This window comes from Notamacropus eugenii, chromosome 6, assembly GCF_028372415.1.
Source record: "Notamacropus eugenii isolate mMacEug1 chromosome 6, mMacEug1.pri_v2, whole genome shotgun sequence".
Taxonomy (NCBI): domain Eukaryota; kingdom Metazoa; phylum Chordata; class Mammalia; order Diprotodontia; family Macropodidae; genus Notamacropus; species Notamacropus eugenii.
In genome coordinates this window covers 310,620,314-310,692,402 of record NC_092877.1, presented here as the reverse complement: position 1 = coordinate 310,692,402, position 72,089 = coordinate 310,620,314, and positions in this window count along the sequence as shown.

The window sequence follows — 72,089 nt, the reverse complement described above, 5'->3', positions numbered from 1 at the left end:
GGGTAATGATAATAAGAGCTATAACACTATTTTAGGTTTACAAAGTACTTTACAAATATTACCTCATTTGATCCCTATTTTACTGACAATGAAACTGAGGCACATGAAGGTTACATGACTTTTGCCCAAAGTCACAACAGCCAGTAAGGGGAGTTCAATTTAGTCTTTCATAGCACCAAATCCAGCTATCTTTCTGTTTTGTCAGGCCGCCTCTCAGTGACTTTCTAAATTAACCTTTAAATAAAGGTGTAGGGATGAAACAAATTAATATAAGCTTAAAAAAACCAGACATATCTAAAAACAGAATCGATGACAGATTCTACCTAAAGGCTTCAGTCTTCACTGCACACAGGACCCTAAGTAGGGCATGCTTTGGGGCCAAGGAGGTTACTGTTTGAAGGTGGTAGTGGAATGGGGTACCCTTGTTCCATTTCCTATGCTCTTTACATTCGTGAGATGATTATCATGAGAAAAGATTCGTGTATGCCATTTCCTGTTCTTGTTCCGGTCTTTGTCATGAAAGGAAGGTACCAAGGTTTTCACGCCTAGTGATCTATTTAACCTCTTAATTATTTGGGTCGTACCCTGGCTTTTCTTGCCATGTTGCCTTGGCACAGGTTGGAGACAGGGAACACAGTGTGCTTTCCAAAACTTCATACTATGGCATGCCGAATCATCTTCAATATCTCTAAAGGTCACATACCTCCCCTCTGATTTCAGTGCCGTAACCACACCTCTTGCAAAAGACAAATTTCATGAGAGACCTTGAACCCATTTCTGGTACTTGCTCTGCCTCCCCAGATGCCCCTTTTTTTTTCTGTTCATGGCCTTGAATGGCACTTCTACATGGCCATTAGATGGTATACTGAAAGGGTCAGAGCAGAACAATTTCCAATTATCTTCAAAGATTTTCACTGGCATTAACCATTCTAAAACATCAGTCTGTTGATACTGATTTTTAATAAAAAATAGAACATGGTATAATAAGAGTCTTTGCTTCCTGGCATGGACTAGAATCCGAATAGCTAATGGTACCACACTTTCAAGCACTTCTTTTTAAAAGTGGGTTGAGTTCGTATGAAAGCTGCTGAATTGACAGCCAGAGAGACTGTGTGTAGAAAAATGAGAAGCTTTTTTCTCCAAGTTTTTCCCAGGATACCTTCAGCTTGCCCTGGAGGGGTAGGCTCTAGAAGAGAAAAGAGAGTTTAATTCTTTCTCCATGTACATTTAATCTTTGAATTTGGGAGTGGGAGTGTTATCCAAGCTGCTGATTATAGAGGTGTTTTCAGATGTGGCCCCTCATTCATTATCAGCACAGCTAAGACTGACAGGCCATTTCATGTTGAGCTTGGCAAAACCAACCAGCTTAGGCTAGTTTTTGAATCCCTTTGTATCTCCACATTTTCTGAGTGCTCTTCCTGAGCCAGCCTGTTTCCAAGTCATCTCGAGTTGGTTTTTGAAGTTTTAAAGGAAGGGCCAAGAGGGGCATTTGTCCCATATCGTAAACCCCCATGTACTCTGCAGTCCAGTAACACTGGCCTTGCTGACGTTCCTTCCACAAGATATTCCTTTTCCCAACTCCAGCCGTTGTCACTGTAACCAATGCCTGGAATCTTCCCCCTCCTCATCTCTGCCTCCTGGCTTCCCTTATTCCTCCCAAATCTCACCTCAAATTCCACCTTCTGTAAGAAGCTGGTCCTGTTCCCCTTTATGCGAATACTTTCCCTCTGTTACCTCTAATTTATCCTGCATTTATCTTGTTTGCATGTTGTCCCCTCTATTAGACTGTGAGTTCCTTACAGGTAGGGGCTGTCTTTAACTTCTCCTTCTATTCTCAGTCTGTTAAGAGCACAGTGCCTGGTACATGCTTGTTGACAGACTGACTAAAAAGCCTCTTTTCTTTGCTTTTGCTAGCCTGTGTCAAATTATTGGTTAACAAACACTATTCAAATGGGCTTGCTGAGAGAACCCTAGGCTAGAGATTCCAGGGGTGTATGTTGATGAAGGGCCAGAAACCTGTAGAGCATTATAAGCTTTCATTGTTGAACCTTTCTGGACATCAGTTTCCTTATCTATAAAATGAGGAGTTAGGACCAGGTGACCTCTAAGGTCCCTTTCAGTTCCAGATGTTATCCTATTAAAAAATCCTATGATTTTGCTAGATAGTACAGTAGTTAAAGCACTGGATTTGGGGTCAGGAAGACCTGAGTTCAAATCCTGTCTCAGATACCAGCTGTCACTTTACCTCTCTGCCTCAGTTTTCTCATCTGTAAAATGTAGATAATAATAGCACCTACCTTAAAATTTCAGTATTATTGTGACAAATGAGATTTTGTATATAATATATATGTGTGTGTGTGTTCTGTATTAACCTTAAAGCACTATCTAAATATGGTTATTTAATCATTTTTTAGTTGTGTCCAACACTTCCTGACCCCATTTAGGCTTTTCTTGGCAAAGATACTGGAGTGATTTGCCATTTTCTTCTCTAACTCATTTTGCAGATGAGGAAACTAAGCAAACGGGGTTCAGTGACTTGCCTATGGTCGCACAGCTAAGTATCTGGGGCTGGATTTGAACTCAGGAAGACTTGTCTTCCTGACGCGAAGCCCAGCACCCTATTTACTGGGCCACCTAACTGCTCTATAAATCATATCTATAAAATAATATCTATAAAATGTTTATACTTAATTTAGGCAGATGATCTGCCCTAAATGAGAGAGAGAGAGAGAGAGAGAGAGAGAGAGAGAGAGAGAGAGAGAGAGAGAGAGAGAGAGAGAGGGAGGGAGGGAGGGAGGGAGGGAGAGAGAGAGAGAGAGAGAGAGAGAGAGAGAGAGAGAGAGAGAGAGAGAGAGAGAGAGAGAGAAAAGAGAATGTAAGGAAGGAAGGGAGAGAAAGGAAAAAAAGGAAGAAAAAGAATAGAAGAAAGAATGAAGAAAGGATATGCCAGGAAGGAAAGGACAATGGAGCACTAGCTAGTTTTTCAAATGGTCTCATGACAATTCACTCTGCTCATATTTATGAAATTGTTGGAGAGTTTGTTTGGCTGGTTTTTTTGGCATGTGTTTGCACCCGTATGGATTTTTTTGTTTAAAAAAATGTAACATCCTTGAGGGCAGAAATTGTATCATTTTTTCTTTAAGAACTGTTTATAGTGGCATAGACACTGGCCTTACTCTCCTCAGCCTCTTCCCTATCTCCCCTCCTACATCCCCCACCCATCAGCTACACAGAAAGGAGATTTCCTCTAGAACTGTAGCAGTTATGATGAGAAAATCTAAGAAAAAGGAACAGTATTTTTTTTCTGGAAAGAAACAAAATTCAGCTTAAAAAGACTGGAATTTTATTATCCAGGGTGACAATTCCTCTTCAGTACATGTCTGCGAATGCCAATAAAAAAAGCACAGAGTAAGGTCTTCTTAAATTTTTTTTTCCAGCCAATGCTGCAGAGAAGAGCCCCTCCTTTTTCTCTCAATATTGTTCTGGGGAGTTCACAAGGTCAGGAACTTGACACTGGTTTCGGGTGCAAGCCAGTCAAGCAGGATTTCTTTGCCCTCTGGACAAATGGTTGGCCTAGTTCAGGAATTTTGAATAATTATCTCTGCTTTCTTCAGCCAGGAGAAATATACCTTTCACAGGGATCAGGCCTTATGGCATGATCATAATCCCATTGCCTGAGCACACAAAATACAGCTTTGCTCAGTAGAGGAATTGTTCTTCATTTATGTGAGCAGGTCACTTACTTCCTTGCATACCTCTAGTCTTCAGGAAAACAGGGAATCCACAGTATTGCTAAAACTCTGACATCATAATTAGTGCCTTGAACTTCCCAGGAGGAAATGCCCTCCTAAATACAGAGAAGAAGGAGGGGGGACCTTTTCATTTTAGCTGGATTTAGCTTGGCTTTCTCTAAACAGAAAGTAGCACTTTGAACCCTGAGAAACTCTCTCACACTTGTTATTTTCCCCCTCACAAAACTCATTTTCAAGATAGCCTTTAAGTGTTGTTTATAACATTGCCCTGCAAAGGAGGAAGAAGTGTTCTGCTTGTACTCACTCAGTGCCCTTCTGCTTTGGCCATGGCAAATTTTTCCTTCTGGAAAAGTTTAGTTCTTCAGTCCTTAGACTGCTGAACAATGTTAGCCCCTGGTTATCTCTAAGGATTCTGGGAAAATGGAAACACCAGCCCATTCTCACAGTACCCCCTCATTTTCACTAGATGTTCAGAATCTCCTCCATTTCCAAGCCCTTCCTCCTATGTCCCAGTGAGACATTGTGTTTTGGAATCATCCTGTATAATACACAAGTACTATTCCCCATAGAGAATTACACTTCTCTATTCCCAGTGAACAGAGAGAGCCACTGGAAATATTTTCCATGCCTGCAGAGTGACTGTGCAATGCTGTCTCATTTCTAGAGTAATTTCCACACCAAAATATCCCTGAGTAACTAGCACCTTAGGAATTATTTTCTTTATGACTGGAAGCCAATCAAGACCGAGATAGACTGTATTCTGGCAATCAAATTATAATTGGGCCAGAAAAGAACAGCAGTGACAATAAACCGAAGCCCTTGGTGAGGCTATTTTTGTCAATGTCTGTCCTGGACAGCTGTGTGTTTCATTGTAAGATCTGCCATTAAACGATTGTTTATAGACATCCTACTACATGTAGTAGGGTGAAATTTAGTGGATGAGGGATAGTCGTGAAGATATGAATTCAAGTCTTGCCTCTAGCACACTGTGGGTGCATGACCCTGGAAAAATCTCTTGACCTCTCAATGTTCTAAGTAGCTACTCTCTAAAACAATGAATTGCAGAGAAGGTGATGACTTATGTATTGTTAGAGAGTTTCTTAACTTGAGAGTTCTGTATACTGATAAAATCACAGATCCCTATCCTTAATTCCAAATGTTAGTCAATCAACAAACATTTATTGAGATCCTACTGTGTGCTAAGCACTGTATTACTGAAGGCAAAAGAATTGTCCTTGAGGGCAAGACCCATCTATTTTAAAAAAACAACTTATTATTCTTTTATCTTCAGAACCTATCCCAGTGCTTTGTACGTAATAGAACTTAACAAGAACCGAATTGTCTATACTAGGCTATGTGCAAATGCTCACTGCTAATGATCAGCATGACCATGAATTTATTGTATCATCTTGAACAAGTGACTTCTCTAAATTCCTCACACTGCTTTGTATAACTTCTTCCTGATTATATAGGATGACCCTTTTTTGTGAGTGTATTTTTTTAAGCTTATGAACCAGGTATTTTTTTAATTACTTCTTAAAAATGCTTGTGCAGATTGTCCAAGGGTCTGTCACGCAAATACTTTTCAGTTACATCTTCAGATAATCTTTTTAGGGATATGGAACCAGAAATCTGAGCTTAATACTATTGTCTTCACTGATTTACCCAATGCTTTGAATTTTTTTTTTTTGATAAAACCTTACAGGAAGGTTGGATGTGCATAAGAGGCCTTAAACATTTGGAAGTTCAGGGGAATGAGGAAAGTAACAGAAATTTATAGAAACATAAATTGGATTTTGGAGCGATGTGGAATGTCTTGCTACTACACCTCTGTAACCCTGGACAATTTCCATCACCTTTCTGGGTCTCCTTTAAGGTCCCTTCCAACCATCAGCTGATAACCTTAGTTCAATAAATTTACCAAATATTTTAGACAATTCTTAGGCAGAAATGGGGATAACAGAGACAGATAGGACTTAGGGCTTGCTCTCAAGCAGTTTAAAATCTAAATGGGGAGGAGGTTAGAGAGAAGAATAACGACAGAAATAAATTTAATACAAGAGAGAAGCCAGTAAATGCAAAGAAGAGAACCAGGAAAAATGCTACAATAAATTTGAAGAGGGAGTATTCACTTTCTACTTGTAGGCTTCAGGGTAGGTCTTCTAAGAGGAAGTGGTTTCTGAGTGGCACTTCAAGAAACTAACAGACAAGCATGTGGAGTGGGGTAAGGGTGAAGTCTATTCCAGGCATGGAAGATGATAAGACCACAATCGCAAAGGTGGGGAATCTAGTAACTGGTGGGGCTAGAGTCGAGCTCAGCCAGAATATAAAAAACATAAAAGAGAACTGGGTGAAAAGTAAGTCCGGATTGCAACCACATTGTAGAGGGTCTTGAATACTGGAATATATTTAATTTAGTAGTCAATAGGAGCCCACAGATAGCTAGGTTAACATAATCATAGTACATAATTCAGGCAATATGGCAAAGAAAGAACAACAGATTTGGATTTTGGTTCAAATCTCTTTTCTTCTATCTGTATGATTCTAGAAAAGTCATTTGACTTTCCTGGCTCAAATTTCCTTATTCAACAAGTTTTTAAAAGTACTTACCATACACAAGTATAACCTGAGTGCTCCAAAGACTGGAGAAATATATAAGAAGATCTTACCCCTTGCACTGATCACAGGATTTAAGAGGAATAACTAACTATAAGCAGGAAGACCTGGTGGGATGCTATTGTAATAATCTGGATGAGAACTAGGGTGGTTTCTGTGGGAATAGAGAAAAGAAAGCAAATATAAGAGGCACCGTGAAGGTAGAAATGATAAATAAAGACCTTTAAAATTGACTGAATGTGTGGTGTGAGGGAGAGACAAAAACCAAAAGCAACTTCAGAGTTATGAACCTAGGATACTGTGAATATGGTGGTGAGTGAACCAATTTGGGAGGCAATGGACAATGGCAGGCTTGGAGGAGAAAGTGATGAGTTAATTTTGGATATTATGAGTTTGAGAGAACGGGAAGACAGACTATAAAGGGACTAAGGAACAGATAAATAGTGAGGAAATAGAGATTGAAAGCCACTCTTTCTAGGAATTTGTCTGTAAAAGAGAAAGAGGAAGGACAATCACGTAAGTGTCAGAGGTCCATGGAGAATTTTTATTTTATTTGGTTTTACTTTTAGATTAGGAGTGACCTGAGCATGTTCCTCACATACAACATATCACCGCCCATCTTGGTACCTTTGTACTGCCTGTTGGCATTCCTAGAGTACTCTCACCCCTCACCACTGCCTCTTGGAATACTGGAGTTTTAAAAAAACCCAACTCAAGTACCCCTTTTACATGAAACCTTTTCTGATCTGTCCAGCTACTAGTGCCATTCCCCACCTAAGACTGTCTTATTCCTTCTGTTTGTATTTGATATAGAGGTATATATCTGCAATTGTCTCCCCTATTCAAAAGTAAGCTCTTTGAAGGTAGGAACTCTTACTTTTCTTCTTATTATCTCCAGTGCTCAGCACAATGTGTGGCATGGGAAAGACACAGTAGAGAGGGGAAGACTGATGATGCAGAGGAGAGGGGAGATGACCAATAGTGGGAAGTTAGGGAGCTTCAAGGGCATAGACTAGAAAAAAGGAAAGTCACCTCTTCTAAGACTGGAGGGAATGGTCAGAAAATGACTGAGAAGAAAGAGAGCAGTAGAAAAATAGGAGAGTAGAATTGAAGGAATTCATATAAAATATGTTCACCTAGGTAACTTAGGAGTCAAAGGAATTTGACGAAAGTGAGAATGGAAGTAGGTAAAGTTGGGACTGGAGGAGAGGAAAAGTTTGAAACATCTATTGTAATGTTTCCAGGATATTAAAAGACACAAAATGTTCTGGACCATCAGCTCCTATTTTTTTTGTTTTTTGTTTTTTGTTTTTGTTTTTTTTTACTAAAGATCAGTCACATTGAGAGAGCCAGAATGATTTTACTACCTTCTTTTTTATCCTCTCCCATGCATGCTGTCTGATTCATCCAGTAAGACTGATTCACCTGGTCACTATAGTCTTGGTTCAAAAGGGTACTATTCCCAAAATTCAGACTTTGTCCCATACTTGATGTTCCCAAATTCTGAGAATCTCTATTGGGGATCTGACAAATTTATGTCTACAGATTAAATTTTGAAGAGGTTTCTACGCCCAAGAACTGAACCTGTAATTTATATACACTACCACTAGGTGACAGTGGTGCCATGATCATTCATCACTATATACATTTACCATTCAGTCAACAGATATTTATTGAATACCTACTATGTGCAAGGCTTAAAAGTTGTGTGCTTCACTTCCGTATTCTTAATGTGTTTGTCCTTCGTTGCCGAAGAAGACCATGTCATCAGAGAAATAATGACATGACTTGCACTTGACTTTGTTTTGAGTGAGGGAGGGCTGTGCAGGTCACCAGCCTCACTTCTCCTCCAGAGCCATCTGAATCCAGTGACCAGATATTCATCAGGATGACTGGGGATGACCCAGGATGAGGAATTTGGGGTTAAGTGACTTGCCCAAGGTCACACAGCTAGTGAGTATCAAGTGTCTGAGGTGAGATTTGAACTCAGGTCCTCCTGACTCCTGCACTGGTGCTCTATCCACTGCACTACCTAGCTGTCCCTACTATTCTTAGTAGTCAAGTAAGGAATTAAGTATGGGAGGTTCACATATTCTGGCATATGAGGTGGTTTGGGTGGTTGTGATTATCTGGAAAGGATAGAATTTGGGCAAGAATATATATAGGAATAATTGACTGAGGTATGAAAAAGGACATTTAGAGTTCTTTAACAGAAAAATTGAGAGGCCTAATTATGTCATAGACATTTTACCGTAGAACTCTTTATTACAAACAGCTAAATGTCCAACTGGACATTTAAAACAGGATATTCATATGGAATGCTTTAAAAATTATAAAATGTAGGTACAACTCAGTACCTTTTCCATTAATCCTTAGCTATGAACATTTTTTTTAAAACCCTATTCTTATTCACAGACTTGGATACCATTGACTAGGATATCACTGTTCAACTCATCTCCTTTTCTTAGAGTCAAAAGCCAAACTTTAGGCCACCTTGGCATCAAAAAACCCTATGCAAATTTCCTTCATTTGTCAGTGACCTTCCCTCTTTTACTGATACATCCTTCTACTGTGCTTAACGATCAGAGGGAAACTTTAATTTGCCTGTCTACCGTACTTGTTTTCCTCCTCTTCCTTTGCATGTGATAAAACCTGATTTGTCTATATTCCTGAGTGTGCAAAACTGCATGAATGGGTTTTTATTTTTCAAAAGCTGAAGGAAATAGTTTTTCACTCATCTCAAGGAAGGGCCTCTATCACAACAGTAAACAGTCTAGCTACTAGTTGAAGAACTAAGTGTTGCTTGAAATTGCATACCATAACTTTTGCAACATAAATATTTCTCATTTGTTTCTCTACCAACAATTCCAGCTCTCAGATCTAGTTCAGATATAAATTGCTTTATATTAAAGGGAATACATCCTTTTCTATAGGATGTAACTTTTTAAAAAAAGACTTTTCCCTTGGAGGTGCTCCAACTTTGAGCTCTCTGAATGGGATAGGAGGTCCTATGCTTTGATACATTAAATCATCTGCCCTATCTTTTTATTCAGAAAAACAAAGTTTAAATGCCTAAAATCAAATGCCCAGATTTAACAGACAAATAGAAGTTATTAATGGCAGCAGCCTTCAAGAGGGATCTTGAGGGGCATTTTCTGAGTATCCAGTCTCAAAAGGTACACAAGTCATTGTTGGATAGAGGAGCCCCATTAGAAACAATTTAAATGCTATGCAAATTTTGTTGGGTTTTGTAACTGAGGCACTTTTGCCTCCTGATGCTGTTCAGCTGATCTTAGACTCTTAGATGCTCTGGCACTGGCCTCTAATCTATGGGGACTGCCAGGGTTTGTGCTCCAAGTGGATGTTTTAACTTTAAATATGATCTTGTTAGTAATAATCATAATAAGACTCATCTTTTTAATACCAATATTCTTCTAGTGTTGTGTGGCACTAAGACATGAAACATGACAGTTCCTGAAGACCTAAAGATAAGGCTCACCCAAACAGCACTTTTGAGCTCCATGATATATATGACCACGCTGTGATACATTATATAAAAGGAATTATATGAGAAGTGATATGAAGGAAATGTATAAGTGAAAAACTAAAACAGGGCTGCTCATATGGCAATAGTAAGGGATAATTGAAAACCTACATGCTTTGTTGGCATTCTCATATCAAGAGAAAATAAAGAAGACCCTTTGCACACTGAGTAGATTCACTGTGGCAAGTTTACTGGAGGACATAATGCATGAGGTGCAATCTTCATTGTTGAAGGGAATATTACATCAACAGGATCACAGATCCATTGGGGTATTGGGGTAACACATGAGATATATATTTTTAGTTTGTGAACTACCACTTCCTAAATCCCCTCAGTATTATGGCAATTGATATAAATAAATTGCAAACTTTAGTGCCAACAAATAAAATTTCCATTTTTATTTAGAATATAATTCATTTCCCCCAGAAGATATGGTATAATTTATAGTAGAAATATCATACGCTTTTTGTACATGTAAACTATGGAGCTACTCTCTCAAATTCCCATCCACACTGTCAGGACTTATCTCCAGAGATTAGACTGCTACATTCCCCTCCCAGTTTTAGGGATAGCTCCAAGATACTTGGGATATTTTTCTTTTTATTTATGACATTAGCTCATGAGCTCCCAAAAGTGTACTTCTCCTATTAATCATTGATATAAGGATATCAATTAACTGGATAATTAGATTTTTAGTAATAACCTTAGTTATTTACTAAGGTGTTATAGTAAGACCAGTTAAAATATCCCCTCCAAAGTCTTTTCCACAAATGTGTGCAGAGTCGAAGGGAAAGTGGTCTTGTGCTAGATAGAGCACATGTGGCAAAGAGATAACTCACAGATCCTAGGAAGTCATTTTATTTGAGTTATTAATATGTTTCCCTTAGGTGAAGTATTTTTGCTGGAATTCCTGCAGAACCTTGAATGCGCTTTTCCTAATATGGTCTACTCTATCCTAGGCTCTCAGTGCAGACCCTACAGATAGTTACTACTCCAGGAATTCTGCTGGGATGCTAATTTGGGAAAGTTCAAATTCCTTGATTCTTCAAAGTCCACAACTCTTCTCCAGACAGGGGCAGGAGGAAGTTGGGTTTTTTGACTTAGATCAGACTCTTCTGCACTACAATGATTTCTTCTCAAAGATTTTAACTAACAGACTGCTACTCTAATCTACCAGATTATAAAAATCAAACAAAAACAAACAAAAAACTTCAAAACAAAAACTGATCAGCTGTTTTAGAAAGTACTTATAGTGTGTGGTCAATTCCATCAACCTATTCAATAGTTTAAACTGAGTTGTTATCCAAACTCTGTTCACACCTAGATCACACTTTGGACTGACAATTCAAATGAAACTTGTTCTCACTTGACAAAGGCAGCAGGACTTAGTGTCTTATCATAGCTTTAAATGGGGTGAAGTACTTATCTAGGCTGACCCCACCCCTACTCTTACATACTCATTTTTAAAGCCAGCTTCTACATTTCTACATTTCTAAAGCCAGCTATCATTGTGATGTGGAGGTGCTACTAGGTTTCCACTAAGCGCCAAAGATTTTGGCTATGAGCTGATGAACAGCCACGTGCCTGTCATATGATTATTAACCTGAGTAAAATTCTACTTCTATCTACTGCTCGTTTGACCTTAGTCAAATCATTTCATCACTTTGGGTCTTAGTTTCCTCATGTGTATAATGAGAGAGTTGGATTAAGTGATTTCCAAGGTCCCTTCTAATTCTATAATCTTATGATCCAACAATTCCAAGAGCAGAAATGCTTTTTGCTGCAATATCGATCATCAGTTGAGGAATGTTTTTGGTCACAGTGACATAAATATCCTTATGGGATAGCTAGGTGGTACAATGGATAGACACTGGAATTAGGAAAACGTGTTCAAATCCAACCTGAGACAACCTCTGTGACTCAGAGCACGTCCTCATCTTTAAAATGTGTGTAATAATAATAATAATAATAATGGTTGTGAAGATCAAAGGGATATTGACTGTAGAGCCCTTAGCACAGAGTCTGGGACGTAGTAAGTGCTATATAAATGTTTGTTATTATTATGATTATTATCAACTATCGAGACATTGAAGGATTGTAATCTTCTTAGGATATATGCGATTTCATGGACCAAGTGCTGATATTGAAGAAATCTCAGGTATTATGATGTCTTGACATAATTAAGACCAAATGTCATTAAATATCATTGTGACTGAATACCTACCATGGCTTCCTCTCATTCCTGTCCCCTAGTAGCAAGTCTTAGGCTGATTGTCCCTAAAATGTGACAAAGCTGCCCCTGAGGTATGGACCCCTAGATTTCCCTTGATGCATCTGCCCAGTAGTCTAAGGCTGAGATGAGACTTTTTGGTTATCTAAGGTTGTAAAAAAGCCCACTCATCATATATGGTAGATGCCCTGACATCAGAGGAGCCACTACTCTCTCCTGACCAAACTTGATTCCATTAGGAGGCAGGGGGAGGGGCCATTTCCTGTTGAAGTTAAGTTCCATCGTATCTTTGCTGACATTCTTTCTAAGTTGTAGCTAAGTCAACTTCTTTTTGTTAACTGTCAAATAACCTATTAGTACCTCATTTCATCCCAACACTGAACCTGAACTGAGAGTAGTGGTGTCATCATGTTCATCCCTAACAGTGACATATGTCTTGAATATTTTCACTGGCAACATAAGGTAAAGAAAGGGAATTTTTAAGGGTCTAGAAGTGAATTACATTTATTTCTTCATAAAAATGAGTGTGTATATAAAAGTTATCACTGTAAGTTGGAAGTTGGCATAATGGGTCATATTCCCAAATTTTTCTATAGTTGACATAATGTTATGCGTGTTTCTTTTCTTTCTTTCTTTCTTTCTTTCTTTCTTTCTTTCTTTCTTTCTTTCTTTCTTTCTTTCTTTCTTTCTTTCTTTCTTTCTTTCTTTCTTTCTTTTTTTATGTCTCCAAGCTTCTTTGAGTCCTGAGAGACCTGTGTCTCATATTGCAATGCTTTGGCAGAAATCCTGTGGGAAATCTGTTAGTGCATTAGATTTTAACAAACTCTCTTGGGGAGCCAGACTTCATGAGCACTAAATATCTACCTAAGGATTGAAGGAAAGAATGGAAAGAAACTGTGTTGACAGAGTGTGTAAATGAGATCTGGCTTTGCCACCATCCAGGAGCACTGGGTTTATTCAATCCCAGTTTTCATCTCACAGGAACAACTGTGCTTAAGGTGCAGGTGGGACTGTCGACTCCCACAGGAATAAAATGCCTCATCTTTCAGCACCAATCACTTTGGCTGAGCAAAGGGTACGGTATCTATGGGTTCTGAGCAAGGGAATGAGGAAATGGCATCCAAAACTCTGAATGAAAATGTTGTGATGCAGAAAAAAGTAAAGAATAATATCTTTTATATGATCATCTTATGGTCTGTCCTCACTTCCAGAAAATAAGCAAAATGCCATTCTACTAGGAAATGAATTATAGCACGAAGAGAGAGGGATCTGAGCATAGCCATTCCTAATGTTGTAGGAAGTATCTATGACCATGGGATGATAAATGCTACTGAAGCAAGCTAGTCAATAACTCAAGAGTTTTACATTGGAAGCTAATTTGGGGGGGATAAAAGCATGAGGATCCCACCATAAATTAGTTCTTAAATATCAACCACCAACAAGACTAACTTAGAACTGTCCCTGCTTTCCACCCACCTACTACTTGTTTATATTTTGCCCTTTTGATACTTTTTCTTCCTTCAAGCCTGCCTTCAGTGTTCACTTTAACCTCATTTCATCCTGTACAAAAATAACAGTGGTTCACATTTATATTGTCCCTAGCATAGTTCTTAGCTTGTAAGTATCTACTGAACGGAATTGATACTAAAGGGTTACAAAATACTTTTCTCATAATAGTCCTGTGAGATAGGCAGTATAAATATTACAGATAGAGAAACAGTCTCAGAGAGGTTCAATAATTTGCCTAAAGTGGCATAACTAGTGAGAGTCAAATCCAGATCTCATTCTGTGGTCAGTCCTTAATACAAGGCTCTCATTTCCAAGATTTGATGAAGGGTGAGAGGTGGGGGTGGGGGTGATAGTGGTGTAGGAGGAGTTTGGGAAATGGGAAAAGAATACAACTTGCCTATGACATGATAATGGCATTGAGATGGATAGAGCATAGGTCCTGGATTGAGATGTTCTGAGTTCAAATGTGACCCTAGATACTTACTAGCTGTGTGATTCTGGGCAAGTCACTTAACCTTTTTTGTTTCCATTTCCTCATCTGTAAAATGATCTGGAGAAGGCAATGGCAAACCACTCTAGAGTCTTTGCTATGAAAACTCCAAATGGGGTCAGAAAGAGTCAGAAACAACTGAAGTGACTCAACCACAGCAACATGATGTGGTAAAAATAGCTCTAAGCTTTAGATCCTCCAAGGGAAGGCTCTGGACATCTTAGAGAGGGCCCTGGAACCAATAATTGCATATTAGATACTGTGCCCCTCTAACCGCTAGGCAAACACAAAAGGAAGAACTCTTCCTCAGAGGTCTTCCTACTGAATAAGGTAAGAAACTTCTTTAAAAAAAAAAAAAGCAGAGAATCACATGCTATAAATAAAGTTGTTGTTTTTTTTATTTTACCAGTTTCACTTCATTTTATTTATTGTAACCTTATTGAGCAAGCTGGCTGGTTTTGCTGACTGAACCACACTCTTCCAAGGCTGTTTTTTGTGAGGAATGAACTGTATTTACATCATACTCTGTTGTGTTAAGAAAAAAAACATCGTTTTTTGGAACAGATATGTCTTTCTTGACCATAAATTATCTTTATTGTTAATGTCATTGAAATTCCTCCATACGTGTCCTGCTGTACCTCATTATGATGCTGAGGTGATAATGCCAAGCTCTTGAAGGCTGTACCTACAGAGCTAACACTTAGCAGGTCCTGCAAAACTTTGTGCATCTTACACAGTGTGTCCCTCAGCTGAGGACCAGCCTGGATATCAATCAGTCAAGTCAAAAGCATTTGTTAAGCACAGCTATGTGTCAAGTACTATGCTAAGATGGCAGTGCCCTCAGCTGTAATACGGAAGTTAGAAAGAGGGGAAGGTTTTGGGGAAAAGATAGTGAGTACACTTTTGGAGATGTTGAGTTCAAGATCTCTATCGAACATGCAGTTTCACAGTCTGATAACCAATTGGAAACTGTGGAGAGAGGTTACAGCTGGATAAATAGGTCTGAGAATCTTTTGCATAGAGATGATACTTGAATCCATGAGAGAAAATGAGATCATTAAGTAAAATAGTATAGCAAGAGAAAAGGGCCCAGGACAGAACCTTGGGAGACACCCATGGTTACTGGGCAAGACTTGGGTGCAGATGAGGAAATACTAATAATATATTGCCTTAAAGTTTGCAAAGTGTTTTACAAATATCTCATTATATCCTTGAAACATATACCTGGAGGTGGATGCCTTTATTATCTTCACTTTACAGATGAGTGTAAGGCAAGAGTGACTTGCTTAGGGTTGCACCACTGGTGTCTAAGGCTATATTTGACCTTAGATCTTCTTGAATCTAGGTCCAGTGTTCCATCCACTTGGCCACTTAGCCACTTTCCTTGAAATCAGGAAAGACTTCACGTAGAAAGTTGTGGATGAGCTGAATCTAAAGGAGACAAAGGATTCTAAGGGACAAGTATGATGAAGGAAGGAATATATTTGAAGTATCTAGGACAGTCAGGACAAAGGTACCAGCATGTGTGAAAAACAGTAAGGAGAATAGCTTGGCTGGATTGTAGTGGGGGAAGCAATGTGTAACATGTCTGTAAAGATAGAAGCTATGTTTGAAGGGCTTTAAGTAACAAACAGGAGAGTTTATACTAGTTGCTCGAGGTAATGGGAAGTCATTGCAGTTTATTGAATTGTGAAGTGACATAGTCTGACCTCTGTTTCTGGAAAATCACTTTGCCATTTTTAAAAAGAGGATGATTAGACAGAGCCATGAGTCAGGGAACACAATTAAGAGGTTAGTTATTTCCATAGTTCAGGCAAAAGATGATAAAGGTCTGAATTAAGGTGGTAGCTGTGTGAATGGAGAGGAAAGGGGGAGATTCTATGGAGCTAGAAATGACAAGATTTGGCAACTGAAGGATATGCAAGGTGAGTGAGAGTGAGGAATCAAGGATAACACCAAGGTTGTGACCCTGGAAGGCAGCCAGTAGGGAAACTGGGAAGAGGGGTGGGTTTGTGGGAAAGATAGTGAATTCTCTTTTGAATATATTGAGCTTAAGATGTGAGTCAGTTAGTTTATAGACATTAAGAGCCTATGACATGCCGGGCACTATATTAAGCACTGAGGATACACAAATAGGTAAAAGACAGTTCTTGTCCTCAAGAGATTCACAATCTAATGGAGAAGACAAGCAAATGAATATGTCAAAAGAAAAACACCAAGCTATATACAGAAAAAACAGGAAATAAATGCAAGGTTCTAGAATTGAGAGTGGTTGAAAAAATGTTCTTGTAGAAGATTAAATTTTAGTTGGCACTTGGAGGAAGCCAGAGAAGCCAGTAGGCAGAGAAAAAGGAGAGAGAGCATTCTAGGTACAGGGGACAGTCAGGAAAAATGCTTAGAGCTAAGAGATGGAAAGTCTTATTTGTGGAACAACAAAGAGTCCAGTGTCACTGGATCAAGAAGTAAGCAGGGGGAGTCTAAGGTGTGAGAAAGTTGGAAAGATTGGATTGAAGGGTTGGAAAGCTGGTTATGAAGGGCTTTGAATGACAGAGGATTTTGCATTTTATCCTGGAGGTGATAGAGAGCCACTGAAGTTGACAGAATGGGAAGGTGACCTGCAGGTCAGACCTGCACTTTAGGAAATTACTTTGGTGGCTGGATGGGGGATTGATTGGATGAGGGAAAGACTCGAGACAGGTAGACCTAGCAACAGACTATTGCTATAGTCCAGGTGTGAAGTGATGGGGACCTGAACAAGCATGGTGGCAATATCAGAGGAGAGAAGAATTTGAGAGATGTTGCAAAGGTGAAATTGAAAGTCCTTAGCAAATAGATCTGATATGAAGGGTGAGAAATAATGAATTAAGAATGATACATAGGTTGCAAAGCTGAGGGATTGGGAGGATGGGGAGGATTTAGAAGGAAGGTAATGAGTTCAGTTTTGCACGGCTTGAGTTTGGGATATCTTCTGGACATCCTTTTTGATATGTCTGAAAGGCACTTGGAAATTTGAGATCGGTGGTCAGCAGAGAAAGATAGGATGATTTGAGAATCATCAGCATAGAAATGATAATTATATCCATGGGAACTGATGAGATCACCAAGCAAAGTAGTATAGAGAAAGAAGAGAAGAGCATCCAGGACAGAACCTTTGGTTTGAAGTCATGACCTGGATGAGAATCCAGCAAAGAAAACTGCGAAAGACTAGGTAAAAGGAAAACCAGGAGAGAGTGGTGTCCTGAAAACCTAGAAAGAAGATAGTGTCAATGATAAGGGAGTGAGCAACAGTGTCAAAGGCATTAGAGAGGTTAAGAAGAAGGAATATTAATTTAAAAAATAGATTTGGTGATTCAAGAATCCTTGGTAACTTTGGAGAGAGCTGTTTTGATAGAATGATGAGATCAGAAGCGGAATTGTAAGGGGTTAGGAAGTGAATGAGAGGAGAGAAAATGAAGGCACTTATAGTAGATGGCCTTATCAAGGAGTTGATCCACAAAGGGCAAAGGAGGAGATATAAAACTATATTTAAAGGGGATAGAAGGATCAAATTAGGATGGGGAAGACATAGGCATGTTTGTAGCCAGAATGGAAGTAGCCAGTACATAGGAAAAGCTTGAAGATAAGTGATAAAGTGAAGTTGACAGAGGGAGTGGGGGGTAATCTGTTGGAAGAAACAAGATGGAATGGGATTGCTACTGTAGATGGAGGAGTGGGCCTTAGTAAGGAGTAGGACCACCCCTTCATGTGAGTAAGGGGTGGAGGAGATAGTGGAAGAACACATCTGAGTAACATGAGATAAGGAAAATGGGAGAAGACGGAACTCATGGTGAATGGTCTTAATTTTTCTGTAACATATGAGACAAGGTTCTCAGCTAAGAGGCTGGAGGGAAAAGAAGCTATTGTAGTTTGAGGACCAAAGAAAAGGTTTGGAAGAAAGGTAGGTTAGTGAATTGATAAGAGAGGTGCTGCAGGGTTGCCTAGTGGCATTGAGGGCCCAGTTGAAGTTGTGTAACAAATTGCAGTGGACACAAAATGGTTGTGTGATTTTTCTCCCCCCACATTCAGCAACACGTACTTAGGAATGAAGATGGCATATAGTGGGAGTCACCCAAAACTGAGGCTTTACAAGATGAAATTGATGTTATGATAAGGGCCCCAGGGACTTGAGAAGAAGATAGTGTAGAGCTGAGCTTGTTCAGGGGTAGAGTTGGGGAAAAAGAGGAGAGAATAGGTAGTGCAGGGGAGATGGCCTCGGAGAGAATGAAGAGGTTGAAGGATTAGAGGTTGTGGTATGAATGAAGGGTAGGGTTTGGTAAGGGAAAGCAAATGGAAATTTGAAAGCCAATAAATTATGATCAGATAATGAGATTTCAGGACTCTGGAACATGGAGGTGGTAGATTTTTGGGTAATGACAAGATAAAGGGTTTTGTGTGTAGCTGAGATGGGGTGAGGGAGTAGGTCATGGGAAGTGAATAAGTTGAGTGATTAGGGTGGATATTTGAGGAGAGTCAAGATGTATTAGTTGTCTCCAGCACAGCTAATTCAAAATATCCATTAAGAAACTCATGTTATAGGACTAGAACCAGGAGTTCAAGGGAGAGACAAGAGACTAGAAGTGAGAATCTTCAACACAGGGTGATAATTAAATCCATTCGGGTCATGGTAAAGAGAAACAGGAAGAAAACCCAGGAGAGAGCCTTGAGGACCCCTACAATTTAAGGGTAGATGATATTTCAACAAAGGTGACTGAGAAGGTGCAGCCTTTCAGGTAGGAAGAGTAACATAGAAAAACTTAGAGTGACTCATCAGCATGTTGACTGCAAGGCAATGAACTTACTAGTAACAGCAACTCATGAAGATGATCCTAGAGGATCTATGACCTGTGTGGATGGATCTTTGACATATTAGTGAATTCTCTGTTTTCTTCTGTATCCCCTTCAGTTCCTTTCTTTAGCATTCTTCATTTTCCTGTTGCCTGCCTACATATATCTTCCTTTTGTTCTTCCTGTATGTCTTCCATCAATCAATAAAAATTTAGTAAGTATGCACTATGTGTAAGGCACTGTGCTAGTTTCTAGTGATATAAAATATTAAAGTGCAATGGTTCCTACCCTCAAGGTGCCTGCTTTCTCCTATTTACATTCCTTCTCTTTTTCTTGGCTTCTTTCTTATCTTTCTTTCCATCTCCTTCTTCCTTTTTGCCATTCCCCTTCTTGCATTTGAGAATATCAAAAAGTTGAAGAGTCAAGTTTTTACTGTATTTGTCAAGTAGCCAATTTTCATTATCCTTTTCTTCCTACACTTTCTGACTTTTAAGGCAAGGGATTTGTAGAGAAATAGAATACAGAGTAAATGCCTACCAACTTTAAATCTGCTCCAAAGTAGCCTGGAGGTACAAGTGGCCTATTATAAAAATAGTATATACATATATATATATATATATGTATATGTATATGTATACATATATATGTATATGTATATGTATACATATATAAGTAGTATATATGCCTAGAATCAGTAGATGAGACAATTACTCCTTTTTGTGCTTCTGAATTTCACTAATTTGCTTGACCAATGATAATTTTAAAATGAAACAACCAAACACCTGTCTATCCCTTATTTTTTTTACTGCATTTATTATTTCTTTCACCACTTTTCTGGAACTAACTTAAATAGAGTCTATTCCAGGAATAGACAATAGAGAAAATGGAGGGTTTTGTCTTTCTTTTGAGTATATTTTCTTCTCTCAAAAAGAATGATTTAGAAAGGAAGGAAGAACTAAGAAAGAAAAGTGCTATATACACATTGTCTCATCTGATCCTCAAGATGACCTTGGAAAAAGGTGCTATTATTATTTCCATTTTATAGATGTGGAAACAGAATCAGAAATGTTAAATGTCTGGCCTAAGTAACTTCTGAAGTAAGATTTGTACTCAGGGCTTTCTGCCTCCAAGTCAACTGCTTTTTCTACTATACATGCTGATGTGCAAAATAAGTAAGGAGGGAGTAAGAGAACTAGTTGCCAGCAATAACAGTAATATCTGTGAGATCAAGTCACCAGAGCCGGACTAACTACACCCAAGAGCACTAGAAGAATTATTAGATAGGTTTGCTAAGCAGTCAGTGATCAGGAGTTCATAGAGAATGGAGACCTAGCATAGGCTTAAAAAAGGTCAAATGTTATTACCATAAAACAACAACAAAAGAGATTACAGATTTTAAACCGGTGAACTTGATTTAAATCCTAGACCATATTTAGTTTCTAAAGAATGTTTAGTGAACATTAGAAAAGGAAATGTTAATCACAACAACATAGAATGGCGTCATTAAGAATAGGTCATGCAAGAATGATCTTATTTCATTTATTTTTGGGAGGGGGCAGGAGATAATTTCTACAGTGGTAGATCATGTTGACGCTATATAAATTCTATAGAATTAAGTGATAAAGTCTTATTTGCCAGTAATATAGACAAGATATGGCGACGTGGACTATACGATAATATAATTATGTAGATCCTTCCTGCTCCATTCAGTACTGAATGGTTGTGCTCTAAGACTAGTCATAAATGGTTCAATTTCACTTGGAGGAAGGACTTCATTAGAGTGTTTCAGGGGTATATACTTGGTCCAATTTTATTTATCATCTCTTCGACCTGATCACCCTTTCTCCTGGTTCTTCTATATCCACACCAGCCCCTTTCTCATCATGAAGATGACTCTGACCTTTCAGCCCCTTTTCCGATGTGTGAATTCCTAAGACCACTTTTTCATAAAGAGTTCATATCTTACTTGCTCACCTATCTCCTGGCTCCATTCTTGACTTTGACTCTCCATGCAAAGCACCCTTTTATCTATTATTTTCCTTTATTAGATTATAAGCTCCTTGAGGATTGGGACTTTTTTTAATTTAAATTTGCACCCCCAGAATCTGACACATGGTAAGTACTTAATAAATACCTTATCTCTCAGTGATTGGATAAAGGTATAGATGGCATGCTTTTCAAATTTGTGGGTAGCACATAGCTTAGAAGGGTAGTTGTGAGGAGATCATGGGTGAAATACCAAGAAGGAACATAAACATTCAGGAATCACAACGCAGTCAGTTGATTACTCACAGATGTGCAAGCATACAGTTCCCTGCTTTTTTAGTCCCACAATCATGGGCAGTAACAGAGATGTACAGTAGGATTTGTTGAGTGAAGAAAGCACAGAACTCAACGTCTCTGCCTTTATGTCTGGTCATCTGATTATTATTTCTGAGTAGATTTACAAGGACCAAGTGGGGTACAGACCTGGGAAGAATCAATCATCAGGTAGCCTGTACTAAGAACCCATCTCCCTTTTATCATTCACATTATAATTAGGACATTGTAATTAGGAAATTTTGCTAACCTACATACCTGGATTAGATTCAGTATGCTCAACTGATTATGACCAGGAGAGCCTTGTGTTCATTACCCAACTGAAGCTGACCAAACCAGTTACTGGGTACGTAGGAACTTCCCAGGACGTAGGATGGGTAATTAGTGATTAAACATGGTGTCACTTCTGTTAGCTAGGTATTAGCAATAGGCCAGTATTTCTAGTAACTAACACTGGATGACAGCATTTGGATTAAAAAAGAATCAAACTTAAAAAGAATAAATTAGATTAGAATATTGGAACAAATCCCCAGTGCTCCAATACCCCAAAGTATGATATTAATATTAAACATAATAGGGAAAAATATTGTCTTACATGTGAAGAGAAACATCAGCTTCACAAGTACAAGATGATGAAGGCAATCCAAGAAATCTGAAAAAGTTCTGGGAATTTGGTGGACTAGAAACATTAGCTTGATATGCTCCAACAGTGAAATATGTCAGCCAAAAATCTAAGTTGATTTTAGGCTGCATTAAGAGAGGCATAATCTTCTTAAACCAGATATTCTCTTTGCATAACTGCTTTTCTCTTCTAAAGTCCTTGCTTTGATGGGCAATATGATGAAAACACCACCTGTGCCCCTAAGGTCTTCCATTTGACTCAAACTTCCCAGTCTTTAGTAGTGCATCTTAAATTCCTTGTGGAAGTGTCATTTATGCCCATCTAAATCGTTAGTAGTAGGGAGAAGTCATCTGCTGTGACAAGTCTTGGAAGTTTCTATTTCATGTTTCAGAATCAGCCCCAGGAAGACAATGGACCTCTCTATTGTGATTATCAAATTAAAAAAAAATCAGTAGCCCTCAGAGGGTATATGCCAACTACTACTTATCTTTTCTCCCCCTGAAAGTTATCCAACATAAATTGCTTTATAGTGTCTGTGGAACCATGGTATCGTTCTTTGGAGGACAATGAGTAGTTGCTTCCTCTTCAGAATATATAGCTCTCTCCTTTCTGACAAGAGCCTCATATATGTTTCTTACTTTAAAATGCTCAGAGGTCCTTCTCTATATCCTCTGGATGACATTCATTTGAATCAAGCAACTCAATGGCCAGAAGGAACTTGCTTACTGTGATGAGACAGTGTAGGTGCAAACAGTAAGAAGATTAGACTGGGAGTAGTCTAAAAATTTGGGTTCCATTCCCATCTCTTGCTGTTGGCTTGCAATTTGACTTTGGATAAGTTCATCATTTTGTGTCAGTGTCTTCATCACTTGAAAGGAGAGGGGAAGGAGAAGAGAAAATGTCTGTCTGACCAACTTCACAGGGGTGTTTCACCTGCATAACAGCAAGAGATAAAGGATATAATGTAGGTAGAAATATTTCGAAGAACTGGAAATGCTATCTAAGTTTATGGCAGTGTAATGCCCTAGAGTGGAGTAATAAACCATCCTAGGCGGCTTGCTGAATTCTGATGATTACGTATAAAATTCCCCAAAATGTATGAAAAATAGTATATATATAAAATTCTTAAAATATATATATATATATATATATATATATATATATATATATATATATATATATATATATATATATATATATATATATATATAAGATTTAGCACTGGAGGGGATATTAGAGGCCATCTGGTCTGACTCCTTTGTTTTACACATGAAGAAAATGAGCTTCTAAAGGAAAAGTGACTTGCTCAGGTCCCTCATCTAGTAAGTATCAGAATCAAAATTTGAACCCAAGTTCTCTGATTTTAAATCTGAGGCCAGTGCCATTGTGTCATGTTACCCTTTTGAAACTGAAGTTATATTTTAGGTTTATTTCAGACTGAGTTACTACAGAATTTCATCCCCTCTGCATGCAGCATGTTCTTCATTTAACACTTTCAAAATTCGAATTTCATGGAAATTTAATCTAAATGATTGCAAAACTGAAGCATGTAGGAAACAGTCCTTTAAAACATGAACAACCACTCTTAGTCTAGCCATAACACTTTATTGCTAATAAACCACGTGAATTGAGTTTTGGATTGTTTGTTAGGAGCATGGTTTATTGGAACAGGAAGTATGTTCCTCCTGTTCAGTCCCTCTCCCTCTTTCTCTCTCTGAATTTACTCAAGGTTGGGTTGTATTTGGATAGAGCATTAATAAGTTTAAATCATATAGGTTTTCTTTAGAACCCTTTGACAATTATCCATCGAATATTCTCTGGTTCTCCGATTGTAGGAAGGAGTGTGGTTAAAACTGTTTCAGTTTACTTTTGGGGAAGAGCTAGTAACTGTATAGGCACATAAACCATAGTACTTACACTGTAAGTTACATGAAGAAAGAGACTAGGTTTCCTTCATATTGAATAGTTGTTGATTGTTTCTCATATATGTGTAATATGTGACTGGCCAATTAGAGCATAACCCTTATGAGAATGTACAGAGTGCGCAATCTGATGCAATCTCCCATAGAATGCTTTGGAGAACATGTTTTGTCCACTCACTGAATGTCTTTATGGCTAGCTTCTAAGCTGAAATTAAGTATGCATAGAAAAGATTCCCACAAGGCAACTAAGCTCTTTCCTTCTTAGCTGCATCTGAGAAAGGAAGCAATAACTTCTGTAAATACCTGGGTAGGGAGAGGACCAACAGTCTACTCTCCCCACCTGGGTCAACAAGGAGTAATGAACACATGGCTTTCCTGGTGTTTCTGTCTCCATTGTGACAGGTTTTTTGTTTGTTTGTTTTGTTTTGTTTTCTGCCTTAAGAAATATTGGAGATAGTTGAGACCTTGTAAATTTTGAGCCTCTTTAAGTATAGGAACTGGCGTCCATGTCAGAGTTTGAGAACAGCAGAGCCCAGTGCAGCAGTGAGTCGGAGGAGGGACCTGCTTGACTTACTCCAGTGGCAGTTTGATTCCAACACTGATGCTGTAGTGGATGGACTTCAAAAGTGCTATGTTCTATGTAGCAAGGCATCAGTTGTCCACTGTGTTGTTCTGTATTTGCAAGTCAATTTGAGAAGTCTGAGTCTGTTTCCCAGGGACTATGGTGGTAGAGGGTCACTGGCTTTTGAGGGAAATGTTTATACTTTAGTTCTTCCTATACCTTTTTAATAAAAATTCCTTTGCAAAACCTATTTGATGTTAATTGATTAAAATGTACCAGGGTACTAATCACTGGATCAATCAATGAAAGGAAGATAATGTAACAGGCAATTGATATTGTGAGGAATACACCATAAGGGGAGCTTGAGCTGATAGCATTAGAAAGATGTCCTAACCCCTCAAGGATACTTTTAAAATTTTGAAAGGGAGATGCTCCTCAGGGACTAAACTCATCAGTATGAGTAGAAATTGGGATAAGGACCCCCCAGAGCTTATATGGGCTACATGTGCATTCCAATTCTTTGTTATTGAAACTTAGGGAGGCTTTTAGCTCTAATGGTTAAGAGGTTGTTCTATGTCAAACGTAAATTTACATCTTTGCAACTTACATATAAGATATATAAGACTTTGTCTTCAAGGACCTTAAAAATAATGAGGGAAGAAGAGTTTGGGAAGTGGGAAGAAGGTGTATGTAAATAACTCTGATGCAAAAGATAGATAAATGTAAAGAAGAGGTATAGGCAAAGTGATGTGAGAAATTCAGGCAGTTGGAGACGACTTTTACCTAGAATAGGAAGATGTTCATGAAGAGCTTCATGGAGTAAGTAACATCTAAGTTGAGCTTTAAAAGAAGAGGACATCAAGAAATGGAGATAGAAGTTGGAAGGTGATTCATTCCAGACATAGGGAACAGAGTGATCAAAGGCACAGAGATGGGAGATGACAGTGTGAGAATAGGAGCTAAGGAGTCGTCTAGCTGGACTGCAACTTAAAACACAAGGATAGTAGTAGGAGATAGACTTTGAAAAATTCAAGCCAGCTTGTTGAGGCCTTACATACCAGGATCAGGAATTAATACTTGATTAGTAGGTAATTTCAAGTCAACTGATAGGACTTTAGCAGTGAATAGAGAAGACTATGCAGCAATGTTAATGATTTGGGGTGAGGGGTTGGGGAGGCCAAAGACAGGAAAATCAGTTAAGAGGCTATTGACATGTGAGAAGATATGAGAGTCTGAACTAAGGTTGCTGTTCAAGTGGGAAGGAAGGTGGTGTTTTGGCAGTTTGTAAACTGATTAGATGTATGGGATAAGATAGAGGAAAAAGTCAAAAGTGATTTCAAGTTAGAAGCCTGAGTGACTTGGAGATGATTGCGGTACCACTAACAAAATGTAGGTAAGTTGAGAAAGGAAAGTTTAAGGAGGAAGATGATGAAATTAGTTTTAGATAAATTGAGTCTGAAGTACCAACAAGACATTCTGGTGATTGTGAGTGCAGAATGGAGGTATAGAGAGAGGTTAGTATAGAGATATAGATTTGCAAGTTATCTGCTTAGAGATAAATAATTGGATTGATAAGAATGGATGAAATGACTCAGGGAGAGAAAGTAGAGAGATAAGAGAAAAGGTGGTAGGGCAGAATGCAGTGGAAATAGCCATTTTTAAAAAGTGGGAAGATGAGGAGAAAAGAAAAGAGATAGAGGAATGGTCAGAGAGGTAGGAGGACCATAAAAGAGTAGTTAAAGGAGCAGAGGGTTATCCAGTAGAAAATGGGTGGTACACAGTGCCATACACTTCAAGGTGGTCAAGGAGGATAAAAAGACATTGGATTTAGCAATAAGGAAGTTATTAGTAACCTGGGAGAGAACTGTTTGCCTGGAGTGGGTGGTAGAGATAGAAACCATACTGCAAAGAGAAATGAGGGGATTCTAAGCAGGTAGGGACAACAAATGTAGTCTCTTATTACCCAGAGTTTGGCAGTAAAGGAACAGAGGTTAATGCTTTACTGTACTACTTACAAACTATCTTACACTATTTCTTAACATACACACTTACACATGTATATGTTATATATGTGTGTATGCATGTATATGTTATATATGTATATATGTATGCATGTGTGTACATATACATGTATGTATATATAAGCACACACAGATATGCGCATGTATGCACATGTGCATGTATATATGTATATGTATGCATACATGTATACATACTAGAGAACTAAGGCAAATTTATTTTAAAATATTTAATGACATACTTTGTATTAGTTAAGAGAAGATACTTATCCCTCAGCCCAAACTCCTATACTCATTTAACTTAATTAGTAAATTTTATTTCATTTCAAACTTTTAATACAAAATGATCATTTGGTTTTTAAGTATATCCATGTAGTCAATTCACGTTGAAGGACAAGCTGAGATACATATATGAAAATTCCTTCCTCGGGTACTTATTTGGGTGTTACGATCCTAGATCCAGAATTGTAAGGAACTGTAGAAGCTATCTAGTTCAGACTCCTCATTTTACAGATGAGGAAACTGACGCCCAGGGTGGTTGTGCCTTGTCCAAGGCATGGGGAGTTAAGTACAAGAGCTGGAAGTTGAACCTAGGTCCTCTGGCTACAGTCAGCGCTCTTCCCACTGTGCCTTTTCTACTAATGCCTTCTCTTTCTTGATTATTTCCTGTTTATCCTGTATAGAGTTTGTTTGTACTCAGATGTTTGTCTGAGTACAATCCCATAAGATTGGGAATTCCCTGAAGGCAGGACCTGCCTTTTGTCTTTTTGTTTTTTAAAATTTTCTCTGCCCTTTCACAGTTCCTGGCATATGCCTGTAACTTAATAAATGCTCATTGGTTGACTGACTAACCATGATATTTGTGGCAATGGGCAACACCCTTAAACAATACAAGTGCTACATTTGGAGTCCAAGTGTTTGGATTCAAACTCTAGCCATGTCAGCATTGACTTCCTTTTTGACCTTAGATACATGGTAACTTCTCCAAATCTCAGTTGCCTAAACTGTAAAATGAGGGGATTGATCTGGAAGAAGTTTGAAGTTCCTTCTAGTTAAAGTTCCTGTTATCTGTAAAATAGAGATAATACAATTTTCCTTTCCTAACTCACAGGGTTGTTGTGAGGGAAATGTTTTATAAAGCCTAAAGCATTATGTCAACAAGCCATTATTATTATTAATATTGTCCATATCAATAGACTTGAAACAGACCTGTCTCATGCTCAAATGAGCATCAATTATCCTTCCCCTCCAGTTTTTCCCAGTTCAAAGCCAAGTTTTTAATTGTATAGTAGTATGTATGATAGTTACCATTTAACCACTTAACTGTCAATTAGTAATACATTTTAATGTATCCTTTTGCAGCTACATTATGTAGCATACATAGAGGATACCTAACTGGCCCACAAAATATCCCCAAATAATAACAAAATAATATTTTGATGTCTGTGAAACAAACCAAGGAAATATATTCAAAATTTTCTTATACATTCCAAAGTTTCATAAGTTAGTTTACCAGTTTCCATAGGTGTATTGGAGTTGGATGAGGGGATCAATATTTATGGAATGGGGCAGTCTGTGGGAGGATCTGGAACCAAAATTTCAAGCACTCACTTTAATTTAAAGATTCCTGTGCAGTAAGCACATTCTGCTTCCTTCTTCATCAGATCTGGGAATATTGATTAACCTGAGTCCAGGAATAATATTATGTTATTGTAGATAACATTTTATAGAAATGTTATTGTAGATATGCTAACATTGGTTTAGAAAGACAACTTACCTGGAGGCCTAAAAATTCAGCCATGACTTCTATCCTGTCCACCTGGACTAGTGATATTAGGGTAGATACATATGCCCAGAATGTGGCCAGAGGAATTATGTAAATTAATTTAAATTTGAAATCTTAATTACTAAAGCATAGATGAATTTAAAGCTACATTTAGTCATTTAGTTCAATTCATTTTTTAAAATTATTCATTCAATGACCATTTATTGAGTGCTTTCTGTATACAGAAACACAATAATTATGACCTTGTCCTTGCCCCCAACTAGTTTATAATCTAGCAGAGAGGGCAGATGTAACATATAAACAATAATGTAATGACCATAATTAAGAAAATATTATAAGAGCATTGATGACAAATTCTATGCCTTTTCACCTTTATTGGAAACCAAATTGGAAACACCATCTTTTGTGTTGTATTTATTTTTTATCTGAGGTTTTTGGATTTGTAATTAAACCCTCTCCTCCCTAGAGATGACATCCCAGTAAAACAGTCCTGTTTTGTCTGCATGTTTATTTTCTACATATGGTTAGACTCCAATGAAGTCATCTTCCTCCCCCTTACTATGGCATGAAAGTGACCTTTGGTTCTCAATGACTTTGCCAGTAGAACACAGTTCAGCTCCACCAAGCTGGAAAGGTTTCTAATATCAGCTCATGATAGACTATCTCTGGTTAACCCTAATCTGAGGAATAGCAAATGTAAAGATGCTCCCAGACAGAATGTTGGCTGTTGGATAATGATTACTTTTCCTATTGTAACATATCACAGAAGTTAACTAATAATGTGAAGAGAAGCTACTACAATCTGAACCAGCACTCACATGGATAAAATCATGGAATCTCAAAGTATTAATGTATTTATTAATAATTCACATGTACAGCATTAAAAGGCTTGTAATTGGTAATGTTTATTGTATGTCTTGGACGGAAACTGATGATTAATCCTATTCTTAAAGATTACTAGAGTGAGTCCGTCTTCCTACTTATTTCTTTTCACTTGATGATATGACCCTGAATTGAATAGAAATATTTGAAATGAGAAAATGTAATTTCCAATAAAGACACATTCCACTTGCTGATGGATGATTTTTTTTTTCACAACTACTTGGGTACTTTGGGTATCATGTGTGCTATGGAAATTGCATATGTATTATGTGCTATGGAATTGGTCTCTGGGAATTTAGAAGAAAACATGATTAGAAATCTTTAGCATTTAGTGATTGCACGTGTTAGCACATGAAGCATTATAGATTTAGTGCTAGAAGAGATTTTAAAGGCCATTGAGTCCATCCTGGATAGTTGGTGACAATCGATTTACCTGAGCTATAACCAGTGTTGCCCCTGGCCATGGCAAAATGAGTCATTTGTTTGTTTTGGTTTGGCTGCCTCCATTCTGGTTACTAAGCACTGGATATTGAAGGGCTCCTGCTACCATCCCTTGTTCCTTGTGGTCTTCTTCCTCCTCCCACACCCTCTTCCTATTTCAAACTGTTGAGATTCTAATCGAGATATTCCTAAGAGATAATGACATGTGCTGCCTAGAGATTATATTTTACAAACATTTCATCCTGGTTTTCTCTTGAGATAAGAAAGCAGAAGACATTGCATGTCCCCTTCTCATGAAATAAGGTTTGAGGGAGTAGGAGTCTAGTTAACTTTGATCATCAATATCAGTGAAGGTGCTGTAATGCAATACCTTGCATTTATCACAGTGTTCTTCAGACGAATGCAAAGTTTTTATATATTATCTCTCTATGATTTCAAAATGCTTCCCCCTCCTCCTGAAACTAAACCAGACATCAGCTGTTTTCATTTGGATTCCTGGATTGCCATTTAAAATTTCAGTAACTTTCATATGCAGTGAAATTACAAGTATCCCTTAAAGTGCCTTATTTTGTTCTTCCATAGAATTCTTTGAAATGCTTTAATATTAGGCCATGAGAAAGGAAGTTTCCTATTTGCTGCCCAATACATTTATATCTTTACGTTTTCCTTAACTTTGATGAATGCCCAGCATATAGAAAAGCAATTTTTAAAATATAAAATATAAACCTCTTTTGCTGGTCTGACAGTTATATTTTTCCTGGTTGAAAGAGAGAATCCAAATTGAATTCTTTCAAACAAATGGGCTTCCTTTTGTTAAGCAGCAGAATGCTTCCAGGGGCCATTTGGTTATGGCCACATGGTCAGTCACACAGAAGCCCAACTCTCCTACTTTTCCTCCAGCAGTTATCTAACAGAGCACCAGATTGAGTAGTGATTAAGATATGCAAAGAGAAACTTTGGTAAACCAGTACTGCACAAAAACCCAGCTGATGCTCTGGCCAGAAGAAGAGGAGCTCCATTGGAAAAGGTAGCATTCTGTAGGAAAGCAGACTAGAAAGTTTCAGCAACAGTATCCTGATAGGAGAAATGCCAGCATATTCAACTAGCACCCTGGAAGCAGAAATTCCAAGGAGGACAATGGCCATTCAGAACTTTGCTTAAAGGCACCTCAAGGGATGCCAAAGACTGCCCAGGACTCTAATTAAGGAGCAGGAGTCACACAAAACTCATACCACCTTTCTAAGATAGTAAGAGGAGGATTGAATGAGGATATGGCTTGCCAATGCGTGCATGAAGAGAAATGAAGGCAGGAAGAGGAAGCAAGGAGGTTTAAAAAGGAGGATAGAATCAAAGAAGGAATGATTTCAAGGAAAACAAATTTCATCTTTAGATTTTGGATGACAACGGGATTAAAAGGTGAAAAAAAAAAGAGTACAAACCAATGATCGGAATCTGGTCAAGGGGAAGACAGGAGGGCTGCTAAAACTGAAGCAGATCACAGCAATTCACATCAGTCACAGTCTTCTTTCATCACTACCATCATCTTTTTAAAGGGGATTAAGGATGGGGGTCAAAGAAAGAAAAAAATTACAAGTATAGTAAGGAGGATGTAAATACACAATTTAAAAATCATAATCATGAATGGGAATAACTCACCAATGAAATGGGAAAAGATAGAAGAATGAAACTGAGAGTAGAACTCAACAATATGTTGTTTATAAGAAATACACTTGAAACATAGTTTGACACAGATGAATTTATGATGTTTTGATAACAATTATGATCTCAAATAATGCCATAATAAAAAAAGGTTTAAAAGAGATAAACAAGGACACTCCATTTTGCTGATAGGTGACATAAGCAATGAAATAATAATATTTAATATATAAGCATTCATGATATAGCATCTATATATTTATTTTAATTGAATTTCATTTTTTTAATTAACAAAAATCTCTTTTATCTCCCTTCTACCTCCCTGCCACTAAAGAAAAAGGAAAAGGGAGAAAAACACCTCATAACAAATGTATAATTGGCAAAAAGTAATTACCACATAAGCTATGTCTCCATCTATGTTTATATATACACATGTGTTTATGTGTGTATATATATTTACATATACACATATCTATGTGTATATACATGTATTCTTACATTGTATATACACATATCTATGTGTATATACATGTATTCTTACATTGTTGAGAAAGGAGATCCATTGAATAAGCGATGTTCTTGATCTTTTTGATTCTTGTTCTTTTCCTCTAACTAATCAGATGTCTCCCTCCACTGGTCCACTTCCCCATCTTCTTTCTTGAGGGAGCATCATTTTGACTATCTCATCAGATATTATGGGGAACTAAGAATTTAATTATGACATTTAATAAAAATATATTTCATGAGTTAGATTTTACTGACATTCTCAAAATACTAAGTGAACAAAGGAAAAGTGTCCAGTGAATTGGGTAGACTATTTACAGAAGTTTAGTGGGAAAATATGGATAAGAATCACATAGAATGAAATTATAGTGGGGATGCTACATGTAGTGGTGCAGGGAGTGCCAATATCAGTGACACCAGAGTTCAAAGTATCAAAGTAAGTATTTTAAGTTAGATTGTATTCATATTCTGTTTCCTTCACCTAGATCTCCCTCTGCATCCCTTTCCTCTTCCCTCCCAGAGAGTCATTCTTTATAACAAAGAATTTTTCAAAAAGTGAAATAAAGAGGGATCACCAAAACCAATCAATAGATAAAGAATAACTAAAGTATACACAACATTCCACACCCATGGAACACTCCTGCAAAGGAGTGGGGTGAGGTATCTTTTCATATCTCCCCTTTGAGGCAAGCTTGTTTTTTATAATATAGTAACACTCATCGAAGTAAATTTTTAACAAAAAAAAAAGGTCATCTCATTATTATCTCATCAAAAATGTGTTCATTATCTTCTAGAATAGTTGTCTTGCTAGTGTTGAGCAGAATAAACAAAGTAGGTTGGTGGTCAGTAGGGTCTTTTGGCTCCACCCTAAAAGATCACTTAAGACTACTAAAAATATTGAAAACTACCAAACTGACCTGTTTCTCAAAAGGCTTGCTTTTTTCTTAAATATGGAATTTGGTTTAATTTCTTTTTAAGTCATAGGTTTTTGCTTAAAAATGATGCTTCACTAGCAGCAGTGCTTGTCATTGGAGAATGGTTGAATGAATTATGATCTGTGAATATAATGGAATATTATTGTACCCCAAGAAATAGTAACTATAAGAAATTCAGTGAGGAAATTAGAAGACTTATCTGAACTGACTGGAACAAAGAAGGTAGAGTCAAGAAAACAAGATAGACAGTGACTATGATAATGTAAATGAAAACAATAGCAGCAGATAGCTGAACACAGCAAATTGGTTTTGATCCCAGAGAAGAGGCCATGAAACTCCCTTCTCTCTTTTCTATGGGGGGTGGGCCTGGGAGAGGGGGATGGACTAGAAGAGCAGAATGTTGCATATGTTAGCATGGTGACTTTGTCAGTTCTGTTTAACTCTTTTTCTTTGTTTCAAGAGAGGGCTTCATGGAGGAGTAGATGAGGGAGAAGTTGGTATATCTAGAATCATTGGAAAAGGCAAAACCATGAACAAAACTTTAAAAAGAAAAGAAAAGATGATCCTTTAATTTGATAGATCTTTACTGAGATTAGTACATAACACAGAAGTGGTCTTTTTAAATTAAAGAATATATTTGGTAAAAACTTAAATGCAAAATTGTATTTAAATTATACATCATGTGAGAAATTCCTCCAAATTTTGCCAAATAAAAAAGTGTACTGTACAATAGAATTGTATTTTTTTACTATTGTATTTGAGTCTGTCCTACACAAAAGAGTAACTTAAAGAAGCCTATTCATTGAGTATCTCACTCAAAGTGAGAATGTGATAAGACCTTTGCCTGAAAGAGCCAAGGTCTCACATTGTTTTCTGGACCATCTCCAGTCATTCTGATGAATGTCAGGCCACTGGACCCAGATGGCTCAGGAGAAGAAAGTGAGGTTGGTGACCTTGCGCAGCCCTCCCTCACTGAAATCAAAGTCAACTGCAAGTCATGTCAGCATCATGGTCCTCTTCAAGAACAAAGGACAATCACAGCAACAACAAGGGTCAAATGTTATATTTGTAAAAGAAAAAAAAGTACTTAGCACTGTGCCTGACACATAGTAGGAACTATATAAATGCTTCTTCCCTTCTCCCTTTCCTTCCTTTTCTTTCCATGAAATGATAACACGAAGAAGTAAATTCCATGAAAATGGCAGAATATGTTTGGCCAAACTATGAATCATCTCCATAAATTTTATGTGAATTAAGTTCAGTTGAACCAGCAGGTGATCTGTGGGAGTGGGTTATTTACCTGGGAAGGCTTAGAAAGCCTTTTACACCATGTCAACAGGATTGTTGTTAAGCAGCAGGTCAGCAAACATGGGAACGTTGTCATTAAACAATGTCTGGATTCAAAACTATTGACGTTTATTTGCTTTCTTATTCTTCAACAGCCTGTGGAAAGGGTCAACTAATCTGGAAAAAGGATAGGAATTTAGTACCCAATTATTTTTTTTCTCCCTCTTGGCAACCTCTAAAGTACCACATTGGATTGGATAATACCCTTTAGGAGGTAAATTGGGTTGCCTTAGTTCCCTAGGCAAAGAAGCAAAAAGGAAGAGAAAAGATGACAGCTTATTTTCCAATCATAAAAGATTTTTAAAAAGCTCAGTCGTCATATAATGTGAAAGCTAAACCGTGTGAGGAAAAACAAAGCACAAACATTGTGGTCACCACAGGGGCAGAGTATGTTGGAAACACAATGGTCATGGGCAGTGGTGCTAGTGTAGGGAAACAGCAATCCTTCTTTGGAGGGACTAAACACAAGAAGCACAACATTGCTCAAAACAAATACATGAATTTTTAGCTACTGATTTAACTGTATATTTTACACAGTATATATGGATGGGTGAAACTAGGAAGAGCAGCTGGAACTTTGCTCCAGGAGAGTGAAGTTAGAGGGTATGAATAGTCCTTCAGCAGAAATTAGCGCCATTAGCAAAAATGATTAATTAAATTAGGAAGCTACTAGAAGGGGAGTTCCTCTCCAGTTCCCTTCAGTCACGTATTGATGTCTCTCTCCCTCTCTCCTTTCCTCCACCCCCATCATACATTCCCCAGCCCCCAACTCATTCAACTATGGTCCATTTCATCCTTTTTATGCTTAGAATGTTTTGTGGTACTTATCCTGGAGGCAAAAATCCTTATTTAGTACTTTAGATTAGAGTGCTTCACTCATTAATTGTGTAGTACAATGGAAAGAAAACTGAGTCTGGAGTCTGAAGACCCTTGTTCAAATCCTCTCCCCAGTGCTTACTAACAGTGTCTTTGGGTAAATCACTTAACCTCCCTGGGTCTTAGTTTCTACAGCATCTTGGCAAATGAGGGGATTGGGCTAAATGGCCTGTGATGTCCTTTCCAGTTTTATATCCATGTTCCTATGTTTCAGAGGATGTGGAAGTAGCTAGGTGGCACAATGGATAGAGAACTGACCCTGGAGTCAGCAGAACCTGAATTCAAATCCAGCCTCAGACACTTGACACTTACTAGCTGTATGACCCTGGGCAAATCACTTTAACCTTGATTGTCTCAGAAGAAAGAGAGAAAGAAAGAAAGAAAAAGATGTGGCCCAATACTTCCTTTTGCACTGAGCACAAAATATTTTCTATTCAATAGACACAAATTTATGCCCTAACCATGACAGGTTTCCAATGTCACTCTGCTTAGTCATCTCTTGGCAAAGTAAATAGGGTAAGTATTGGAATTTGTACCCTTTCCTCCATCTCTCCCTCCCTCCCTCACTCTCTTTGAACACCTGGATAATTCTCTAGACTCCTGCCTAGGTAGGGCACACCAGGACGTGGCCATCCAACTCCAAGATCCTATTACTGCCCTGCTGCCAAACAGAGCAAATGAAAATCAGAGTTGGACAGCCCCCTGAAGTGTTAAATAGCATGCTTAAAAATGAACTTCAGGTGAGGAAGCTATAAAGAACTCAGCTTCCAGGAAGCATTAGAGAGGATGCTTTAAGAGAAACCCACCAGGACAAAGTGATTCTCTGAATCAATTAACCACTTGCTTCATTCAAGCTAGCAAAGCTTATGTATGTATGTTTGTAAAGGAACATTTTCCTTTCTCATCAAGGAACAAATAAGTCAGTTTAGAGAAGAACTACCATATGTACAAAACCATCAGTGCTGGCATTTGTACATAACTGTGACAAACATCAGCAGCTCAGGTATATTCCCACACTACAATGTGTACCACACAGCTTGTGAATCTGTTGACTGGAAAACACAATCAGCTTTTCTATAAAAAACAATATGCAGAATTAGTGGTGGTTTTTTGACCAATGCCTGATATTTATTATTTTTAAAGAAATTATTTAATATTTACATAAAGCTTAATTTAAAAGGAAATCATTGATATGATGCACACTTAATAACCTGGTCCAATTAAATCTTTCTAAGTGAGAATTTAGATAGATAGAGACAGATTGATAAATGATGGATATAGTCAAATTAATTGCCTTTGAATTTGGCTTTGAAATCCATCTTAATAGTAAACCCAGACTAGAAAGGAGGTTGATTATAGTAAATTATTTGGTAAAAACAAAAAAAAGTAAGCAGGTGAAATTATGTCTTTGTTTTTTTAGCCTTCTCTGACCCTCCCTCCTTCCTCCTCTACAAATATTCCTTACTCACTTTGTTGGTCATCTCATTTGTCCCTACCTTGTATTTTACTTATATTTGTGTCATAGCCCTCCTAATAAATTGGTTTTTACCTTTTTATCTCTAGTGCTCAGTAGAGCATCTTTGCAAACAGTAGGAGTTAATAAATGCTGGATTAATTGAACTGAATTTCTTCCATGTATGTTCCTCACAAATCAGTCAAAAACCTGAGAAGTGGTCATTTTTGGTGCTATCTCAACTCATTTGAAGGCTGACAAGCCTGAGTACTATTTACATTCTCTAGGTCCAACAAATGAGTTATACCAGTGATTAGTAGTTTGCGCTGCAGTCCCTGTTTATTCAGATTTTGTATCTTTAGGCCACCAGACATAAGAAACCTCACTGTGGACTTTCCTAGTTCTTCAGACTCCTGGTTATTTTTGTGCTGTCTCTTCTCAATGCCTTCCTTCCCTCTGGTGATGAATGACATACAAGGAAGGTTGAGCAGGTGTTGAGAGTCTGCAGTCGGCGTGTTGGAGCATGACTTTAAGGGAGAAACTTGAATCTTTGATTTCTTACAGAAGAGGGAAACCAAAGGTATGATAGATTCCCATAGGGAATGTGTGTGTGTGTGTATGTGTGTGTGTGTGTGCATGCACACACACACATACACACACACACCCTTTTTTGTTTTTTAAAATTTCCTGTTCCAGGCAGTTTCTGAAAACAAAACCCAGAATAAATCACAAAAACTGGAAACTCCTTTGTCCTCTTGTGCAAATATATCCTTGGGAGAGAAGTAGCATTGGTTGAACAACCTGATGTGAACTGTTTGCTTTTCCTGTAAAATAGAGTTATTTTTTAATTACTATCCAGAACAGAGAAGCATCATGACACGATAGAAAGAGGCCTGGACTTGAAGTTGGAAAGACTTGGGTTCAAATCCTGGCTCTGAAAGAGAAGCCATTTAATCTCTCTCTCTACACTTCAGAGAACTCTCTTAAAGATTTAAAGTTATAGGCAGGCTTTGGTCTGCATTGACGGGAGAGAGTTAGGGTCTTAAGACTTAAGATGCATTGATCATCTAGACAACTGATTAATCTAGTTTATGCTATTTAAAAATACTAATTTCCTTTAGAAATTACTAATGATTATCAATGTTACTGGCTAATCTCAGAATTAACCATAATATTAGATAACAGAATCTTCTTTGGAATTATGTGTGTAAGCATACATGTATATGTTATATAGACATTTATGAGTAGAGAGAGAGAAAGGAGAGAGAGAGAAAGAATGATCAGAGTCCTATTCCAAAGGCTACTTATAGCATATAGACAAATTTTGATTCTACATAGTCGCTGCCAACACCCTACCAAGACAGTTATAAAGTATGAAGAGCATTGGATTTGAAGGAAAGAGACCTGGGTTTGAAGTCTTAATTCTTCCACTTATTAGTTGAGTCACTTTGAGCAAACAATCTTTACTACCCATAGCCTGTTTCCTAATCTGTAAATTGAGGAGAATAAAAGTTATGCTAACTCTTCATGTAGTTGTGAGGAAACATGTTGCTTGGCTGAATATAATATGAAATGTTTATATATATATATATATATATACACATACACATATGGATGTATAATAAACACATTATGTATGTATAAAGATGTATGGATATTTGTGTATATATAAATATGCATATACATGTGTATATATGTGTATATATACACACATGTGAGTGTGTAAGACATGGGCATTTTCTCTTCTAATGCAGATCACTCACAACCTACCCATGACTTCTCATCTCATGTGATTCTTGTCTATCTTTTCCCATAATTCCTCCACAGAAGATTACCCAGTGTGTCAAAAGACCAACTACACGTGTAAGGCATGCAATTTCCCCAGTCAATCAATCAGCAAGTATTTCTTAAACACCTGCTATGTTCCAGGAACTACATTAGGTGCTTCAGATGCAAGTACAAAGAATGAAATGATCTTTACTCATATGAAGGTATTATTGTAGCTGACCCAGGAAATAGCACATGCACGTATAAAGGTGTACGTATCTATATGTGTTTACATATGTTTGCATGTTTGTACTGTTCTCTTTTTTTATCAGACTTCCAATTAAATCTGCTATGTTACTATAATAAGAACAGCTTATGGAGCTCTTTGAGATATATAAAGCACTTTAGAAACATTATCTCATTTTATCCTCAGAAGAACTCTGGGAAATAAGGTGCTCTTATCTTCCTCATTTTACAGATGAAGAAGCAGACAGAGAGGATAAATGACTTGCCTAGGGTAATACAGTTAGAAAGCATCTGAAGCTAAATTTGAACACAGGTCTTCCTAATTCCACACCCAGTGTTCTCTCCATTGTGCTACCTAGTTGCCTTTGACTGGCATTATTGAGAGGAATATGAAATACAACATGCAGAAATAAACTCCATGATATAAAAAGTCCCAAGATGTGTTGATGTGTTGTTATCCCTTTTCATTGTATGAAGAAATGTTCATGTTGAAATTGGAAGGGCAGGTTGACATTAGCCAGCCAAAAATTTGCCATGCCCATGGTGGCCTTTAAAAAGCCAAGTTTTTCAGCCCTGGAGAGAATTGATAGATTGAAGCAAGAAGAATTCTTATAAACTTTGATCCCAATAAGACATGATGTCTTCTAGTAGAACTACTACTTTACTCAGTAGGAGAAACTAAATCCAGCAGAGAACAGAAGAAAAGAGTCAGGGCAGGAAGCAGCAGATTTAAGCACGGTCACCTCTGGCAGCACAGAAGAGAGACAACTGTGGATTCAAAGGAGAATTAGTCCTGGAATTAGGGAACTAAGCCACTGAAAGGGCCATGCTCAGGGTGCCCAGTTGAATGATCCACTTGGCAGGTGATTCACCCAGCCAACATTCTGTGCCCAGCATCCATCTTGTCTAATAGGGATAGGGAGGGTGGGAATCAGTCAAACTCTCATGAAAAGGATGGTGTTTCTAGCAACTGAGAGCTGTGAGTTACCTCTTTGCTGCATGTATTCTTTGAATATGAGACTACATTTCCCTGGATTCTGTATTTACTGGTGGGAGAGTATGTCCCATACTTTTGTGGGGCTGATTCGTACCAACTGTTCTTCCTAAACCATCTTCGTAAACACCTTTTTCTAAAAACTTATTAAGACAGCCTGACAGATTGATATCAACTAATAATCAATGGGGAAGTACACTGATGGGGGCTTATGAGGTATAATGCTAGAAATGCCCCCCTCCAGTTTTTCAGGGTCCCCTAGGGCTCCAAGGGGAGGAATTTCAGTCACCCTATGGGTACCCAAATTACCAGTGGAAGGTAGGATTGAGAAAATATTTCTAGAGTCTGCTACAGGTGGAAGCTAGCATATGTATAGGGCAATGATGTGAAATAAGATTGGAAAAATTGAGGGAACTTTAAAAGACCACAAATGTCAAGATAAGAGGTTTGGATTTAAGTCAGTGGGCATTAAGGAGCTGCTGATGGGAAGGAATGTGACAAGATTTTTGGTGCAGCTAGGGGAAACCAAGCTGGATTGCACAGGTGTATAAATGAGAGAAAAAAAAATTGAATAGATAAGGTAGGGTCAGGCATAAAGGACCTTGGAACTCAGGCAGAGGAATTTAGATTTTATATAAGAGGTAATAAGCATTCATGGTTAAGAGAAAATAAAAGGCACATGCCTTGAAAAGGAAAAAGAAAGTATAGGCAGAGATTGTTTTCCAAAAGGGCTAAGACTATTATTAGCTTGACAAATATTGTCCTGGGAATGGTTGTCAAAGATTTGTAAAATAATGGAACAAAATTAAAAGAGAATCAATAAGCATCTAAAAGATGTCATCCAAGGTAAGCATCATGAATTTGTCAAAGACAAATCATATCAGACAACCTGGACAGTCATTTTGCTAGAATTGAAAGATGAATGGACCAGAAGAGACACTGTCTATCTGACCTTTGGCTGAGCTTTTGATATAATCTGTCATAAAACTAATAATATTTGAAATTGACTAGATACAAATTTAGCCACAATAGCGATCAGAGATTTAAGAGGATGCAGCCAGGGGATTTTGAAATGGACATGCTGATCTTGGAGAATGTCAGTGAAAACTCCAATGTCAGTAGGAACTCAATGCATTCCCTTCAACTGAGTTTCTACATATGACACACCAAAAACCATTTTAAAGGGTGTTGAGAAAACTGCATTGTAAGCTGAATGAAAGGTAGACAAAACAAGGGCAAAGTAAACATACTACATTTTGGCCTGTTTCACATAGCCTAGATTCTCAAATTTAGAAGGGAATTTAAAGTCATATGCAACTCACACCAGAGTAGGAGACCACTCTGCAACCTGGACCCAAGTTGTCAATCATCCAACTTCTGTATGAAGAATATCTATGAATATGAATCCACAACCTCCCAAGGAGGTTTGCTCCTACTTTGTACAATCCTGTTTGTTAGCAATTTTTGCTTTGAATTGGTGGTACAGAGAGTACATGTACTTCTCTAAGTCCAGGGAACCAAGGCTATTTCTGTAAGCCATGTCTAAGTCTGTTCCAAGTTCTACCATCTAGGGCCAAGTGGGTCTAGCTTAATTTCTCTTTCACATGATGTCTCTTGAGATGTTTGAAAACTTTCTTGTTCCCCTGCAATCTTCTTTTTCTAAACTAAATATCCTCAGTTCTTTCAGCTAATCCTCATATACCCTAATTGCTAAGGAAGTCCCAACCTCGACATTCTATAGCCCAGTCAGTGACCAGCTTAGTGGCTTCTGTTATACATTCTAGGTTGAGACCTGCCACCTTCTCACTGGTGGCCCCTCTGGCTCATGGCAATTCCTAGTTTCACTATCATCCAATCCTAGATGATGCTCAGCCTTGGTCCAGAACTCTACCCCACACCCTTATCTCTAGTGACTCAGCTTATCCCAAAGCTTCCTGTCCACTCCCACATTCTTGGCCTCATCAGTTGGTTCCTTGGCCTGTCCCTATTCTCCTAGAGCTGGACTATGCTCAAGGATCTGGGCATACCTGTGTGCAGTATCTGTGACATCCTCCAGCTCAGGGGGAGGGGCAGCTGCTTGATTTACTATAGGTGTCAGTGGCCTAGAATCAGTTACCTCAATGGCTGGGGAATTAATTATTCATTCAGGGACGAAACAAAGGTCTATATATTTAAAGAAGAATAAGTTTTTCACCACCACTGACTTCCCATACAAAAAACCCACAAAGCACCCTTCACATGCACTCCAACTTGCAATGTCCTTCAACAGCTTGGTCAATGAAATGGCTGGTTCTGCATATACTGGAAAATGTTGGAAAAAGCCAGTGAGTCTATAAATGTTGACAATAAATCTGAAGAAGTTAAAATTGGGACTCCAAATCCAAAATGTGGATCATATACTAAGATCTAGTATTTCATAATGTGAAGACACCAACTTCCTAGCAAAACTGGTCTACTATTACCCAGCCTTATTATGGCATCTTACCCTTTTCACAGTTCATTCCATTTGCCTACAGTACATCCCTCCATACCTTCACCTATTCAAATCCTTGGTTTTTTCAAGGCTCAATGCAGGTGTTGGACCTCGATTTATTAATGCTTTTTTCTTCCTCAAATTATTTCCTATTTATTATTGTTTTATATTCAGGAAGGAGAAAACCATTTTGATAAAATATGTAGGAAAGGGAAGGATTGCGTGGAAGTGTGGTGATACTGGGAAAGAGTTATGACATAAAAACAAGTGGCATCAATAAGAGTAAATTGAAGAGTCGTGAGAACAAACAATGAGCAGAACATGAGTTTTCGTTATGAAAGAATAGGGGAAAAATGGCTATTATTTTAAGCTGAGCTAAAAGAAATAGGGGAGTGCCCTGAGATAGTCCTTATTTGTGGGAGAGTAAAAGAGGTAATGAACTAAACAAAGTTTGCATTACAAGAGAACTGGGCTCCAGTCTTAGCTCTTCCCTTATCTACTATGTTACCTCAGTTTTATAATCTGTAAAATGAGTAGATTAGATCAGGTGATCTCTAAGGTTACTTAAGAGTTTTAAAATTCTATGAATCTATTATTCTCATAACTACTGGGGCAATGATTGTGTCTATAGAGCACTGAGCTGAAAGCTGGGATGATCCACTCAGTTTTGTCTCTGTATTCGTTCCCTTGAATGAGCCCATGTCTTCCACACCTTTTCTAGTCCACACTAATCCTTTCTTAATCCTGGAGTAGTTATTGTCTGGTTGCTCATTTTGACAGTTATATAATAATTGTTTGTTGATTGATTGATACTGCCCTACACTGTTATTTAACAGTTCTACATACGTTTGTCTTCTCTCCTTAATTAGATATCTTCTTGAGGCCAGGAATTGTATGGTGTCTCTTCATGTCTTTCCCAGGATCTAGCAGTCTTGGGCATAGAATAACCTTGAAAAAATTGAATTGTTCCATTGAATTGCCACTAATATCATTGTGCCTGAGTTTTCTCATCCTTAAAATGAAAATAATCATTGATGTATCCAGAACACTTTACAAAAACTTAACATAGGGTTGGATGCTGATTAGTCTGAATAATGAGTCTGCTGAAGTGGTCCCATGTCCTCAAATTCACACTTTTAAAAGTGTAGTTATTATCATTGATTCCAGCCCAATGAATATATACAGTATGAATTCAAATGCATAGCACCATTTTAGGGGATTCATTATTTAACACTCATAGGAACCTAGATGTACATTATCAATCTATCAATAAACATTTATTAAGTGCCTACTATGTGTCAGGCAGTGTGCTAAAGCACTGGGAATACAAAAACAGGCAAAGGAAAGTCCCTGCCCTCAAGTTGCTTACACTCTCATGTGAGCCTCGCAAAAGCCCTGGGAGATAGATTGAAGATGTTATTATTACCGTTTTACAGATGACACAGCTGAGGCTCTACCTCTGACACTTATTAATTACATGACCTTGAGTCTCTGCTCCTCTTTGCCTCAGTTTCCCCATCCATATGATACAGATAACAATTGCAATGATTCCTCCAAAGGCCAATGAGAGTTGTCTACCTATGTTACATAACTGTACTCGCTACCTCATAGGGTGGTTATGAGACTCTAAAGAGCTCATGAAGGTAATGCTTGCTTAAAACTTAGAAGTGATATGGAAAGTCCATTACTGTTATTAATCCAAAGTTTCAAAGCTAATAAGTAGAAGAGTTGAGCTTCTTTTCATGGCACATCAAGCACTTTCTAGGAAAATTGTTAGGATAAATTGAGGCACTCAACTATTCTTCCTCTCACTCGATTTCATGACCACCATGATGTCATATTCAACTCTTTGCTCTCCTTCATCTTCAGTATCTAATTAGTTGCCAAATCTTTCATATTCTGTCACAGCATATATTGCATTCATCTCCATTCTGTCCTCACATAGATTCACAGGCCCCATTCAGTTCCTCCATCTCTGGACTACTGTAACAACTTCCTAACCGAATTTGCTGCTTTCAGTCCTTTCTTTCACTAATCTACCCTCCATTTAACTGCCAAAATTATCCTCCTAAAGCACAAATCTGACCATTTCATCCCCCGTACTCAAAAATCTTTTGTGACTCTCAGTGGCTTCTAGGATAAAATTAACACCTTAGTTTGACATTTCATGTCCTTTCCAGTCTTGGATAGATCTTTACCTTCCCATACTTACTTCATAGTACTCCCCTTGACACATTCTTTGTTCCAGTTCCATCTCTCTTTCCATGCCTTTGTCCAGGCTCTTTCTCATTCCTGGAATGTATCCCTTCTCACTCTGATCTTTTAGAATCATCTGTCTCCTTCAAGGTCCAAACTGGTGGTACCTCCTGTAGAAAGACTTTCCTGGTCTCCCATTCTGACTAGTGCCTTTCTCCTACTCAAATTATATTTATCTGTTCACATATTATATAGCCCTCCTCCTGGAAGAATTTGAATATCTAGAAATTGGGGATTATTTTTCATTTCTCATTTCCATTCCCAGTGCCAAGTACAGAGCAGATGCTTAATGAGTGACTGCTGAAATGAATTAAATTAGATATCACTCTAAAGTCATCAATAGCACTGCACAAATATGAAGATCTGTATAAATATTATTGTTGTTGCTAATTGTTTCTATAATCTTAGTTTCTATAATTTTGGTAACGTAAAACTGAGAGTTCTACCTTTCACACACTGGGACTAAATCCCAGTGGATTGGTAGTTAGTGAGATCACTAGGCATTAAAGAGTGATAGGTAATGTTTCTGTGCTGGGTGGGGCAGTGGAAGACTCATTTTCCTGAGTTCAAATCCAACCTTAGACGCTACCTATGTGACCCTGGGCAAGTCACTAAACCCTGTTTGCCTCAGTTTCCTTACCTATAAAATGAGCTGGAGAAGGAAATAGCAAGTCACTCCAGTATCTTTGCCAAGAAAACCCCAAATGGGGTCACAGAGAGTAGGACACAACTGGAAATAAAACAAAAACAACCAACTGAAGTGAATCTATTGGCTCATGCATCTGGTGAAACAAAGGAAGAATATCAGTGCTCAGGAGAAATCCTTCCAGGCAGGCCATGGTATCTCTCAGGGGCCAGATTATACTGCTCTAATCTTTCCCCCAGCTTCATTCAGCCCTTCCTTCCTCCTCCCTTCCTTTAAAAGTCAATATTTAGAACAAAATATACATCTTAGTCATGAAATCGTGTGCTCCAATTTATACATAATTAACCTCTTAATTCAGATTCAAACACACACAAATCCAAACATTTGGTCCTGAAATATCCAGATAACTGAGGTATAAATGATCTTTTCCCTTAATATCTGAAGGAATTTGATTCTTTTGTTGATATAAGAGAGACAACCTAGGACAATGGGCAGAGTTGTTCTTGGAGTCAAGGAGATCAAGTTCTGTCCCTGACCCAGACTGTCTAGGTGACCTAGCCCAGGTCATTCACAAACTCCCATTGCCACTCTCTCAAGATCATGAAGTAGGTTGAATCTAAACTGGTGGAGGGAGATCTCACACCAAAAGCTTCCTGTACTGAAGAAATCCCAAGTCGCCCACCATCCCTTCAACAAAGAAAAAGAACAAAGAACCTCTTGCTATAAAGTTCGAATTTAGAAGGAAATTTACTTCCTTTCAATACCTCTGAGGAGCGCCTTTATTCAAATCCATTAAGTGACCAAGTATTTTCTATGTAAGGAAGATAGTAAGAACTTGTTCCTGCCCCCAAGTAGTTAATAGTTTATCGAAGAATACACAATGTACTAATAAAAAAAGACAATAATGATAATAATTATAGCACACACTTAAACTGCACTTTGCCATTTACAAAGTACTTTCCCAAAACTCTGAGATAGATAATGCAAGTAGCTTTGGTACCATGTCATTTATAGATGAGAAAATGGAGACTGAAATGTGAAATAACTCGTTTGAGTTTGTATCAATAGTATTTGTCAGGGCTGGGACTTGAAGTTGGCTCTTCTGAGTCTAAAAATGAGACTTTTTTCATTTGTTTCATTGCACTGAGAGGTAAGAAACCCCAGGGAGAGGCCATCCTTAATTTGAAAATCCTGCATTGGCTGTAGAGAGTAAGCTAGAAATGTAAATTGCCAGAGAGGGGAATTTTCTAATACTAAAAATATGTGGGAGTGGTGGCTTAGGGTGGTGAGTAAAGGGCCGCCTATCAAGGCTTGGTTTCAAATTCTGCCTTTGATACAAATTGGCTGAGTGACCCAGACCAAGTCCTTAAACCTGTCAGTACCTCAGGCATTTCTTTAAAACCAGAAATAGAAGTGTCTCCAATCTTTATTGAAGAAGGAGTCCTCAAGTTTTGGAGTTCCCTGCATCCACAAAATCACAGTTTAACACACACACACACACACACACACACACACACACACACAATTATAAAAAGTAATAATAACATGGGGGCAACTAGGTGGTACAGTGGATAGAATATCATTCCTGGAGTCAATGAGAATCATCTTCTTGAGTTCAAATCTGGTCTCAGACACTTACTATCTGTGTGACCCTGGGCAAGTCACTTAACTCTGCCTCAGTTTCCTCATGTATAAAATAAGCTGGGGAAGGAAATGACAAACCACTCCAGTATCTTTGCAGAGAAAACCCCAAATGGGAACATGAACAACTAAACAACAACACTACAGTATTAACAATCTGCTTGTCCCTGAGCACCTCTCACTCACCTTGCCTCCTCTCCTGTTGCTGTCCCTGTTCCATCTTTTATTTAAAATTGTGCGCTCTTTCTGAGCATAACTCAGTAGCAGGACAGGATTAGTATCACTGGAGCACATTAAAGAGAGAGTAGAAAACTTGAATTAAGATTTTCTGAAGAAAGAGTGCATTTTTTGTTTTGGTTTTCCCTGGAAAAATCAAAGTGTTTACTCACCAGGTAGGTGTTTCTAATCCTGTTTTGCTGACATCTTCTTTCTGCAACCTGGGGAATTTAACAATGCACTAACTTCTTTTCAATAGAAGTCTTATATTGGTTGTAGCAGCATTAACATCAGTCGTGGGGGCCTTAGTTGTTTTCTGTCCTTGGTCTAGGTTATTTTTCAGTCTGACAACACTATGGGAAAAGTACTGAGGCCTCTGAAACTGAATGATTGGGTTAAAAACATTTTATTGGCCATAAAAAAGCCAACAATTGCATCATGCAATTCATGAATAAATTAAGTTTAAAAATCTTTAGAGAAAAAAGTATTTGAAGTGCTTTTCTAGTAGGGAAAAGACAAGCATATTTCTAGCCTGGCATGAATGTTGAAGTTTTCTTTTCATTTTAATTAAATCACGTGGATTGGTGATTTCAATTATATTTTCTTGTCCTCCCCCAACACCCACCCCAACCCTTTCCAGCCTCAGGATCTATCAATGTGAAGAATGAGTAAAGATGTCAAAAGTTGGATATAATTAATGTTAAAACAGATGTGATGAATAAGGGGTGTTGTTTCCAAATAGAATGGAAGGCGGTGTTATTGCCTGGGGCACATTATTTCTTGGTCACATGGCCATCCTTAATCTGAAAATCCAGCAGTGATTGTGGAAGGTAAACTGGAAATATAAACTTTCAGAAATTGGGTCTTTGCTCTCCTTTCCTTTCCTTTTTCCCTCCCTTTGTGTCTTGGGTCCACAGTCTAGTGCCTCCCACTTAGTAGGTACTTAAATGCTTGTTGGATTGCTTTGAACTAAAGCAATTACACAGAGACCAGAACACAAATGAGGAATAAACACCAGGCAGCCAAATACTTGCCAGGTTGCTTTCTTCTGAGTATCTTTGCTTGCTTGATCTCCCTGAAGTTCCTAATAAAAGAGCCCCACATAGGGGAAATCCTGTTAAATAATCCTCACCTACATGTCCTGGGGATAACATTCCTTTCCAGTCCCATATATGGTCAGAGACTAAATCAAGTGAATGTGAACAAACTTATGTTTATTTAGTTTCTGTTTTTTCTCGTCAAGGAGAATGATCCTTAGCCTGAAAATCCTCTGACCAAAAATTATATTCTACATTTACAAGGCACCTACACTGTCCTAGACATTGAAGATATACAAGCAAAATAACTCTGATCCTGCTGTCAGGGAGGTCTCCTTTTATGTGGAGGATATAATATGTACAAGGAAAGATAAATAAAAGGTAAGGAGTTGGGGGTCCAGAGTAGGAAGGGGAATCAGTGTAGGAGTGGGCATCTGACATTATCCTTGAAGGGATTTAAGAAACAAGGTGGAGGAGGGAGTTCATTTCATGCCTGGAGAATAGATTGTGAGGAAAACATGGAAGCTGGAGATAGACTGTGGGGTTTGGGGAACCTTAAGCAGGACAGTTTGACTGGAATGCATAATTCCAGAAGGCAAGTGACTTTCTTTGGAGCTTGCATTGGAATCAATGATCCTCTACCACTTTATCCCTTCCATTTCTGATATTCAGATATTCTCTAAATTTATGCTGTCATTGTGAACCATATTTAATAATTGTTTTCTGTTTGAATTCCATTGAGGGAGAGTTTTCTAAGTGTAAATGACAAAGGGAAACCAGCTTCGCTGCATTTCATAGGCATAGGGATGGAGACTGGAACTGCTTTTTCACTGGTGTAGGGGAGCTCTCCATGAAGGACTTTCTCCAATAAAGCAGTAACAAAAAAATAAAATCAAGCTTTCTCCAAGCTCTTTCTAACTTTTAACAATTTACCTAGACCATTGAGTGCTCAAGTGACTTGTCTTGGATCACACCACTAGTGTATGTCAGCCATGGGCTGTGAACCCAAATTGTACTAGCTCTGAGTTGGGCCACTCTGTTCATTGTCCCACAATGCCTCTCATTCCTTGAGATTTTCTTTGAAAACACTCGGCGCAAATCTGAAAATGTAAGGCACCTTCCAAAGGCATCTACAGAGTCTCCCCTCTCCCCCTTGATTTTTACTATGACATTAGGTAAGTTTTATATTCCTCATTTTTTACTTTTCAGTTGTCTCCTTGACTCTTGCTCCCTAAAATTGTCAAATTATTTTTCCTACCACCTCCAGTGTGCAGTCATCTCTCACAGCTTTTCATGAGGCAATAAACGGGCATTTTCCCCTCTTTGTTAGTCTTCAGGGCGCCAAGAAGGTAGACGGATTCCCCTGACCTTTCTCACTGTTACCTTATGGGCACCTGCTTCCTCTTTCTGCCTCAACACCTTTAGAAAATCTCCTTTTGTTCTCACAGCTGTGGATGAATACTCCTCTTTGCTTGCCAAGAGATGTACCAGCATGTACCATAATAATGGAATCCTTAGAAAGGGTTTGGGAGGCCTTGAAAATGAACATTGAGTGAGAACTGGGCAGGGTGAGACTATGTGTGCTGACCTACATCTACAAATACCATGTGGCTTGTAGAGGGAACCATGAGTTCTTGGCAAATGGTTCATTCCAGGAAGTGCAATGTGTATGTTGTGTATGAGGGATCTTTTAGACTCCTTTAAACAGGATTACAGGATTTGAATCTGGAAAGGACCTTAGAGATCTAGGTTGAGCCCTTCATGTTACAGATGAGAAAGCTGAGGCACTTAAAGGTAAAATGCCTTCAGATCTGGGTTTCAAATCTAAGTCTCAGTCTTGGGCACTAGTGCTCTTCCTTCTGAAAGTACTACTTATATCATGAAACATTGCATGCTTTTGCTAGTTGTTATTAGCTGTAATATATGAGTCAGAAGGGCAAAGGAATGTCCTTGAATTAATAGCAAAAATCTATGAGTTCAGGCCAATGGTTTTGTGCAATTGGATGATTTGGTCAACATTACTGATCAGACTGTTCCATGGAAATTACGAAAAAAGAAAAAGACTCTGGGATTGGAAGTGAAGACACAGTGTCTGTGACTTCAACAATGAAAAGCCTTGAAGTTAAAAAAAATAAGGAATAGAAGCAAAGCAGACTTGGAAAAGGAGCAGTTTGATGTGTGTATGCCCCACAGATCCCCACCAACTTCTACCAGCCTGTACCAGTAGCAAGCCTAGATTGGAAGCTCAAATGTAAAGCACTTTGCAAACCTTAAAGGGGGCATATAATGAATGTGATGTATTATTGTCATGCCATTGTTCTTGTGTTTTTTTGTGTGTGTCATTTAGATGGAAATGTTCATGTGGCAAGTTTCTATCCTAGTGTTATGCTTTGAAAGTTAATATTCTATATACTCTTGTTTAGATGGTTAAAATCGCTGAATTTTTATAAGTGCTCTGTAGATTCACTGAAAGCATACTTGGTATGGCTCTGGGGCTGCTAGATGGTGCAGTGGATGGAGCACCAGTGCAGGAGTGAGGAGGACCTGAGTTCAAATCTCACCTCAGACACTTGACACTCACTAGCTGTGTGACCTCAGGCAGGTCACTTAGCCCCAAATGCCTCATCCTGGGTCATCTCCAGTTATCCTGATGAATATCTGGTCACTGGATTCAGATGGCTCTGGAGAAGAAATGGGGCTGGTGACCTGCACAGCCCTCCCACACTCAAAACAAAGTCAAGTGTAAGTCATGTCATTATTTCTCTGATGGCATGGTCTTCATTGACAACGAAGGACAGACACACACACTTGGTATGGCTTTATTAATGGTAAGACAGTAGGGATGTGGGGATCACATGTTCCAACACAATTTTTATTTCCTCTGCTTAGTCTGTATAAAAGCTTTTCATTCCATGAACCTGGAGATGATGAGTATTTGATATGGTCAGTCAAATAAAATCAACAAGTATTTATTAAATGCCTACTATGTGCTGGAAAATTCATGCAGAATTCACATGGGGCAGGCGATCACATGGTGGTCAGAAGAAACAATACAAGGATACTCTCAAAATCTCTCTCAAGAATTTTGGATTTGACTGTGTGACATGGGCGACACTGGCACAGAACGCTCAGCATGGCGTGCCCACATTAGAAAAGGTGCTGTGCTCTATGAGCAAATTCTCGTGTCTATGAGAATTAAGACAGAACAAAACAAATTTTGAGTATCAATCCCAAATATTCACACGGACTATCTGTGCCCAACCTGTAGTAGAGCCTTCTGAGCTCGTATTGGTCTGATCAGCTACAGCCAGACACACTGAAACTTCACTTTATCATGGTGATGTCATTTTGGTCCTCTTTGATAACGGGACAACCACCAACCAACCAACCAACTAGGTGCTAAACTACATCCATCAAAGGTATTCTTAAATTTTTGTGGATCAATGTTTTGTCCAGTTTGGACTTTCACAATGGTCTGAATCTAAGACAGTTTGTTGATGGGCTTCAGGATATTTTGAGGACTGTCTCTGAAAAATACTGCCTTTTTAGTCCATGATTCTTGCTATTATTGTGTGAATGGCATATTTTAAATACAGAACAGTTTTCCACATGGAGATCAGATACACTAGTAGTCTCTCACTATACTCATGTCTATTTTATATGTTTGGAATAATAATCCACAGGAACAGAACTGAGGCAAAGACTTAGTGATAATAAATAAAATATATGTTAACTGCACTTTGAGTAGCTTCTATAATAACTACTGCATTGTTAATAAATTGATCCCTACACCCTTAGCACTTTTTGACACACTTCTTTGCTCTTCTATTATGATGCCATTTTCTTCTAAGTGTTTACAGATTCTCTTTTCTTACACAAGCTGAGCATTCTTTATGGAAAGCATCTAAACATGTAATTGACCTATACTTCAAGGAGTCATTGTTGTTCTTGTCTTTTCATCAGAGAAATGTGATGCCTTCAGCTAAGAAATGTAGACTCATGCTTGCAACTGAGAGTAAGTTAATAAAGTGTTTTGCTACAATTTGTGTGTGACAGTGAAGCATTTGAGCCAATAATTACAGACCTAATCTGGCTCACTTTCAAGTTTCGTAGCGACTTCCATAGATGTAATTTTTCTGTTGTTCATCAGATTAGCTATGTTATTGCTCATTATAGATGATACACATTACTTAATGAATCAACTAAACAACACACATTTATTAAGCACCTACTATGTATCAGGCTCTGAGCTAAGCACTGGAGAACAAAGTGAAGCAGAATATAGTCCCTGCTCTCAAGGAGTTCACAGTCTAATGGGGGAGACAATGTGAAAACCACTACATAAAACAATCTTAAATAGTTTGTAAATTGTAATAACAATTAATAATGAAAATTAAATAGCTGGTAAATTGTAGATGATCAATTGAGGAAAGATACTTGCAGTACAAGTCTTTGGGATAGATGTCTAGAAGATTAGTTTCTCATTTGATTTAACTTGGATTTTAGTTGTATTAAAGTTGTATTTTAAATGTATTAAAATTACATTAATTTTAATTAATATTGCAATTAATATTAATTATATTTTAATTGTTTGTAAGAATTGGGCATCTTATAGCTATATAGATGATCAGCAATTTTCCACATCATCCTTTTGCAGGGACTCTTTCCATTTATGATTTTTTCTCTTTACCTTCGCAAGAGTCTATCCTCAAGTTTTTGACTGACATTGAAATCTTTATTTTGTTCTTTGTATAGTTCCTTTTGTAATCACCTTAAACTTTTTACTTTTTTTTAATTGCTGGTTAAAGGAATATTGAATTTCTGATATGTTTTAGTTTTCCAGCTTTCTTTCTTCAGGTTCCTTTTCCATTGGGTGATGCTGTTCTGCATGTACCAACTAGCTACCGAATATAATCTTCCAGTGACTTTCTGCAGACCTCCAGTAATGCCCTGGAGTCACTTTGGCCATGATGATATTTGATGCCTATTCATAAGATCACTTCCTAAAAGTGCTACCTTTTCTCCCAGGGTTCTTACCATGACGACAGCTGCCATCTTTGCAGTTGTGTGAAGGTTCTGAAATGTTTTTATGCTTCCTGTCAAATATTGTGGGAGAATGTGTTCCTTCATAGTGGTTATAGCAGATATCAGCTTTTTTGAGTTACCCTCTTCCTGTGTAACTGATCTGCTTATTGGATTTATACTGTCAAACTAAAAAATGAGTTTTTTAAAAAATTTCAACCTAAGCTTGTTCCTTTTCAAAATCATTTGAGATGCTGTTTGTTATTAGGTTGAATTACTGGAGTTTCCCTGAAGTAAACATTTTCAGTGTTCTCAGAGATGTCACCTTTTTTCTTTTCAGACTTTTGGGAGATGCAATGTTGTAATGTTAATATAAGGTTAGTGGTGAGTGGAAGGAAGAGTTAAAGATCTCCCCCCCACCCCATTAACCTTTTGTTAATTTCTAATGAGGCACTGGTTCATGAGGGCCCTGCCCACCAGGTCTGAAAAATGTATAAATACTCTGAGGTGAGGTTTTACTTCGGGGCTTATTTTTTGGAAGAAGTTTAATTGTGCTAGATGAAACTCTGGGTTGCCCTAAGGAGCCCTAGGCTTTGACAACCCAGATGTTGGTGCTTCTCTCCCTGGTAACAATGTATGTATTGTCTATGGTCAGACAGTTGGATCTGTCTGTCAGTCTTTCCGTTTGTAATTTCCATTTGTATTTTCTCTGAAGCTTGGGGTGCTGACTTTTTCCCCTAAACTAAGTGAATGATATATGTACTTGATTAAAGTAGATTGCTGACCCCTCAAAAGTTGCTTTCCTTTTAGAAAAGTCAATCTAAGAACCTGTACAGCAGGCCCTCTTGTGTATGCTAAGGTGCTTACTTATACAAATATATAAACAGAAAAGTAAATAAAAGGTAAATTGAGGTGGAAGTATTAACTAGGGGGATCAAGAGAGGAGGGAGCACCACACTTGATCCCCCAAGGGTTATATGAAGCAGAGATTATTAGCTTCTCTATTTCTTTTCCTTATTACATCTCATCTTGGCTTGGAGAGGAAACTTTCTTTCATGTTTAGCCTGTATGCATCATCACTGTGCTTTTATTTTGTTTTGTGACTTGGGGCTAAGTGTATTATTGGCAAAAGGCTTATGAAAAGTCCTTACCTATAATTGATGAGATCAGTTTCTAATTTTCTTTTTATAGAATATTGGTGCATAATAAAAGTATCCATGGCTACAGTCCATTCACACACAGTCATGGTTTGCTCCCATTAACGATCAGTGTATTTTGCACTGAAGGACTTATAGCAGGCATTGATACTTCTGTGTTGTTCTGCTGTAGCTTGCCTTTTTGTGGTACCAGAACATTAAGATCCACCATTCATTCTGCTCTCCTCTGTGCCAAGTTGATCAGTCACCAGGTTGATTTTGAATGGGGCGAGCTTGAAATCCTCTGCCCTCCTGTTTATTTCTTTGCTCCAACTGAACAATTTCATCAAAGCGGCCACAGTGCTAACCCAATCACTTGTATTACCTGCGCTAACTTGACTAGTGTTGTAAGTTTCCTGCCAGGTCTTCATAGCTACTGGAGTCATCTCAGGGCACAGATGGTCCCCACTGCATTTTTTACCTTTCACACAGCTACTTTCCCACTTCCCTACACACAACATGGATGTGGGGTTTCATTTTGAAGGGTTATATCCTTCGTGTATTTGACTCATTCTCCTACAAGGTGAAAGATGGGAGAGGGCCTCAAGTATTAGCAAGCACCTGATAACAAAACCCCATTTCTCTCTTCAGTGAATTGTGGGAATGCAGAGAAAGAATCATAAAAGGCAAAGTGTTGTACTGCAAAGAAACCTGGGACTGAAGTGAAGAGGTCTGGCTCCAAGTCTCAGCTCTGGCACCATGGCATTATGCAATTTAATTTAACTTCTCTGAGCCTTAATGTCTTTATCTTAAAAAAATGAGTTTGATAATGATATCTGTACCACATACCTATGAGGCCATTCTGAGGACAGTGCTCTATAAACCTGCCAGTGACATGGAAATGTCAATTATTACAAAACTAAGCCCAGGGATGTTTTGAAGAATAAATGGGAGAGGACAGAAGGCAGGTCTTCCAGTCAGGATGACCTGGTTCAAGTCCTGTTTCTCACACATATTGGCCATGACCAATGGAAAGACACTTGACTTCTCAGTGTCCTGAAACTTCGCCAGGCCTAGAGGCCTGAGGGCTACCCGAGTCTTCCCTTACCTCTATTGGAGGGCTTCGGTTGGCCAAACCGGATGCTCGTATGAGAGAAAGGACGTTCCAGAGTCGAACAAGGGTTGAGCTTTATTTCAGGGTCTAGTTACAAGTGCAGGGGAATTCTTCCTTAGGAGGGAGCAAAGAATCTCCCAAGGAGGCAAAGATCTTACAATAAGAGATTGGAAGTAGAAGTATAAGCGGGGAGAGAGGGGGAGGGGAGAGAAGAGAGAGGAAAAGCGGAGCCTTGTTGTCCTGTCCACTCCACGCCCCTCCGCCCAAGAGAGCTTTCAGGCTTTCCTGATCCTACTTAAACTCTCCAGCAGCATAGTTTGCATCTGAATACCGTGCTGTTAGATAACAATAGTGTGCCCAGATCCGGGACAATCTTGAGGGCGGGGAGAGCTCTCTCCCATCACGTTTCTCACGGGAAGAGGCGGAAATACACGAGATAGCTCGGTTCACCTCGATTCCCAGTCGTTTCCTGGGGGGGCCTCGTGAGAACTCTAAGATTTAGAAGTTCCCACCTTTACCTGCCCGAGACTGTCCACCTGGAATTGAGCTTCCATCCCCAGCATCTCCCCCTTTTTGTTTTGCGCTGCGCGCACATGGCTCTAGAGCAAACAGTGGCTGGAGGCTGAGTGGATTAGGAAGGCCTTTAGCATATGAGTACCCCACAACAAGACTTCATTTACACAGAAATCTGCAGCTAGCACAACTGACAAAGAGAGGCATCAGACAAAACAAAGATGAAACTAAATGGCTGAGTTACAGCAAGAGAAAGGGCAATCTCTAATTCCAAAGCATAATCTAAGAGAAGCAGCTAGTGCTGGCGCCTTACACATCACCACCCCCTCAGTCATGCAAATGGATCTCAACGGCCAAGCCTGAACGGCCAAGCCTGTGGTATTCAGGTGAAAAGTTGCTCATCTCCCGAAAAGTTGGTCACCCCTTCCCCCCCCAATGTCCTGGGTTTGTGATATCAAAATCCTCCTTCAGCCGCTGGAAAGAGATGCCGAGATGGAGTGGTCAGCAATGTTGGGATGAGTGCTGCTTCCTCTCTGGGCAGCAGGGTTAAAGCTGTCATCAGCAGACTCAGGTGGTGCATGATCCTTCTCCGGGGTCTCCGGGCTCTCCGGGGTCTCCGCCTCCTGCGTCTCCGCCGTCTCCGACATCGGTTTACACCTACGGATCCTTCTAATGGGAATCTATGCATTCCCTTTTCCTGTGGAGACACAAACATACCCTGGACCCCATATTAGTATCTTATACGGACCTTTCCATTTCCCTGAGGCCATATCCTTTACCATGGCCCATGTGTCCTTATTTCCAGCCTGGGTATTACTTTCCTTGCGGGGTTGTCTTGGAATAGTCACAAAATGTCTCATAGCTGGAGTAGTATGTGAGTTTTTTGAGATATGCAAAAAATTGTGTGTATACACAGCTGTATCAAGCTCTGATTGTGTTACGCAATCTCTTAATCTCCCCCTTTTTTGTTTAGCGAGAATCGCCTTTAAGGTGAAATTGATAAGAATGCATACTGGCTCTTTACTTTGGTATAGCTGCTGCCAGGTGCTCACAAATGCTTGATTAACATCTGTAAGGAACCTGAATTTTATGGATTTTTTCTTTATAGCAAACACAGGAGCATTCCAGGGTGACTGTGATGGCTCTATATTTCCTTTTTCTAATTGCTCCTTAACCAATAGTTGTAGTGCCTGGAGTTTTTCTGGAGTCAGGGGCCATTGCTCCACCCAGATCGGGGTGTCTGACTTCCAATTCAAGGTTGGGGACTCCAGTGCAACAGCAATGGCCCTTACTAAAAATTTGATAGCTTCATCCCCAGGCGGCTCATGATGTCCCTGCCCCAGATGTTAAAACTAAGTCCTGGAATCACCAACGGCCATACGGTCCCTTGGTGATCCTCTGCCTCCCACTTTACTGGGTGCATTGTCTCTAAGGTATTTTGGCACCCTCCTATTCCCCACACTGGTCTCTGGCTTTCTTTAAGCTTCCAATGCCGGGGTACTGAGCGACCGCTAAAGCAGGTCCTATCCGCTCCAGTATCAAGGAGGCCAGTCATGGGAATTCCATTGAGCCAGATTGTACACAGGTCTATTCTGTCCTATTTCCTTTAGTAACTGGATTTGAACTGAGTGCTTTAAGGGAAGGGCAATAGCTATGGGAAGCTGATTGTCTATATGAGCTGGCTTGGCTACCACATTGGAGCATGGAAGTGCTGTGGTGCTGGTGGGATAAACTCCTGTATATATAACTACGGGTGCATGAGAGGGGTTCTGTAATATCAGGGATTCCTCCTGTATGGGGTCTCTCAGGGGAATCATAGTAAACTGATGAGCTGCAAGCTGGCACTTCTCTAAGCTGTAAAGGTGTTGCATTCCTTCCTCTGGCCCCATAATCTCCTGTATTCTCCCTCCAAGGGGCCGTCCCGATTCTCTGCCAAAGGGTACACTTTCGGGGCCCTCGAGGGGCCCCTCACCCCGTTTCCCGACTTCCTACATGGTCTAGCTAGGTGACCTGGCTTTCCACATGAAAAACAAGGGTCCTGGCCCCTCCCTGTACTTATTTCTTTCCTACACTCTTTCTTAAGGTGTCCCGGTTTTCCACAATTAAAACATTTTTTTCTCCAAAGAGATATTACTTAAGGCTGCGGCCAGGTACTTCCCTTGCACCTGTGCCAAGTATACCTGACTTCCTACCCTGTCACATCTTTGTATCATTTCTTCGACAGATGCATTCTTTGGCAGTCCCAGCATTGCCTTTTTGCAGTCATGATTACAATTCTGCCGCAGCAAAGTCCTCAACACTATCTCTGTCCCTTGATTCTCCTCTCCCATGTCTTGGCCTACTGCCTCCTGCAGCCTGGCCACAAAATTAGTAAATGGCTCAGTGTTTCCCTGCGTAATCCTAGTCATGGGAAACTCTCTCTCTTTCTTAGAGGCTATAACCTTCCAGGCGGCAATAGCCATTCCGGCAATCAAGACATAATCGGCGGCCGAGTACTGTAATTGATTTCCTGTAGCCTCAAACTGCCCTGTTCCTGTAAATCGCTGATAAGCCTGGGGGGCCTGAGCCCCTAGCCCACTGGTAGTGCTCTTTACCCTCTGAGAAAATTCTGATACCCAAATCACATTCTGCCCAGGGGTAAGGCAGGCTCTAGCTAAGCTCTTCCAGTCATTAGGAGTCAGAACGAACTGACCACTGAGAGTCTCAAGCATGGCTATGACAAAGGGTGAATTGGGGCCGTGCTTGGTACAAGCCTCTTTGAGAGTCGCTACTCTCTTCCACTCTATAGGTATGTGGCTCCTCCGAACCCCACCGGGGACACTGGGGTCCGCTATTTCTAGCACAGGAAATGTCCCTACATCTTCTCCATTCTCTATAGCCTTTCGTATTCCCTTTTCCAAACTGGACTGTGGCCCTGGACTGTCTGACCAATGGAGCATGCTATAAGGAGGCGCAGAGGGAAGACATGGCGTATGCTCCCCTGCTTCGCCTTTCCCATCAGCTAGATGGAGCTCCGAATCTATTTTTTCTCTACACTCCTTAACTTTCTGCTTACCAGGGTTCTCCCCTCCCCTCTCTCCGCTTCCACTCTCATTCTAATCCCGCCCTGGCCTCTCCGGCCCTTCCAAAAGGCTCTTAATTACACCGTATATCAGGAAATCTAAATCCTCCAGCTCCCCGGGGCATAGTTGCTCATAAGCGGTCATTTGTTCTCCGACCGCTCCCCATCTTTCTCTTGATATTCCTGTCTGCTTGAGCCAAGGAGAAACTTTCCAAATCCTTTTACAAAATTCTCGGAGGTCGTTTAACTCTATAGTGACCCCTGCCTCCCTGCATTCCCGGTAAAGTATCTCAGCTCAGACCTCCTGTTCCTCTGGCTTTATTACTGGCAATTGATTCCCCATCCCTGCCCTTTTCCCATGGGTGTGGGAAGCTACTCTCACTCTTTCTCTCCTTCTGAATCTAGGATTCCGGACTCGCGTCTTTCACAGCCCCTTCCGGGTGTTCCCAAAGCACCCAGGATATCTGCGCTCCCAGTTCCTGTTCGGGGCGCCAACTGCCAGGCCTAGAGGCCTGAGGGCTACCCGAGTCTTCCCTTACCTCTATTGGAGGGCTTCGGTTGGCCAAACCGGATGCTCGTATGAGAGAAAGGACGTTCCAGAGTCGAACAAGGGTTGAGCTTTATTTCAGGGTCTAGTTACAAGTGCAGGGGAATTCTTCCTTAGGAGGGAGCAAAGAATCTCCCAAGGAGGCAAAGATCTTACAATAAGAGATTGGAAGTAGAAGTATAAGCGGGGAGAGAGGGGGAGGGGAGAGAGGAGAGAGGAAAAGCGGAGCCTTGTTGTCCTGTCCACTCCACGCCCCTCCGCCCAAGAGAGCTTTCAGGCTTTCCTGATCCTACTTAAACTCTCCAGCAGCATAGTTTGCATCTGAATACCGTGCTGTTAGATAACAATAGTGTGCCCAGATCCGGGACAATCTTGAGGGCGGGGAGAGCTCTCTCCCATCACGTTTCTCACGGGAAGAGGCGGAAATACACGAGATAGCTCGGTTCACCTCGATTCCCAGTTGTTTCCTGGGGGGGCCTCGTGAGAACTCTAAGATTTAGAAGTTCCCACTTTTACCCGCCCGAGACTGTCCACCTGGAATTGAGCTTCCATCCCCAGCAAAACTTCATCTTTTTTTGGGTCTTGGATCCCTCTGATGAAGCTTATAGGCTCATTCTCAAAAAGGCATCTTTTTTAAAATGTATAAAACCTCCAATAAAATGCATAAGATTCCAAAGAAAAATAATTCTACTGAAATAAAGATGTTATTTTTTCCCCATCCAAGTTCATGAACCTCCTAAAATCCATCCATAGATTCTTTTGGGGTCCATGAAACCCAGGTTAAGAACCCCTGCTTTAAAAATTTTGGGGGGGGAAACACCAGCAGCTGGGGAGAAAGAGCATCCAGAAAAGTTTTAGGGAAAAGGTAGTATTTGAGATGAGCCTTGGAGGAAGCTAAGAATTCTAAGAGAAGTAGTTCTGGAGAGAGCACATTCTCCATATGAAGGATAGCCAGCTAAAGGCATAGAGACAGACAGAAGTTGGAGATCAATGTGAGAGGAACAGTGAGAAGGCCAATTGGGTTAGATCATAGTATATAGAAAGTAGAGTAACTTGTAATGAGGATGGAAAGGGAGGATAGGGCCAGGTTGTGAAGGGCATTATGTGACAGCAAGGAGTTTCAAACCTTTCACAGGAAACCCAGTTTCAAATTCCCTTCTCAGACACTGAGATATTGAATGACTCTGGATCTTTGGTCATTTCATTTCCCCGAGCCTTAGCTTCATCATCTGTAAAATGGGGATAATAATGCTTGCCCTTGTTGCCTGCTAGAGTTGTTTTAAGGAAACAGCTTCAAAAACCATGAAGTGATTTTTAAGGGTTATTTTTGCTGCTTATTTGGCTGACATTGCCCTTCCTTGTGATGGCATGTAAGCCCTAGCTTAGAAATCTGATCTGGTTTCTTGTCTTTGCTTTGGCAAGGCAAGTTATCCTTGAATTAAACATGGCATGCTGGGTCCATAGTTGAGGTACTCTAAGGACCAGGGGAAGTGGGGAACAATTTGCTTGAAGCACTGGGATACTGTGTCTTTATGGTCTATTTCTGTGAATAGGTGCGAATTTCTTGGAGCTTGCCCATTCAGGTTTGTGTCCAGGGATGCATGTCATATTTGTGGGTTCCTAAGAGAACAGAGAATCCTTGGAAGGGGATCCATTATTCTCTGTTGATATGAGGGCAAGGAAGAGGGACTAGGGAGTTGATTTGAACCTGTCATGTGATTAAAGGGAGTTTGCAACTGATGAAATCTGGTTGTTTGTTTTCTTTTCTAGATATTATATCCTTTCCCCCCCTTTACTAAGCTACATGCTAGCTCTAAGAGGCTAGAGATGGTTCCTTTTATTAAATTTGTATCTCCCCCAGAACTTAGAACCATAATCAATGCAAGGTATATGCTTGGTGTTTGTTGAATTGAATGACATAGATTATACCAAATGGGCTCTCATGTGAGATCTGAATCATTTTTAATAACCATTCCTAATTTATGTATATATGCAATTTGTGACTGATGCTAAATCTGCATCTAGGGCTTGGGTTCTGGAAGTGTTTGAATTTGACTTATTTCTAGAAAATCATCAGGAGTTTTCAGTCTTCTGTAAATATCATAACAATAAGCTAAGCTTAGAAAAGGTTAAAAGATCTGAAGGGAAAAGAAAATAATTGAGGTCAGCTTTATTCTGCCTTTTAGTTCTTGCTCCTCCCCCACCTCTGGGCTTGGCCAGAACCTGTTCAGGGGGGAGGTATGAAGAATCAGGGATGGGGACAACGGTGTACTGCAAGGCAAATTTCCAATTCTTTGCCACCACAAAAAGAGAGCTGCTATAAATACTTTTGTACGTATCAGTCCTTTCCCTTTTATTTAATCTCTTTGGGATGCAGACATAGTAGTGGTATTGTTGCATCAGTTTTATAGCCCTTTGGGCATAGTTCCAGATTGTTCTCCAAAATGGTGGAACCAGTTCATTACTACACCAAGAGTTCATTAATGTACCTATTTTCTCTTATCTCCTCAAGTATTTGTCATTTCTGAGGTATAAAGTGGTATCTGAGTTATTTTACTTTGACATTCTCTAATCAGAAATGATTTAGAGCATTTTTTCATATGACTATAGATAGCTTTGATTTCTTCTTTTGAAAACTGCCTGTTCATATCCTTTGACCATTCATTAATTTTTTTTATAAATTTGACTCAGTTCCCTACTTATTTGAGGAATGAGACCTTTTTCAGAGAAACTCATAAATTTTTTTGATATTATTTCATTGTCTATGGTACCTTTTAGCAAAATGTAGTTTCCCTAATTATCTCTTTTAATTAGGTCTACTTTTGCTTTGTCTGAGATTCTGATTGCTACCCCCTGTCTTTTTACTTCAACTGAAGCAGAATAGATTCTGCTGCAGACCTTTATTTTAATTCTGTGTGTATCTTTCTTTTTCCAATGTGTTTTTTGTGCACTACATATTGTTGGATTCTGGTTTCTAATTCATCCTGCTATCTGCTTCCATTTTAAGGGTGAGCTCATCCTGATCACATTCAGTTATGATTACTGTGTATTTCCCTCCATCCTATTTTCTTCTGCTTCTCCTCTCTCTCTCCTTCTCTCTCCTTTTATCTTGTCCCTCCTCAAAAGTCTATTTTGCTTCAACCACTGCCTCCCTTAATCCTCCCTCCCTTTTGTCATCTCCTCCTCACATTTCTTATCCCCTTCCCCTCCTATTTCCCTATTAAGCTAGATCTCTATACCAAATTTGTGTGTGTATGTATATGAAAAATTTTTCCCTCTTTGATCCAGTTTCAGCGAGGTTCAGACATTGCCTGCCACTCATCACCCTCCATTTCCCCCTGTCCTATAAAAGCTCTTCCTTGAGTGCCTCCTTTATTTGAGAAAATTTTCCTCATTCTGTCTCTCCCTTCCCCCACTCCATCTCCCAGTTCATCTGTTTTTCTCACCCATACGTTTATTTTTTTGGAGATTATCCCAACATACTCAACTCATATTCATGTCCTCTCTCTAAGTAGATTCCTTCTAACTATCCTAATAATAATACAGTGCTTAGCAGTTACATGGCATCTTCCCATATAGGAGTGTAAACAGTTTAACTCTATTAAGTTCCTTATGATTATTCTTTCAATTTTACTTTTTTATGTTTCTTTTGAGTCTTCTGGGTGAATGGCAAATTTTCTGTTTAGCTCTGGTCCTTTCATCAGGACTGCTTGGAAGTTCTGTCCTTTTCCCCTTGAAAACTGTGTGTGTGTTCATCCTTCACTGCTGAAGAAGACCATGCTATCAGAGAAATGATGAAATGACTTGCACTTGACTTTGTTTTGAGTGAGGGAGGGCTGTGCATGGTCTCCAGCCTCATTTCTCCTCCAGAGCCATCTGAATCCAGTGACCAGATATTCATCAGGATGACTGGAGATGACCCAGGATGAGGCAGTTGGGGTTAAGTGACCTGCCCAAGGTCACACAGCTAGTGAGTGTCAAGTGTCTGAGGTGAGATTTGAACTCAGGTCCTCCTGACTACTGCACTGGTATTCTATCCACTGCACCAGTTACACTCATTTTTGCTGGGTAGATTATTCTTGATTATAATCATGACTCCTTTACCTTCTGGAATGTTGTATTCCAAATTCTCCACTCCTTTAACATGGAAGCTACTAAATCATGTGTGATCCTACCTGTGACTCCAAGATATGTGAATTGTTTCTTTTTGGTTACTTACAATATTTTCCCCCTTGACTTGGGAGATCTGGAATTTGGCTATATTGTTCTTGGAATTTTTCATTTTGGGCTCTCAGGTATCAATTGGTTTTAATTTTTAATTTTAATTTCTCTTTTACCCTCTGGATCCAAAATATTGGATCAGTTTTTATAATTTCTTGAAATATAATATCTATCACCTTTTTTCTTTGATAATGGCTTTTGGGTAGTTCAATAATTTTTAAATTATGTCTCCTTGATCTGTTTTTCAGGTGAGTTATTTTTCCAAGAAAATATTTCACATTTTCCTTTGAATTTCCATTATTTTGACTTTGTTTTATTGTTTGTTAAAGTCTTATGGAGTCATTAGTTTCCACTTGCACAATTCTAATTTTTAAGGAATTATTTTCTTTTTCCACTTGGCCAATCCTGCTCTTTAATGAATTCTGTTCTTCAGTGCAGGGTCTCATTGATTGGATAGCAATAGATCCCACCCCCAAAACCACTTAATGCTCATTTTTGGACCCTCTTGGCTCATAGTGAATGTAAATATTAACTGTTTCTCTTTTGGCCAGCAACCCTGAGGGTCTTCCCCTTCCAGTTAGATTTTTTTTTTTTTTGGATTCAAGGGGTCATCCTTTGACTCACTACTTAAACAGGCCTATTTACTGAATGAGTGTTGCCTCACTCAAGGTGAGAACTCAGAAAGACCTTACCCTAAAAAGACCAAGGTCTTCCATTTTACCCTGGACCATCTCCAGTTGTCTTGATCTATATCTGGCCACTGGATTCAGATGATTCTGGAGGAGAAAGGAGACTGATGACTTTGAACAGCCCTCCTTCCCTCAAATCCAATTCATTTGAAAGTCATTGTCATCATTTTTCTGATGTCATGATCCTCTTCAAGAAAGAATGACAAATCACAACTACACAATTCTGTTTTTAAAGGAGTTGCTTTCTTCACTGATTTTTTTTTTCTTCACCATTAGGCCAGTTCTGTTTTTTAAGGGGTTATTTTTTTTTATGCCTCTTTCACAAAGTTGTTAAATTTCTTTGTATAATTTTTTTGCATCACTCTCATTTATTTTCCTAATTTTTCTTCTACCACTCTTATCTCTTTATTTAACTCTTCCAGGAAGTCTTGCTGGTCTTGGGTCAAAATAGCATTTTTCTCTGAGACTTTGCTTATAGCTGTTTCCATATTGTTGTCTTCTAAGTTTCTATTTTGATCTTCCCTGTCACTGTGCTTTTTATGGCCAAGTTTCTTTCTGTTGTTGTTTGCTCATTTTCCCAGCTTATTTCTTGATGTTTAACTCTATGTTAAAGTTGGGTTCTGCTCACCTGGGGGTGGGAAGGCCAAGCTTCAGTCTTTTCTGTTCTGCTGTTTTCAGAACTAGTTCAAGAATACTGCAAGTTTTTGGTGCTTCCAAGGTGGTTTGATCCAGGGAGAGGTGTGGTCACTGCTCTCCTGGTCTATACTCTGATATTTTCCATGGAAGACCCTTTACTTTCCTGCAGCCTTAAGTACTAATGTCCCAAATCCTGCAGTCTTTGGCTTCAAACAAAAACTCATTTGTTACTTGCTTTGTAGCTGTCCTCCACTGCTGCCAAACTGCATGACTTGGGACCATACAACCTGAAAGGACCTTTTCTCTCTCTTTATTCCCTTTGAACCTTGCCTGGCTTCCTTTAAGATGAATCTCAAGTAGCACCTCCTACATGTTTTTTTCCTGTTCCCCCTCCTACTAGTTCCCTCTCTTTCAAATTGCTTTGTACTTCTTTTTATGTATTCATACTTATTCAATTAATATTTATGTTATATACTCAGTTCTACTATAATGTGATATGTATGTTCCTAAAAATTTCACCTTGATGTGCTAAATTGTGCAATAAAAACCAAAGGGCTTATGGGGGGAAGGGGTTAGGTGCACACTACTCAAAAATTCCATTGACAACAAAAATAAAACAAAACAAAACCCAAAGCAGTAAACAAATTCTAATGACAGAAACCTAATGAAAATGGCAGAACAGTTTTGTATATGTTACATGGTTAAGAAATATATAAATAATTCCGGGATCAACTGTGAATGAGCTAGCTATTCTGAGTAATACAATGATCCAAGATAATTCTATAAGCTTTATGATAAAAAAAAAAAAAAACCAAGCAAACACTGTCTCTATCTCCAGAGAAAGAACTTGTGGAGTCCAAATGTAGATTAAAGCATATTATTTTTTACTTTCATTATTATTCTTGGGTTTATTTTATTTTGTCTGTGTTTTCTTTTCTAATACAGCTAATGTGGAAATGTTTTGCTTGACTGCACATGTATAAGCTATATCAAATTGTGTGCTTTCTCAAGGAGGGGAGAAAGAGAGCAGATTTGGAACTCAAAATTTCAACAACTGAATGTTAAAAAAACTTTTGTTTTCATGTAATTGAGAAAAAATGAAAATAAACAACATAAGAAAAGAAATGTACAAGTGCTACAATAAATAGTAGTGGTGTCCTCAATCTCCCACTGCTTGGCCTGTAGCCTAATTCTCATTGGGTGGTGCTGGAATCCCTGGGAAAGTGTGTTGGGGTATAGTTTGTGGGTAAGGAAGACCCATCATCCCCTACCCACAGCTCCTACTGCGCCCGAATATAATCAATATGGCACTTTACCTTGACAAAGACTTGAAGTTTGCTTGTGAAAGTGGACAACCAAACTTTCCAGTAGTCTACCACCACCTCTCTCCACAACCTCTTTTTCTTTCTAGGAAATAGCTCCTGCCAAATCCCTAGATGGGAAAAGACTATCACTGAGGCCAGCCCAGAGGTGTACTGGGGGAAAGGAGAGGCTGGAGATAATTGAGGAGCCTCCTCTTTCCCACCTCTCCACCTATCTATCATGTGGCCCCAGAGAAAGCCTGGCACCTGCCCAACCATTGTCAGACAGCTTTTTGCATTCTCACTGTTTCTTGAGAATGACATTGTACCTAAGCAAAAGCTAAACCTGAGTTTTACTCACACTGTTCCCCAAATTACCAATCACATTGGAACAAGTTTGTATTTTCAAAACTAATATTAGAGCAGAACTGACTGTATATTATATGTGAACCTGTCTCTACATTAAAATGCAATCTTCTAGCAAGTAAAGCTTGTTCCATTCTCTACACTTGTATTCCTAGCACCTAGCACAGAGTCTGGAAAGTAGTTAATGTTTAATTATGCTTAGTTTCATTATCTATAAAATGGGGGCCATAATATACTGCTTGCTGCAAAGCATTGCTATGAGGTAAGTGCTAATAAATTATAACTATTACTCAATGGCCACCTCTTCTTGAAAGTGTTTTTGTTGTTCACATTTTCATTAAGCAACTGTGGTTAAGTGACATGCTCAGGGTCATACGGGTAGTAAGCATTAAGCATCCGAGGTCAGATTTGAACTCAGGTCCCGCTGATTGCAGGGCCAGTGCTCTATCCACTGTACCACCTAGCTGCCCTGACCTCTACTTTTTCTTCTTCCTTACACCCTGCTCCACCTTCAGGGCTATTGCTTTACCCCAAGGCTATGTTCTTTGCTCTCTTCTCTTTTTTCTGTTGGCAATCTCATTTGTTTCCATGACTTCAACCCCATCGTTACATGGATGACTCTCAGCTCAATATTTCCAGCCATGGCCTGAGCTCCACTCTTCATTTGCAACAATCTGCTCGGCATCTTCATCTGAATGTTTTCACCAACAGCTCAGTCTTAACAAGTCCAAAATGTTTTTCTTCCTTCCAAAACCTCCCCCTCTTGTTTTACTCTTTCTTTTAATAGAATCACCTTTTCCCTGTCACCTGGGTTCCAAAATTCCCTTACCTTTATCTCCCACATCCAACCCTTTACCAAGTGTCATTAATTCTACCTTCTCAATATTTCTCCTTTCCACTTTCACAGTCAGAATTCTAGTTCAAATTCTTATTACTTTTCACTTTTTACTTTTGCTATGTAATCATATCATCCTAATATGTCTCCATACTGATCTCCTCCCTCTCCAATCCACTTCTTCACAAGATTACCCAAATTATGTTGTTAATACAAAGATCTGATCTTACTTCCCTTTCCTTTTCAAAAATAAACAAACATACCATCCATTGGCTTCCCCAATACCTACAGAATAAAATACAACCCCCTTAACTTAGCATGCAAGGCATTCCACAGTTTAGCTCCAACTTATTTTCCTAGTTTCTGAAGTGAAATCTAATATACCTACTTATTACCTATGGTGGCGTAAGGGATGGAGTGTCAGGCCTTGAGTCAGAAAGACTCATCTTCCCAAGTTTAAAACAAGCCTCAGACGCTCACTAGCTGTGTGACCCTGGGCAAGTCACTTAATCCTGTTTGCCTCAGTTTCCTCATTTGTAAAATAAGCTGGAGAAGAAACTGGCAAACCATTTTGCTCTCTTTGCCAAGAAAACCCTAGATGGGGTTATGGAGAGTTGGATACAACTGAACATGTCTTTCTAGTATTAATTCACAGTATTCTGTACTATACCCAAATTAAATGAATTTATTTGTTTGCCAATTTTGTCGTCTCCTGCCTCTCTACATATGTATTCACCTTGTGTCAAGAATTACCTCTTCTTCTATATCTACTCAAATTTTTCTCTTTAAAGACCCAATTCAGATACCACAATGTCCACAAAACTTTTGCTGATTTCCCCAGCTAAAAAGTAGTCCTTTTCTCTGAATTTCTGATGCTTTCTGAGCAGTTGACAATTTTCTAACTTGTAATTTGTTTGAGTCTCTTTCTCCTAACTAGATTGTGAACTCTGATAGGATGAGGACTATGCTATTTTGTATACCTAGCCTTTAGTTAAATATCTTAACAAATACTTTTAACAAATGTTTGAATTGATGTGAACTGACACTCTGCCTTGGGAGTTGGATTTCCCCTTCCCACCCCCAAATACAAAGAGCCAAAGATTTCCTGGGGGTTCTCTGGAAAGAAGGGTGAGGAAGAGAGGCCTCTGTCATCAACTACTGCTAGGCAGTAAAATGTACCAGATCAAAGCTTTGCTATCTCTGATATCTTGCTGTGCTAAAAAAGAAAATCAAAAACTTGTAAGGAGTCCTCTATACTTCTTTATTTGTATCATTAATGTTCTGGGGTTTCTTAGTATTGGAGAAATATCTCTACAAGCTTGGTGAATTTTTTGACCATCATCATTTGAGAGTTTAGCTGAATGTAGTGGATAGCGGGTTGGCCTCAGGATTAGAAAAAACTGTATTCAAGTATCACTTCTGACACCTACCTGCTGTGTGGTTCTGGAGATGTCACAACTTCTGGTAGAGCAGATTTTCTAAGCTGCTTTTTAATGCTGCATACAGAGAAGGTGTAGATCTGCTTTAGTAAAGAGAATTTCCTTGTCTAGAAGTTCCTATTCCAGTGAAATCACAGTTTCAAGCCCTTTCCTAATCATTTTAATACAGAGTATACTCAAAGTCTTAGTGCAGTTTTAAACTAATAAAGCTCAAAATTCTAAGATTTTGGGGACCCCCTGTGTGTTTATATGTGTGTTCGTCCTTTGTTGCCAAAGAAGACCATGCTATCAGAGAAATGATGACATGACCTACACTTGACTTTGTTTTGAGGGAGGGAGGGCTGTGCAGGTCACCAGCCTCACTTCTCCCCCAGAGCCATCTGAATCCAGTGACCAGATATTCATCAGGATGACTGGAGATGACCCAGGATGAGGCAATTGGGGTTAAGTGACTTGCCCAAGGTCACACAGCTAGTGAGCATCAAGTGTCTGAGGTGAGATTTGAACTCAGGTCCTCCTGACTCCTGCAGTGGTGCTCTATCCACTGCACTACCTAGCTGCCCCCCTATGTATATAATTCTACTGCTGAACTCAAGAGCCCTGGGTTCTAGGTTTGGCTCTGTCACTATGTAAATTTGGGCAAGTTTCTCCCCCTTTGTGGGCAACTATCCCTCATTTGTAAAAGCCTTCCCTCAGATATTATTTTTTTTTCTTATTTATCCTGTACACAGCTTGTGTTGTATATATTTGTTTGCATGTTGTCTCCACCCTCCCACCCCCAATGAGATGGCTCCAGGCTCCTTGGGGTCACCGACTGTCTTTTGCTTCTTTTTGTATCCCCAACACTTAGCTTAGTGCCTGGCATATAATAGTGCTTAATAAATGTTTACTGGTTGATTGAAATGTCAACAAAATATTTGACCCCTAAACTTAAATATACTTTAAAATTTGCAAATGCTATTTATGCCCTATGTCATATAAGCCTTGCAACAAGCCTGTGAGGTAATTACTACAGGCATTATTGTCCCTATTTTACAGATAAGAAAACTAAGACTCCTACTTTAAACCCAGGTTTTCTTATCTCCAATTCTAGCCATTTATCCACCATGCCTTCCCCCACCAACATCTTCATAGCCCATCTGGACCCTAGAGATATAACCCATCACCATTCATCATTCATCATGCAAAGAATATTATCGTTTTATGTACTATTAGGAATTATATTTGCAATTCGTAGAAATAATTTTGATGGGTTCCTATAGTTGTTGTTATCAACAATGCACATTAATCCTAGGAAAAGGATGTGTAGATGAGTACCAAATGTCATTTCCTTCTCCCCTGAGGTCTTAAATCTTCTGTTAAATCCCCCTCCCCATTCCATACATGCACGAAGAGAAGAGATCAGAAGAGGTATATTAGCTGATGTCTTCACTTTCTAAATAACATGCTAAATAGATGTTTTTTGACTGACTGATAGAGCTGAGATTTGAACCTAGGTTTCCTGAATATCTATCAGTATTCTTTTTTATATCATGCCACTTGTCTGCAAAGAAGAGTTTCAGTAAGTACAGTGCCTAACTTGGGTCTTGGAGGCCAGGTTTTGAAGCCTAGCTCTTGGGCAGCTGGTTGGTACTGTGGATAGAGCACTGGCTCTGGCAACCCAATTTCAAATCGAGCCTTTAGACATTTATGAGCTCTATGACTCTGGGCAAGTCTCTTATTCTGTCAGTCTTTTCTTCTATAAAATGGGTATGTGTGTAAAAATAGGACCCACCTCCTCAGGTTGTGAGGATCAAATAAGCCTTAATTGTAAAGTACTCAACATAGTACCTTGCACATAGTAAGCACTAAATAAATGTTGTTGAGTCATGTTTGACTTCATGACCCCATTTAGGGTCATGAAACCACTGGAGTGGTTTGCCATTTTGTTTTTCACCTCATTTTACAGATGAGGAAACTGAGGCAAGCAGGGTTAAGTACTTACCCAGAGTCATGCAGCTAGTATCTGAGGTTGAACTGGAACTCAGGATTTTGTGTCTTCTTTACTTCAGGCCTGGTGCTATATCCACTGCACCACCTAGCTGCCCAATAGAAATATGAACATTATTCCAGAGGTTCCCAAAGTTGGTGATACTTTCCCTGAAGGGTGCTGGAACTGTGCAGGGGGGCAGTAGTAGCCTCCAGTGCAAATGGGAAGCATTGAATAAAAATAAGGGGGCAATGGAAGTGTAAGGAAAGAAGAGAAGAAAATTTTGAAAAGTCATTCTTATATGTTTCATCTATTGTGTAATGAAGTTAAAGTTGTAGTGATTAAATTCTCCAAATAAACACACAAAATTCAAGTTATAACCCATTAGTGGTTGAGTCGACCTATAGGTCTTAACAAGCAAGTGTTGGGAGGCTAACATTGTTGGGAAGTCCAGTTTGCATCAGCAGAAATGTGTGTCTAATGACTTGATTACAATATGATACTATATTGCATCATCAAAATTTCAATATAGAAAAATTTTCACAAATTTACAATAAATTATTAAATTTAAGATGTGTTATTTAAAAAAATTATACATTTTTTAAATGACCCAAATTAAAAAAAAACCATAATGGGTTAAAGAAAGTAGATTTCCAGGGAGATGCTGAGTATTTTTTTTTTTTTTGATAAGGGGATGTTAGTTCAAATAAATTTGGGAACTTCTGATTATTACTAATAATAACTCTCAGTAGAGTTCTTTAATCATGCTTAACATGATTAAATAACATGAATTTATTAAGTTAACATTATTAAATAACATTTATTAGCTAATTTTGTCCTCATAACACCGTGAAGGCAATCCTTATCCCCATTTTATAGATGAGGACATATGGAAGGTCAAAGAGGTTGAATAACTTCATGACCCCATTTAGGGTCATGAAACCACTGGAGTGGTTTGCCATTTTGTTTTTCACCTCATTTTACAGATGAGGAAACTGAGGCAAGCAGGGTTAAGTACTTACCCAGAGTCTTACTCTGGATCACTTAGCTAATAGATAGGTGAGATAGCTGTTCTTGACCTCAAGTCCAGGTCTCTAGACATTGTACCAGACTGCCTTTTCTTACCAGTGTGACTCTAGATCAGTAAATTCCTTAACCTTTGGTCTTCAGTTTCCTCATGTCTTAAATAAAAGGGCTGAATCAGGTGGCCACTGAAGTTTTTTCTAGTTTGTAATCCTGTGAAAATGGTTAAAATAAAGGTAGATTCCCATGTTTGGACTCAGACTGGGAAAGAGGTCTCTGCCCTTCAGAATCCACATCTCAACTGCCCTGTTTCTCTTCTTGTAGTGCTAGCTAGTGGAATGTCCAAATAGAAATCAAATTTCTTAGAGCCAGAAGGTGCTGTGGGGAATCATCTAGTTCAACCTACTTATTTCATAGATGAGGTGACTGAAGCCCAAAAGAGGTAGAAACACTTGTTTAAGATCACATAGCTAATTAATGACTGAGCTAGAAGGATAACAAGGTTCTTGACTCCCAACTCAAAGTTCTTTCCACTAGGCTAGGCTGCCTGCTCACCACCAAAAGTTATCAGATTGACTCAGAGCCAATGTGGCATAGAGGAAAACCTGCTGAATTGCCAATCTGTGGACCTGGGTTTGCCCTTCTCTACCTGT